The sequence below is a fragment of the Talpa europaea genome (genome assembly GCF_964194135.1).
Source record: "Talpa europaea genome assembly, chromosome: 6".
Taxonomy (NCBI): domain Eukaryota; kingdom Metazoa; phylum Chordata; class Mammalia; order Eulipotyphla; family Talpidae; genus Talpa; species Talpa europaea.
The window spans coordinates 79,461,971-79,534,059 of record NC_140072.1 but is presented as its reverse complement, the minus strand read 5'-3'; the positions used below and the strand labels follow the sequence as shown (position 1 = coordinate 79,534,059).

The window sequence follows — 72,089 nt, the reverse complement described above, 5'->3', positions numbered from 1 at the left end:
TTTGAGCTTTTCACCATTGAGAATGATACTGGCTGTTGGCTTGTCATAGATGGCCTTTATGATGTTGAGGTATGTTCCTTGTATCCCAAGAATTTCAAGGGCTTTTATCATGAATGGGTGTTGCACTTTGTCGAAAGCTTTCTCAGCATCTATTGATATTATCATATGGTTTTTATATTTCTTTTTGTTGATGTGTTGGATAACGTTGATTGATTTTCGGATGTTAAACCATCCTTGTGTCCCTGGAATGAATCCTACTTGGTCGTGGTGAATTATCTTATGGATACATTGTTGGATTCTGATAGCTAAAATTTTATTGAGGATTTTTGCAACAGTGTTCATTAGGGAGATTGGCCTGTAGTTTTCCTTTTTTGTGTTGTCCTTGTTTGGTTTTGGTATTAGTGTAATGTTGGCTTCATAGAACATGTTTGGTATTGCCCCTTCCTTCTCAATTTTTTGGAAGAGTTTGTGAAGGATAGGCACTAATTTGTCTCTGAATGTTTGGTAGAATTCATTTGTAAATCCATCAGGTCCTGGGCTTTTGTTTTTGGGGAGGTTTTTGATTACCATTTCAATTTCGCTGCTTGTAATTGGTCTGTTTAGGTGTTCTATTTCTTTTTTATCTAGCTTTGGGTGATTGTAGAGTTGTAGGAATTTGTCCATCTCCTCTAGATTATTGAACTTGTTTCCATATAACTGTTCATATTAGTTACTGATTATTCTTTTGATTTCTGCTGTGTCCGTTGTGATTTCTCCTCTTTCATTGATGATCCTGTTTATTTGTGCTTTCTCCCTTTTTTCCTTTGTGAGCCTGGCTATGGGTTTGTCTATTTTATTGATTTTTTCGAAGAACCAGCTCTTGGTTTCATTGATCTTTTGGATTTTTTTTTTTTTAGTTTCAATTTCATTTATTTCTGCTTTGGTTTTTATTATTTCTTTTCTTCTACTGGTTTTGGGGTTTTTTTGTTGTTCTTTTTCTAGATCTTTGAGCTTCGAGATTAAGTTGTTTCTTTGAGTTCTTTCTTGTTTCTTGATGTGAGCTTCTATTGCTATATATTTCCTCTTATTATTTTCCTGCTTTTGCTGCATCCCATACATTTAGGATATTGGTGTCCTCCTTGTCATTCAGTTCAAAGAATTTTTTAATTTCTTCTTTGATCTCCTCATTAGTCCAGTGGTCTTCCAGTAGTGTGGTTTTTAATCTCCATGAGGTAGGAGAGTTCCTTGCCTTCTTTTTATGGTTTATTTCTAGTTTGATGCCTTCATGGTCAGAAAAGATGGTTGGTATGATTTCAATCTTGATGTATCTTTTGATGTTTGTCTTGTGCCCCCGTATGTGATCGATCCTGGAGAATGATCCGTGTGTGCTTGAGAAAAATGTGTACTCCGTTTTTGGGGGGGTTTAGTGTTCTATAGATGTCTGTTAAGCCCAAATGCACTAGGTTCTTATTTAGAGCTTTAGTTTCTTTACTTATTTTTTGTCTTGTTCATCTATCCATTGTTGATAGTGGCGTGTTGAAGTCTCCCACTACGTATGTGTTTTCTCTGATGTCTGTTTTCAGAGAGGACAACGGTTGTCTGATATATTTTGGTGCTCCTTCGTTTGGTGAGTATATGTTAATGTCAACTCCATATCTTTACACTATTGCCTGGTTATCCTGTTTCTCTTCTCTCTTCCTTTCTCTTCCTCTACTCCTTCTCCATGTTAGGTCATTTTATTTTGCCCTCACACATATGTAATAGTTTTAGTAAGGAAATGTTTTTTCCTTGGAAACTATGTAAATAGTGTTTCACTATTTCTTAGGATTTGAACTAAAATTATAAATCCTGATTCCACTCATTGAACATGATTCTTCGGTGCTACTATAGATTTTTTTCCCCTTTGTGGAAGTGTATAGGATTTCTCTTTAGTCTTACAGTTCAGAAATTTTAGAATGTATCCTGGAGTAGGCCTTATGCATTTCCCCAGTATGATAACCATTAGTTTAATTAAATCTGAAGACATGTGCCTTTGTTCCACTTCGTGAGTTTGTTTCCATTTTTTCTTTCTATATTAATTTTCTATGTCAGTCATCTGTTTTTTAAAGAACTCCTATTCAGGGCCTCCCCGGTGGCGCAGCGGTTGAGTGCTGAGTTGCGAAGCTGCCCGCGGCCTCTGCACCACCGGTTCGATCCCCGGCTGCTCCCCGGCCACCAGAGTAGGGTCCCACATGGCGCGCAGACCTCTCCTGCTGCCCGCTGCTCCCCTCAGCAGTGTACTTCAGTCCTTCTGCCTGCTCTGCTCCCGGCTCTGGCTCTGGTGAATTCTCTCACCCTCCCGCGCTTCTGACTGTACGCAGTGCATGTATAAACAAACAAACAAATAAAAAAAAATGCCTGTATTAAAAAAAAAAAAAAAAAGAACTCCTATTCAGTCAGTATTGGCTCTGAATTGGTTCTTGTTTGTTTTTCACTCTCTGTTCCAGGAGATTTCCATGGCTTGTTCTTCAAATTGCTAATTTGTTTTTCAATTCTATACAGTCCTCTCAGTCCAGCATTTTATATTTAGTTACGCATGCCTTTAGTTATAAGAACGTTTTCTTGTCCACTGTTTCTTTTTCATAGCAGCTGGTTCTTATTTTATGTATATAATAATGTATCATATTTTGTGGGAGAAATTAGTTTTTCAAGCTTCTTGTTTTAATGCCTTACCTCTTCTCTCTAGGAGTTTACTCTCTTAATATTTCTCTTTTATTTTTCTTAATTTTCCTCTAATGCCATTGACTTTTGTTTATAAGCAAGAGACTATATTAAATAGCATTGGTTAGCAAATATTGCTTTCTCCAACTATCTAAAGAAATGGGCAAAGCATAGAAATTGGAAATTCACAGAAAAAGCTTAAAGGCCAATCAGTTTATGAAAAAGTACTCATTAGTAATTTGGGAAATGTAAATTAAAATAGTAAATGAATAACCTTTTACGACTGTCATAATGGCAAAAATTTTAAATTCTGACAGTGTAAACTGTTGGCAAGGATAGAGCACAACTACAACTCATACACTGCAGTGAGTATTAGTTGTTAACAACTAATGACATGCCCAAGAATTTTTATTACAATCACAGTTGTATAGTAAACAATTAGAACCTGGAGAAGTGGTAAATAAATTATGGTTTGGCTATACAGTGAGAATGCTATACAGCAAGTAAGATGATCAACTAGAGGTGTGTGCAGTAGCACAAATAAATCTCATAAACATGGTTTTAAGGGGAAAAAAGGAAATGATCATATGACCACATTTCTCTAAATCTTTAAAACATGCACAGTGGTGTGGTATATATTGTCTCAAAAGTATGGAAACACAAAGGAAGAATAAATGATGAATGAGGGGGTTCTAGGGTGTTTTATCAAAGGGGTTGTTGCTTTAGTTGCTTTTTATTTTTTTAAGATGGAAAATATACAGAACTTGTCAAACAGTTCTCTTTTCTTTTTTTTTATCTAAATTATAATACCCAGGGGAAAAAGTGCTGTGAAGCATTTAGATTAGCTGACTGAATCACTATCCATTTGCCAACCAATTGCTATAGCCAGGACAGGTGATGGAATACTCTGGCCACTCCTTTGTCATGTTCCCCCTGTGTGGGTGGGATGGGGTTGGGTAAGTGGACAAGTCTATTATCAGAAGAATCAGGGACCAAATAGCTGCCAGACATTTTCTCTTTTGATTCAGGTCTTTAATATTCCACTATTATTATTATTTTCATTCCTCTTATTTCCATTCTTTTCTTGGAGGTTTTCATGGCAGTGCCCTCTTCAACTTTAGTTGAATTCTTATTTTCATTTCTACATGAATGAATTATAGGCTCCCACCCTCCTACATGTTCTGTAAACAATATTAAGATTTTCTTTAAAGAATCATTTTGATTTTTAGCATATATTTTGTTAAACTCCTGTGGCCTTGATTCCATCTCGTCTTTTTAATGAAATTTTTAGTAAGTGTGCATGTTCTGGTCACACATAAATATGTTGGCTAGGGATTTCATCATGAGGTTATCGATTTTCCCTCTTAGAACTCTATCTAGATTTCTCCATGGTCTTATGTTTTATGGAAGTCCAAAAACAACTTGATTTTTATCTTTCTGTTGTTAAGGTCATTTTGTAGGAATGTGCTTTGAGAGAGAATGTTTATTTCTTTTAACAGTCACAAGACATAACTAAATTTTCAGACTCAACTAGAAAAATACTTTAAATCACCGGATTTAGATTGTCGTCTTCTGTTTAAGCTGTTATGTCTTTGATTGTTATAGATCCATTTTTAGTTCCTTTTGTTTTTGTTGACCTTCTCTACCTTCCCCTATTGTTATAATACATGTTTTTTACAGGGTAACACTCCATCCTCTCCATATCTTTCTTTCTCTGTATGTGTGTATCTCTTGGTATCTCTTCTTGGTATCTCTTCTCTCTTGGTATCTCTTCTCTAAAATTTTAGTTTCTTTGAATTTTTTGTACATTCTGGCAAAGCCTTTTGTGTGTATGTCTTCTACTACATTTTGAGGTTTATTTTTTCCATCTTCTAGTTCAATGACACATTATAGATGCTCAGTAATTTTTTTAATGAAGTATAGATGGACTCATTTTGAATCTTTAAGTTGTCCTCAGTGTTCTGTGAAGTCATTTTTATTTATGCAGATACATACAACCATGCTGCATTAGGGGTGCATGTATGGATATTATTTGTGTTTTTGATCTTTTATCTTGGCCAGTTGCCTTTTTGTCTAAATCCTATCCCCTTTTTTTCAACTATGTCTCTTCCATTCCTACATAGAATTACTTTTGGAAGCAACCTTTTCTGCCCAAGTCCACAGGGTATTTCTCCTCTTTCCTTGTGCTCTTTTAACAAAACAAACAAAAAGTATGTTATTTGTTTTTTATTCTATTTGTTCACTCTTGAAAGTAGAGAAGTACAATAGGGCCACTCACATTTCATGACACTTGTGTGCTGCATGGTCTGCTGTCAGTACTGACCTACAGGACAGGTTGATATGCCAGATCCCAACATTGCTTTCAATGCCTATGGTAAGACAATGTCACAGTGTTGGACTTAAATGGCATCATCTTTTGTCCCTTCTTCTTGCTTTTGAAATATACATCCTAAAAACTGTGAGGAGGATTTTATAGAAAAACTACTGCTGCTGCCACCACCGCCCCTATAGCTGCCCTATTCCCCAGAGACATTGTTTTCAGGACTCCTCTGTTCCTTTTATTCCTATGATCATTGTCTTTCATCATGATGGATAAGAAGTTAAAGATTATAGGGCCTCCCCGGTGGCGCAGCGGTTGAGCGCTGGCTTGCGAAGTGGCCCGCAGCCTCTGCAGTGCTGGTTCAATCCCCAGCCACTGGTGATCCCACATGGTGCGCATACCTCTCCTGCCGCCTGCTGCTCCCCTCAGCAGTGAACTTCATCAGTCTGCCTGCTCTGCTCTCTGCTCTGACTCTGGTGAATTCTCTCACCCTCCCGCGCTTCTGACTGTACCCAGTGCTTGTGTAAATAAAGTATAAATAAATAATCTTTAAAAAAAAAAGTTATAAAGATTGCAGAATGGCTGTGGGCCATCAGTGAATAACCTAAAATTGATAGCTTAGGGCCTGTGTAATTTTAAAATGTGATGTTCTTTCTTTAAAAATTGCCTTATTTTACTGATAAATAATTATGAGACAAGGATGAGAACTTCTGAATCATTTAGATCACTTACAATTCAGGTTTAGATGGTGATAGGATTAGATAAATGATAAATTCAGGATTAGATTAGTGATAAATACCTTGTGTTTTGAGTGCCATTGGTTCATTATTGAATGGCTGGGAGGTTAAATATGACTGAGGTGGATGCATATGCAGTGACCAGCATGGTTACCCACAAAGTAGGAACACCAATTTCATGTTTGAGGGTGGTATGGGGACCTTAGGGGTGGAGTCAAGTTGGCCAACTGAAGAAAATAGTTTCACCTTAATTTGTAAGACATCTGAAGATTTTATGAAGGTTGTAACTATGCTGTTTGAGAATATAGCATGAGTTTTGATTTCCTTTAATACATGGGCCCCAGAATTAAAGAAGAGTGATGCTATCAAATTTTAAAACTTTAAGCTAGTTTAATGTAATAGTTATTATGATAAATAGGTACATTTAAAATATGTATATTTAAAATATGAACATTATGAATTTTAAAAAAGATAATGTAGGGCCTCCCCTGGTGGCGCAGCGGTTGGGCGCTGGGCCCCGTTCGATCCCCGGCCCCCGGCTAGGGTCCCACATGGTGCACAGACCTCTCCTGCCACGCCCGCTGCTCCCCTTAGCAGTGTACTTTGTCACTCCGCCCGCTCTGTTCCCCACTCTGGCTCTGGTGGATTCTCTCACCCTCCTGCGCTTCTAACTGTACCCAGTGCTTGTATAAATAAATAAATAAATCTTTTAAAAAAAAAAAGACTAATGTATTATGAGGCACTTTTTTTTTTTTTATAGAGGCATGTTTTATTTATTTATTTATTTATTTGTTTGTTCGTTTGTTTTGTTTATACATGCACTGGGTACAGTCAGAAGCGCGGGAGGGTGAGAGAATTCACCAGAGCCAGAGCGGGGAGCAGAGCAGGCAGAAGGACCGAAGGACACTGCTGAGGGGAGCAGCGGGCGGCAGGAGAGGTCTGCACGCCATGTGGGACCCTCCTCCGGTGGCCGGGGAGCAGCCGGGAATTGAACCGGCGCTGCAGAGGCTGCGGGCAGCTTCGCAACCCAGCGCTCAACCGCTGCGCCACCGGGGAGGCCCGTATTATGAGGCACTTTAAGGTGTGTTACATCCTTTGTTTTAATCTCATTGCCTCTGAAACATTTGCTATCTCCACATAGAAGAGCAGGAATTATTTTTCTGGGCTAGACTTGATCCCTAGTACTTAGCAAGATGCCTGTGCTTAGTGCTTATACAGATTTTTCAACGAGTGAATTAATAAACCAATAGGCAAACGAAAAGCTGGGAGACAATGAATCAGGAAATGCTGACTTAAACACCATGTTAACATGAAAGTCCTGAAAATGTTTATAATTTTAGTACGATTAGCATTAGGATTAGCTGATAGAATGAGAACTGAGCAGAATAATAGGTAATGGACAAATATCATGAAATATATGTGATATTGTATTATAATTTATACTCTTGTGATGTCAAGGAGTATTTAGTTGAACTTCCTACAGTTGTGTATCTTTTCCTTAGTGCAGAACTATATGCAGAAAAAACACAATTATACAAGTGCATTTATCCTTTTTTTATTTTATTTTTTTAAATAATAAATTTTATTTTTATATTCCCCCATACAATTGCAAACGCCCCATTCTGACCCCAATCCTTCCCCTCCCGCCCCCCACCCCCCAAAAAGTGTCTCTGGTTCATAGTTTTTTGTTGATTTTGATTTTCACTTTCTTATATTCATTTTCCTGGTCCCTTATTTAAGTTTTCTAGATTCCTGCTATGAGTGAAACCATCCGGTATTTTTCTTTTTCTTTTTGGCTTACTTCGCTGAGCATGATCCCTTCCAGCGCCATCCATGTTGCTGCAAATTGCATGTGTTTATCTTTTTTGAATGCTGAGTAATATTCCATGGTATATATGTACCACATCTTCTTGATCCAGTCATCTATTTTTGGGCATTTGGGTTGTTTCCAAAGCTTAGCTATTGTAAACAGTGCTGCTATAAACATAGGGGTGCAGGTGCTCTTTGGAATTGATGTTTCTGTGTCCTTTGGGTAAATACCTAGGAGTGGAATTGCTGGATCATCTGGAAGCTCTATGTTTAGTAGGTCTAGAAATCTCCACACAGCTCTCCATAGTGGTTGGACCAGTTTGCACTCCCACCAACAGTGCAGAAGAGTTCCTTTTTCTCCACACCCTCGCCAACATTTGTTGTTGCTAGTTTTTTTAATATGTGCCATTCTCACTGGTGTGAGATGGTATCTCATGGTATATCCTTTTTTTAAAAAAACCTGTTTTAATTCTTAATATTTTAACATTGAGCATTAAACAGTCAAAGAATATTTTTTTTTAAAAAAAGAAAAACCTGGTTCCAGGCATAAAGTGTCTAGGATATTTAAATAAGACAAAAATCATATTTCAACTACTATGTCTTTCTTTTTCATGAAGTAATTTGTTGCCTGTGTTGTGTAGCTTTTAATTTTTTGTATTAATTTTTTTAATTGAAATACCATTGGTTTATGTAATTGTTAGTTTTTCCTAAGTATAGAATCTCCCCCCGGGGCAGAGAGTGTAGTGCACCCATCAACAAAGCACCTGTAGTCCACCATCATAATCCACTGTGTCAGAAACTTTTTATAATAGCAGCTAAACATAATAGAGTACCTTATTTATAAAACAAGTCGCTGTACAAGGTGCTTTACATACCATTAATCTTCACAACCCAGTGTGGGAAATGGTGTTGTCCCCACTGAAAGATAAGAACACAGAATCTTAGAGAGATCACATACTATGCCCTGGATCACCAAGGCAGTAAGCAAAAGATTGCTTGTCTTGCCAAACTATCCAATGACTTACATACCCACCTCCAGACTATATAAGCTTCTAAATACATTTCACATTTAAACCTTTTTTAGAGCTACTTATTAATGAAAAACTTAGTGCATCTTTATATTTTTATTCTTGAGTTTTGTAAATGGATAAGAGACTATGTTTTTCCATTGCTCTTTTTTGCACCTGACACCACCTACTGAGAATCACAGTGTGATCTTCACATACTTTATCTTTGATTGCTTTGTCAGCCTTCAGTATTTGCTTTAGAGGCTGATGGGCTTTGATTTAACTTACTTTATTCTTGCCCTGAGAGGAGAAAAGTTCCCTTCAAACTTAGCCTGACCACACTGGAAGTTGAGGCATCCCTACTAAAAACAGAAAATGTCTAAGTCTTATTAAAATTCATACCAAAAGTTTTGTTTCCTACTTCCTAACATATATGTGTTCTATTGGAATTCTTGGTTACAAACAATGATACTGAAGGAATTTATTGGAAGGATATTAGATATCTCATGGATCTAACAGAAATCTTAAGAAACCACATTTAGGAAGTAGGGATCTAGGTGGGAGAAGGATGGTTTAGAACCATAGCCAAGATTAGAGCACTGGAATTCTGGTTAGAGTGTTACCACTGCTGTGTCCATGTATACACATTTGTATATATAATTTGTGTTGATTATTGCATCATTGTTAATGAAATAATAGAAAAAGGGAATGAATTCAAATATCCTACAATAAGGTATTAGTAAAATATAAGAAATTGCTAAATAATAATAATTAAACAATGTGTCTGTATGATGTAATGACTTTCTGTGGCTATTCTGTATCATATATCTACAACAACCAATATTGTTGTAGATATAAATATCACAGAATGATATAATAAGTGGGGGAAATTGCAAAGTATTATGTTTAGTAATTTAATTTTATTTTTAAATGCTTTTAAATTTCAGAGGACTATATACCAAATTGATATAGTTGTCATCTCTGGGTGATTGGTTAATGGGATCCTTTTGATTTAGTGCATGATATTTCTTTATTGTTTGAAATATTTTTGCTAATAAATGTAAAGTACATGAATATACCTTTACTAAGCTACTCAGTTAAGTATAATTAGGGGATGACAGCCATATTTGACTTTCTCTGCTGTGGGCAATAGATGTTCTCAAAAACAAGAATTTATACTTTTCCCTACTCTCCTCACCCTCTCCTTTCTTAGTCCTCATTTCATCAACTAAATATTTGAAGACTAAATAAAAACAGATTTTAAGTAAATTTACAATGTAATTACATGATTATCATGGGTAACATGCTTTTATTTATTTTTTTATTTTATATATTTTTACATCATTCTTCATTTTTGTACAATGTATGCTTTCTCCTCTCTGGTGTAGTCCCCATGAAATTCCCACCACCATTTCACCCATGTACCATCACCAAAGTACCTCCCACACCTGTTTTGATCCTATTCCTTCTCCCCTCAGAATGTCTCTGATTTATAGTTGCCTGTTGATTTTGATTTTTAATTTATTATAATTACTTTTTTTCTCTTCCTGATTTCTTATTTGGTTCCTCTACATCCCTCCTATTAGTGAAATCATCTGATATTTTTCTTTTTCTTATTGGCTTATTTCACTGAGCATAATCCCTTGCAGCTCCATCCATGTCACTGCAAATGGCATGAGTTTATCTTTTTTGATTGCTGAGTAATATTCCATCGTGTGTATGTACCCGCACCTTCTTGATCCAGTCATCTATTTTTGGGCATTTGGGTTGTTTCCATAGCTTACCTATTGTAAACAGTGCTGCAGTAAACAGGGGTGCAGGTGTCCTTTTGAATTGATGTTTTTGTATCCTTTGAGTAAGTACCTAGGAGTGGAATTGCTGGATCATATGGTTGCTTCATTTTTAGTAGTTTGAGGAACTTCCACACAGCTTTCCATAGTGATTGGACTAGTTTGCATTCCCACCAGCAGTGTAGGAGAGTTCCTTTTTCTCCACATCCTCGCCAACATTTGTTGTTGCTAGTTTTTTTAGTATGTGCCATTCTCACTTGAGTTAGGTGGTAACAAGTGATGTTGAACATTTTTTCATATGCCTGTTGGTCATCTGCATTTCCTCTTTGGAGAACTGTCTTTTTAGCTCTTCTGCCCATTTTTTGACTGGATTGTTTACTTGGCTTTTGTTGAGTCTTGGCATCCATTTATAGATCTTTGTGATCAGTCCCTTATCATTAGTACTGTGCACAAAAATTTTCTCCCAATCAGTAGTGTGTCTCTTTGTTTTAGTTACTGTCTTTTTTGCTGTACAAAAGCTCTTTAATTTGATGTAGTCCCAGCTGTTTATCTTTTCTTTTACTTTCTTTGCTTTAGATGATGTATCTTTAAAGATGTGGGTAACACACTTTTAAATATTGTTTTATTACCACATATGGATTCCACTTCCACTTTTATTTAATGTTTATTTCATGTATTATATCATAATCATCATCACTGTCTTAGTTAAAATATCCTTTTGGAACAGACAATTATAAATCAGAGACATCCTGCAGTGTAGGAGGAGGGAGAGGGATCAGAGGGAGGAGGAGCACAGGGTACTGTGGTAGTGGTGTACAGGTGCATTGGTGAGGGAAATTCTATGGGGACTACACCTGAGGAGGACGGGAGCAAATATTATTTAAAAATGAATAATATTGTAAAAAAATTTTAAAAATTACCAGAAAAAAATATCCTTTTGGAAAGGATTATGCTATGCGAATAAAGCAGGAGAAAGACAAATACTGACAGAGTCAGATAAAGTCAAACCAACAACAAACCGTAGAAATTTGACTATGGAACTGAGGCTACCAGGGGAGGAGGGGAGAAAGAGAAGACAGAGTAGGGAGGGAGCACAATGGAGGTAGAGGACTCTGGGTGTTTTGGTGATGGGTGTTGTGTGGTAACATCTGAAGGGGAGGTTCTACACCTCTAAATCACATACAGAGTTGTAAAACAATATTACCTCAATTAAAATTCAGTGTTAAAGATATATGAAGAGGGTTTTTTTGTTTTCCTTGTCTGCCTTGTAGTGCAGTAGGAGGCACAACAGTCTCACAATCTGAAGGTTCTGAGTTCTAGCCTCAGAAAGGGCAGTTTCACATTTTGCAGTATCAATTTTGTTCCTCCTAACAGATATAGGTATAGCTATATTTGTCTTAGGTATAATGATTTATGGGTCATCTCTCTCCAGTGGGAAAGCTCTTTTGTCCAAGTTTCTGTGGTTTCAGTTATTTCTTGGACAGTAGCCTATTGATGCAACTTAATTTATTCAATAAACTGAGTAGTCAGAAAGGTGAAAACCTCATACTCATTTTTCCCAGCAAGTCTTGTTCTTTGCTGCTCATAAATGCATATAGTCTCCTTGCTATAACCTCCCTATATAATCTGGCCAGATTGCCCTTCTGTAGGAGACAGAGGAAAGAAGTTCATTGAAAATGAAGGTAGGGATTTAAATTAGTGTTGTCACAAGCCAAGGAGCATCTAGGATTGCCAGCAACCACCAGAAACTGGGAAGAAACAGGAAGGGTTCTTCCCTAGAGCGCTCAGAGAGAGCACAATCATACCGATGCCTTTATTTTGGACTTCTGTCTTTTAGAACTGTGAGAAAATAAATTTATATTGTTTTAAGCCACTAGCTTGTGGGAATTTGTTGTGGCAGCCCTAGGAAACCAATACACAGTTCCATCTCTCACCAACCTCATAGCACATCACTTCACCCTATTTCATTTTCTTAATAGCTCAAAGTGTCTTGTCCTTTTATTTAATATTTTTATTGTTTGTTCCTTACCAACCTCCATTAGATTATAAATTCCATGAGAATCATCATTAGGTCTGTTATATACACTCCTGTATTTCCAGTGCCTAGCACAGTATCTAACGAACAACAAATATTACTCCAATAAATCAGAAGGAAAAAATCCATTTTAAATATCAGCTTATTCTCTAAAAGTACTTTTCCCGTTTTTGCACAATCCTTGTATTTATAGGAAAATGTTAAACTTTGAGTAAAGCTTTCAGGAAAAGTTTTTTAAATGTATTTCTTAAAATGTTTTATATGTTGGGCCTCCCCGGTGGCGCAGCGGTTGAGTGCTGGGTTGCGAAGCTGCCCGAAGCCTCTGCAGCGCCAGCCACCGGGAGAGGGTCCCACATGGTGCGCAGACCTCTCCTGCCACCCGCTGCTCCCCTCAGCAGTGTACTTCGGTCCTTCTGCCTATTCTGCTCCCTGCTCTGGCTCTGGTGAATTTTCTCACCCTCCTGTGCTTCTGACTTGTACCCAGTGCTTGTATAAACAAACAAATAAATAAATAAATAAATCTTTTAAAAAAAAGTTTTATATTTATTTTTAAGTTTGGTGTAAAACTTGATGAAACTTAGTTTAGTTGATTTTAGTTTTTTAAATAACTGAATTAAGGTTATTGAAAACTAAGTCATTTTAGTATAACAAATCACATTAATTTTTAAATTCATGATCTTTGTTTGTTTTTAGTATTCCATATTGGAAGAAGATATCTCTACAAATGAAAAAAATGCCTTTGTTTAGTAAGTCACAAAAAAATCCAGCAGAAATTGTGAAAACTCTGAAAGACAACATGGCCATTTTGGAAAAGCAGGACAAAAAGACAGACAAGGTATGAGCCAAAACAAAAATGTCATGTATTCCAAGACCAAATGTTAAAGTTTAATGAAGAATCCCAGATATTGTCTGTGATGTGCTTATAGTATCTCTGTAATTACATTTAAATTGATTTCAGGTTATTTGTTAACTAATAATTGTTTTGTCTAATGTCTTGTGAACTGTTCATTCACAGTCTATGGACTTTCCGACCTAGAATCCCTTTAGACTATTGCACTGAAAATCTAAGGCATTATGCTGGTATAAAATGTTACATTGACATGAAAAGTAATAAGTTTTCATTTAAGGATCAGCTAATATTTTCTCCTACAGTGCAAACACATTTTAACATTGTTTCAAGGCCCTGCTAAGCAGGGTCCTGCTAAGCAGCCCTTCCTCACAGGAAGAAGGGCTTTCTAGTAGTTTAGCTATTCCTTCCAAGGGATATTGAATCCTGCATATTTGATTTTTTTCTAAAGTAACTGCTTGATGGCAAGATTCAAGATATCTATAAAATAAAAACCGTTAAGTTCATAGTATCTTTTTTAGTCTCAGGTATGATACAGACTTGTATTCTTGTAAGAATGTAGGAATATATTTTTCATCCTATATCTTATAAGGGATATAGAAATATATTTGCAGTTCTGATCAAACCGGGGTGCATGTACAAGGATGTTCACAGCATTGTTGTTCATAATAAACTGTCAATGTAAATAACTCAAATGTTCATCCACCAAAGAACTGATAAAAAAGTTACGATGTAGCCATTGATGGAATAATAGTGATGGAAATTAAGGAACTGCTGCCTACATGCAGTAACATGGATTTATTTCACAAATACAGTGTTGAGGGAAAAGAAGCAAATCATAAAAGCTCAAAATCAATAGAACTTAATTATGTTGCTTCAGGATACAAGCATAGGTGAGAAAAGTAAAGCAATTATCAAAGACATAAAAGGATTTTCTTTTGGGATGAACACAGGAACTCAAGTGACTGCTGTGTGTGAGCATCCTTGTTCACATGTACAAGACTACCTCTGGAGTTTATACTTAGGCGTGAAATTGCAGTGTTTAGTACCTGCACAGATACTTAACAAATAATATGGAACTATTACTCAAGCAGTGAATTCCAGTTTATACTTTCTCTTAGACATTGAATAAAAATTCTTACTGCTCTCCATCCTTACCACTGCTTAATCATCATTTTTTCATTTTTGCCAAGATAGTAGGTATGTAATATTAATGTATTAGGATTTTAATTTACCTTTTCCTGATTTTTTTTTTTTTTTGGCCGTCCAGGACAAGGGTCAGTTTAAGTGTCCTTATTTTTATTTTATTTTATTTTTTTTTAATAAATTTTATTGTTATATTCCCCATACAATTGCAGCCCCCCATTCTGACCCCAATCCCTCCCCTCCCGCCCCCGCCCCCCTAAAAGTGTCTCTGGTTCATAGTTTTTTGTTGATTTTGATTTTCACTTTCTTATAGTTATTCATTTTCCTGGTCCCTTATTTAAGTTTTCTAGATTCCTGCTATGAGTGAGACCATCTGGTATTTTTCTTTTTCTTTTTGGCTTATTTCGCTGAGCATGATCCCTTCCAGCGCCATCCATGTTGCAGCAAATTGCATGTGTTTATCTTTTTTGAATGCTGAGTAATATTCCATGGTATATATGTACCACATCTTCTTGATCCAGTCATCTATTTTTGGGCATTTGGGTTGTTTCCAAAGCTTAGCTATTGTAAACAGTGCTGCTATAAACATAGGGGTGCAGGTGTTCTTTGGAATTGATGTTTCTGTGTCCTTTGGGTAAATACCTAGGAGTGGAATTGCTGGATCATATGGAAGCTCTATGTTTAGTAGGTCCAGAAATCTCCACACAGCTTTCCACAGTGGTTGGACCAGTTTGCACTCCCACCAACAGTGCAGAAGAGTTCCTTTTTCTCCACACCCTCGCCAACATTTGTTGTTTCTAGTTTTTTTAATATGTGCCATTCTCACTGGTGTAAGATGGTATCTCATGGTAGTTTTGATTTGCATTTCCCTGATGACAAGTGATGTTGAACATTTTTTCATATGCCTGTTGGCCATTTGCATTTCCTCTTCAGAGAAGTTTCTTTTAAGCTCTTCTGCCCATTTTTTGACTGGATTATTTTCTTTGTTGTTGTTGAGTCTCATCAGCTCTTTGCAGATTTTTGTGATCAGACCTTTATCATTAGTGTTGGGTGCAAAAATGTTCTCCCAGTTGGTGGGGTTTCTCTTTGTTTTTGTTATTGTCTCTTTTGCTGTGCAAAAGCTCTTTAATTTGATGTAGTCCCAGCTGTTTATCTTTGCCTTCACTATCACTGCTTTGGGTGATGTGTCTGTAAAGATGTCTTTGATGTGCAAATCACATAGTGTTTCGCCTATATTTCCTTCTATATATTTTATGGTTTCAGGTCTTATGTCTAGTTCTTTAATCCATTTTGAGTTGATTTTTGTGTATGGTGTGAGGTGGTGGTCAAGCTTCATTCTTTTGCATGTAGCGACCCAGTTTTCCCAGCACCATTTATTGAACAAACTTTCTTTGCTCCAATGCATATTCTTTGCTCCTTTGTCAAAGATTAGTTGACCATAAATCTGTGGGTTTATTTCTGAATTTTCTATTCGATTCCATTGGTCTGTATGTCTGTTCTTGTTCCAATACCATGCAGTTTTGATGATTATGGCTTTGTAGTATAGTTTGAAGTCTGGGAGTCTGATGCCTCCATTCCCTTCTTTTTTTTTCAGGAGAGCTTTGGCTATTCGGGGTTTTTTGTGATTCCATATGAATTTCATCAATAATTGTTCTATTTCTTTGAAGAATGACATTGAAATTTTGATTGGAATAGCATTGAATCTGTATATTGCTTTTGGAAGGATGGCCATTTTAATAATGTTTATTCTTCCAATCCATGAGCAGGGGATGTCTCTCCATTTCTTTGTGTCTTCTTCTATTTCTTTTAACAGTGTTTTATAGTTTTCTTTGTATAGGTCCTTTACCTCTTTTGTTAGATTTATTCCCAAATATTTGATTTTTTTTGTTTCAATAACAAAAGGGATGGTCTTTTTGATTTCTTCTTCTTCAGATTTATTTGTTTGTGTATAGGAAGGCTACTGACTTTTGCGTGTTGATTTTGTATCCTGCCACTTTACTGAACTGATTGATGAGTTGAATTAGCTTTTCTGTGGAGTTTTTGGGGTTCTCTATGTATAATATCATATCGTCTGCAAATAGTGATAGTTTGACTTCTTCTTTTCCTATTTGGATTCCTTGGATGTCTTTCTCTTGTCTTATTGCCCTGGCTAGGACTTCCAGTATTATATTGAAAAGCAATGGTGAGAGTGGACATCCTTGTCTTGTTCCAGATCTGAATGGAATTGCTTTCAGCTTTTCACCATTGAGAATGATACTGGCTGTTGGCTTGTCATAGATGGCCTTTATGATGTTGAGGTATGTTCCTTGTATCCCAAGAATTTCAAGGGCTTTTATCATGAATGGGTGTTGCACTTTGTCGAAAGCTTTCTCAGCATCTATTGATATTATCATATGGTTTTTATATTTCTTTTTGTTGATGTGTTGGATAACGTTGATTGATTTTCGGATGTTAAACCATCCTTGTGCCCCTGGAATGAATCCAACTTGGTCGTGGTGAATTATCTTACGGATACATTGTTGGATTCTGATAGCTAAAATTTTATTGAGGATTTTTGCATCAGTGTTCATTAGGGAGATTGGCCTGTAGTTTTCCTTTTTTGTGTTGTCCTTGTTCGGTTTTGGTATTAGTGTAATGTTGGCTTCATAGAACGTGTTTGGTATTGTCCCTTCCTTCTCAATTTTTTGGAAGAGTTTGTGAAGGATAGGCACTAATTCGTCTCTGAATGTTTGGTAGAATTCATTTGTAAATCCATCAGGTCCTGGGCTTTTGTTTTTGGGGAGGTTTTTGATTACCATTTCAATTTCGCTGCTTGTAATTGGTCTGTTTAGGTGTTCTATTTCTTTTTTATCTAGCTTTGGGTGATTGTAGAGTTGTAGGAATTTGTCCATCTCCTCTAGATTGTTAAACTTGTTTCCATATAACTGTTCATAGTAGTTACTGATTATTCTTTTGATTTCTGCTGTGTCCGTTGTGATTTCTCCTCTTTCATTGATGATCCTGTTTATTTGTGCTTTCTCCCTTTTTTCCTTTGTGAGCCTGGCTAGGGGTTTGTCTATTTTATTGATTTTTTCAAAGAACCAGCTCTTGGTTTCATTGATCTTTTGGATTGTTTTTTTAGTTTCAATTTCATTTATTTCTGCTTTGGTTTTTATTATTTCTTTTCTTCTACTGGTTTTGGGGTTTTTTTGTTGTTCTTTTTCTAGATCTTTGAGCTTCGAGATTAGGTTGTTTCTTTGCGTTCTTTCTTGTTTCTTGATGTGAGCTTCTATTGCTATATATTTTCCTCTTATTACTGCTTTTGCTGCATCCCATACATTTAGGATATTGGTGTCCTCCTTGTCGTTCAATTCAAAAAATTTTTTAATTTCTTCTTTGATCTCCTCATTAGTCCAATGGTCTTCCAGTAGTGTGGTTTTTAATCTCCATGAGGTAGGAAAGTTCCTTGCCTTCTTTTTATGGTTTATTTCTAGTTTGATGCCTTCATGGTCAGAAAAGATGGTTGATATGATTTCAATCTTGGTGTATCTGTTGATGTTTGTCTTGTGCCCCAGTATGTGATCGATCCTGGAGAATGATCCGTGTGCGCTTGAGAAAAATGTGTACTCCGTTTTTTTGGGGTTTAGTGTTCTATAGATGTCTGTTAAGCCCAATTGCTCTAGGTCTTTATTTAGAGCTTTGGTTTCTTTACTTATTTTTTGTCTTGTTGATCTATCCATTGTTGATAGTGGTGTGTTGAAGTCTCCCACTACATATGTGTTTTCTCTGATGTCTGTTTTCAGAGAGGACAACAGTTGTCTGATATATTTTGGTGCTCCTTCGTTTGGTGAGTATATGTTAATGAGTGTTATTTCTTCTTGAAGTATTGTCCCCTTGATCATAATATAGTGACCATTGGGGTCTCTTTTTATCTTTTTGAGTTTGAAATCTGTTTTATCTGATATAAGTATAGCTGTTCCTGCTTTCTTTTTTGGTCCATTTGCTTGTAGGATTGTTTTCCATCCTTTAACTTTGAGCCTATTTTTATCTTTTGTAGCTAAATGTGTTTCCTGGAGACAGCAAAAGGTTGGGTTTTGTTTCTTAATCCAGGCTGCAACTCTGTGTCTTTTTATTGAAGAGTTTAGTCCATTTACATTTAGAGTTAATATTGATATGTTAACATCTGTATTTGCCATTGTGTTTGTCTTTCCTTTGATTTTATTTATTTATTCTTTTAATAACTTTTTTTTTTTTGGCCTTCTTTGATTGTTATTCGTCGCTCTGAGGTTCTGGCTTTAGGACTCCTTGTAGTATTTTTTGGAGTGGGGGTTTAGTTGCAATGAAATTCCGGAGTTTCTGTTTGTCTGGGAAGGTCCATATTCTTTCTTCAAAGAGGAAGGAGAGCTTTGTGGGATAGAGTATTCTTGGTTGGCATCTGTTTTCTTGGAGTCTGTTGACTATGTCCCTCCACTCTCTCCTTGCCCGTAGTGTTTCTTCGGAGAAGTCTGATGTCAGCCTGATTGGTTTTCCTTTGAATGTTATCTGTTTCTTCCCTCTTGCCAGCTTCATTATTTTTTCCTTGTCCTGGATTCTTGGGAGCTTTACTATTATGTGTCTTGCTGTATTTTTTCTTTCGTCGTGGAAGTTTGGTGTTCTTCTTGCTTCTTGTATATCAATTTTCAGCTCCTTCTTCACATTTGGGAAGTTCTCTTCAATTATCTCTTTGAATATTTTCTCTGTTCCTACATCTCTCTCCTCTCCTTCTGGTATTCCTATAACTCTTATATTTCCTTTCCTCATGGAGTCAGATAGTTCCCAAAGTCTTTCTTCGTTCTTTTTCCTTCGTACTTCTCTTTCCTTTTCTGTTTTGGTTCTTTTTATTTCTGTGTCTTCAAGATTACTTATTCGTTCTTCCATTTCATCTATTCTGCTTTCATTGCTTTTCCCAGAATTCTTTAGTTCTTCCATTAATTCTTTGATCTCCTGCATTTCTTTTACTTCCCTCTTTAGGGACTCAATTTCTTTCTTCTGACCATTGTTTTCCCTCTCTAGGGACTCAATTGCATTCTTCTGATCGTTGATTATTTTTCCCTTATCATTGTTTTCCTTTATGACTTCTGTCAGTTTTTTAATCACGGCAATTTTAAATTCTCTTTCTGGAAGGCTCAGAAATTCTTCCAAGTTATTGTCGTTGCAATCTGGGGGCTGGCTTTCTTTTTGTGGTGTGCTTTTTCTCTGGAGAGTTGCTAGGTTGCGTGTGGTTCTTCTCCTCCCTACTGTCTGTTTTCTTATTTGCCGTATGCGTTGGGACACTGTGTTGTTGGGACTGGCCGGCATCTTGGGTGGGCTTCTCTGTTCCCCTCTGGTTCTTCCAGGAGTCATCTGTCAGTTTCAAGCAGCCTTTACTGGAGAAAGGTCCCTGTTCTAAAATGCCGATGTGGGGACACACTCCCCTGTGCGCCTGGTCTGCCCCGGCGGTGGGTTCCTGCTCCCCTCTGGGCTTGGACTGCAGGCCAGAGGGGGTCTGGCGTGGGCGAACTTCCCCCGCTCACCTCTGGCTCCTGAGGAAGCCTTCTGCAGGTAGTCTTTACTGAAGAAATGTCCCTGTTCTAAAATGGTGATGTGGGACACACTCCCTGCGCTTCTGGTCTCAGGCACACTCTTCTGCGCGCCTGGTCTGCCCCGGCTGTGGGTGCTCGCTCTCCCTGTGGGCTCAGACTACTTGTTCGGAAGGGTCCGGGTGTGGGCTAACTCCCCAGCTGGCCACTAGCTCCTTCAGTAGCCTGTGCTGGGGTCAAGTCGCTAGGTGGCGCCAGAGATCTCTCCTAGAGCCCTTGGGGAGCTGATTTTCCACCCCGTGGGACAGGGAGCAGTGCGGGGATGGTAGGGTACACCTCAACGGCGCTGGGGTGCTGTGTCTGCCTTGTGCCCCACCGTCGTGGGGAACCCACGCCCCTAATTTCGTGCCCCGGGTCTCAGTTCCAAAGCCCTCAGTTCCAGGACGCGGGCTGTAGCCCAGATCAGTGGCGCGGGAATGGCGCCTTTTGAATCCCGCTCCCCTGCCTGGGCGCCTTGTTCCTGCTCACTCAGGGAGGGCCTCCGCCCGGGTCTCAGTTCCATAGCCCTCAGTTCCAGGACGCGGGCTGTAGCCCAGATCAGTGGCGCGGGAATGGTGCCTTTTGAATCCCGCTCCCCTGCCTGGGCACCTTGTTCCTGCTCACTCAGGGAGGGCCTCCGCCGCCGTCTCCCCGCAAGCCTAGGTCGCAGGCGCAGGCGCGGGGACCTGGGCAGCTGCAATCCGAGCGCCGCTTTCGCGCAAGCTTACCGGGCGGCCTGGGCTGTGTGCTGGTGCTGGTCTCCTCCTGGGGGGCGGGGCTCTCTTTAATGGCGCCTGGAGCTCACCTCCGCGGCGGATCCTGCAGGGTTCGCCTCAGCTCCCGTTCACGGGGTGTGGTGGCTGAAATAGTTCCTTTCCACTCACAGTCCCACTTGCTGCGTCCATTTTTCTTGTTGGGCGTTTTGGTTTGTTGTTTTCCTCCTCTCTGCCGGTCGGAGAGTGCCGCCTCTGTGGGCGGGGGAGGGGAGCAGGGTTCTGCGCTTCCCTCCCTTCTCGTCCTCTTTTATGGCAACTTTCTTCTTTGGGCAGTTTGCTGGAGTCGTCCGTTTATCTTCCGTGTCCCAGTTCTCACTGGGACCTGCCACTTTTCCTCCCTATAAACTTTTTTTAATGGGAGATCTTACTCGCAGCGTCTCCTCGCCGCCATGTTGCTCCGCCCCCCCCTTAATGGTCCTTATTTTTAGTCTCCAGTGGACATGACAGCTGGTTCCTAGGTTCTGGGAAAATCCCTAAATATATAGGTCCCCTCAGAATTTTGGGATGGAAATTAGATTCTACCTTTTCCTGATTATTAATGAAAAGGAGTATCTTTTTTTCCCCTTGGCCTGTGTTATAGTCACATGGATATTTATTTCATAATTCTTGAGTATGTTTAAACTATTCTTTTGTGGCCATATCTCACAATTTCAGAAACTTCTAACCTTTGGTAAATTAAGAATTGTTTCAGTTAGATCATAAAATACCCCTGGAAGTTATTTTTTAAAGTAGTGTCATGGTATTATAATTACTTTTGTTTAATTTTCCTTATTCTCCTCATTCTTTTCTGTAATTATTAATAATACTACTTTAATGATTAGAGTAGTATACTTAAAAGTATTAAAACTATCTTTTAAAATATACAGCCAATCCAATAATTCTTTTTTATTGAGTATAATTCAAGTGCCGTTTAACTTACCATTTTAAAGTGTACAACTCAGAGGTTTTAGTATACTCACAAGGTTGTGATACCATCAGCACTATCTAATTTCAAAACATTTTCACAGCCCCTGAAAAACCCCTCCTACATTAGCAGTCATTCCTCATTCTTTGCTCCCTAGTCTCTAGTATCCACTAATTTACCTTTTACCTCTGTGGATTACGTCATTATTTCTTAAATGTAGACTTTTTTTTTAAGTTTTGTGGATAGCAAAAAAGGTAATGATTATGGCCTCCCCTGGTGGCACAGTGGTTGAGCGCTGGGTTGCGAAGCTGCCCACAGCCTCTGCAGTGCCGGTTCGATCCCTGGCTGCTTCCCGGCCACCGGAGGAGGGTCCACATGGCGCGCAGACCTCTCCTGCCGCCCGCTGCTCCCCTCAGCAGTGTGCCTCGGTCCTTCTGCCTGCTCTGCTCCCCGCTCTGGCTCTGGTGAATTCTCTCACCCTCCGGCGCTTCTGACTGTACCCAGTGCTTATATAAATAAATGAATAATAAAATAATCTTAAAAAAAAAAAGGTAATGATTATGTATGAGGGATAAATGGATTGACAAAGTTTTTGACAATTTTTAAATGATACTTAGTCCATTAAAAAAAATCAGAACAGGGGTTTGTTGGAAAACCTTACTAGTAAATACTTTTTTAAAATACTAGTGGCTACTGATAAAATGGAGTAAATTTAATTTCAGGAAATTAAAATTTATAATTAATTTATAAATTAAAATTTATAATTAATTGCTAGGAAAATTATGAGTGTTGTTTTAAAGATAATTGTCCCAATTATGTTGACTAAGTAGAAATACTGGAGTATTTATAAATTAATTTTAGTAACATTTTCCAAAGTAGAAAAAGTGATGCCCACTTAAGTTTTTGTTTGTTTATACCTCTGTAGTGCTCTTTGATCATAAATAAACTGGACCCAAGGAGAGGGTTTTTTCTGTTTGTCTTATTGCCTGAAACTTTTCATTTATCTTAACCATCAGCATATTTTTTGGTCACTAGGCTTCAGAAGAAGTGTCCAAGTCTCTGCAAGCAATGAAAGAAATTCTGTGTGGTACAAATGAAAAAGAACCCCCAACAGAAGCTGTAGCTCAGCTGGCACAAGAACTCTACAGCAGCGGGCTGCTGGTGACACTGATCGCTGACCTACAGCTGATAGACTTTGAGGTAAACTATCTGTAAAGGGATGACACCTCTGCTTTTCAATATTAATATATGTGACTATAAATATTTGATTTTAAATTTTTGTTATTGCTGAGAAACATAAAATCACTTTAATCTTTTTTTTAACACTTTTTTTTTTAATAGAGGCATGTTTTTATTTATTTATTTATTATGTTTGTTTGTTTGTTTGTTTTGTTTATACATGCACTGGGTACAGTCAGAGGCGCGGGAGGGTGAGAGAATTCACCAGAGCCAGTGTGGGGAGCAGAGCAGGCAGGACTGAAGCACACTGCTGAGGGGAGCAGCGGGTGGCAGGAGAGGTCTGCGCACCATGTGGGATCCTCCTCCGGTGGCCGGGGAGCAGCCGGGGATCAAACCGGCGCCGCAGAGGCCGCGGGCAGCTTTGCAACCCAGTGCTCAACCGCTGCGCCACCAGGGAGGCCCACTTTAATCTTTTTTTAAGCAAATAGACTATAGTTATGTTTTATACAGTGGCAGTGAGTGACTAGTTAAAACAACAATAATAATAGATATATTTGTTGAGTACATGTCATACAATTCCACGCCCTCATTTATTTCTTAAAGGAATATATATGATTGTTATTATTAGCCTCATTCTATAAATAAAGAACTTTAAGTTCAACTTTTATATTAAATTGCCCAGTCATCCAGTTACAAAAAGCCTAAGCTGGAATTCAAACTCAGTATCTTCCAAGTCTTTTCTCTTAATTGAAGTAGCAGAACAAAGATTTAATATGTTTGTTAAATGCTAATAACATAGACTGTCTCACTTTGAAAGTGATTATACCTAGTTTTCCTAAATAATAGATTAATCATATTAAGTCAAAACCTATAAATAGAAGTGGTAAATATGGATAGCTATTTTATCTTCTGCGGTATATTGTAGAATAGTGATTTTTTTTTTTCAGTGAAAATGTATATTTGAGGCACGTTTGGACATTAGCTATTTCAATGATGAAAGCCTTGGCTTTGATTTGTTGTTTCTTTCTGTCATACATTCTGCTAAGTGCTAATTAAGTCTCTGTTAATTCTTGGAGATAGACAGTACAAATTTCTGAAGTAAATTGTTTTCAGTTTTATTGTTGAGAAAGTGAAAGGAAGTTAATTAGAATGATTACAGTGATTAGACCAAGCTAAGGTTAGGGCTCTGGGATTTCTGTGGCAACACTAGCCCGTAGCCTTCTGAACACTTTGATGAGGAAGATTTTTTTTTGGCTGGCTAGAGCCAAAGAGCAGGAGTGCAGCAAGACTTCTCTGGGGATGTGACATCAGGTGTGTTAGCTGGAGGCAACACTGAGTAAGTACCCCATATGCCTGCCAACTCTTCCTTCTTTTCAAATATACCTGTCTTCTTTTTCTTTATTTTTCTCCCTTTTCTACTCTATTTGACATTTTCTACCCAATCTCTTCCTACTTTTCCTCTTGCCTGGCTTGCTAGTTCTGTTTCTTTATTTTATCCCCCATTTCCTTTATAATCTGGTCATGTATGGAAATTAAAGTGTAGTTTTATTATTGTGTTTATATACTTCCATGTTTCTTTGTCATCTCTATATTAGAAATATTGTGAACTTAAAGCATCGTTTTAAATATTAAAGTAACTGGAAAATATGTACATACATATATTATGTGACACTATACATGCAAACTATATACAAATGTCAGTAAGTATATTCTCTTTTCCTTTCTTTTTCAAACTAAAGCTAAATATCATTATGAACTTTCATTGTTGTTTGTTGAGCAGTGAAAATAAATGGGGAGGGGGAGAGGGATGGAACTTCCTGTTCTTGGATTGTGTTATTCTATTTCTATAACTCTTCCTAATACTTTATGCTTTTCCCTGAAAGCAGCAATATATTAAGCAATGTGTCATTATTAACTAATGGTGGCTTAGATAGTTTATGAGTTTAGCCCAATTTATAGTTGCATGCTGGAGGGGTATGGTTTTTTTTTTTTTTTTTTAAGATTGATTGATTGATTGATTGATTGATTGATTGATTGATTGATTTATTTATTTATGCAAGCACTGGGTACAGTCAGAAGCACGGGAGGGTGAGAGAATTCACCAGAGCCAGAGCAGGGAGCAGAATAGGCAGAAGGACTGAAGTACACTGCTGAGGGGAGCAGCGGGCAGCAGGAAAGGTCTGCGCGCCATGTGGGACCCTCCTCTGGTGGCCGGGGAGCAGCCGGGGATCGAACCGGCGCTGCAGAGGCTGCGGGCAGCTTCGCAACCCAGTGCTCAACCGCTGCGCCACCGGGGAGGCCCAAGGATGGTATGTTTTAAAGAATGAGTCAGGGATGAGATGTTGTCAGTTCCAGCGACCTGGGGAAGTCTTAGCAGCCACAGAATAGCTAAGTTCAACGTATTTTCCAGTAATTGAGATAAGAGTACAAAGAAAAATTTTGCACACTTACAACTTAATGATTCACTTAGATAATAAAAGAATATTAATCAATACACAAGTTTCTTTTATTTTTTACTTAAAATAAATTCAGAGAGGAAGTTTGCTTTAAAATTATTTGGGGAGGGCCTCCCCGATGGCACAGCAATTGAGCACTGGGTTGCGAAGCTGCCTGCAGCCTCTGCAGCGACAGTTCAATCCCTGGCCAAGGGTCCCACATGGCGCGGACCTCTCCTGCCGCCCCGCTGCACCTCTCAGCAGTGTACTTTCTCACTCTGCCTGTTCTGCTCTCTGCTCTGGCTCTGGTGAATTCTCTCACCCTCCTGCACTTCTGACTGTACCCAGTGCTTGTATGTATAAATAAATAAATAAACAAACAAACAAATAAATAAATAAATCTTTAAAAATATAAAACAATAAAAAAATAAAATTATTTGGGAATTAAGACATTCAGTTGCCTAAATATTGATTTATAAATGATGAGGTAAACTTTAATTCTCTGAAATCCTTGGGGAAAAGAAGTATCTTTTTGAATATTTTTATTTTTCAGGTAGCTGAAGATCAGCTCTTTCACATGAACAGTTAATTATTTTTGTAGATTACTTTACATATTTATGAAATATGTATTTGCCTCTCCAAAATTACATACTAAATATAATAGTTTTTTACTGTTGAAGCCAAACCATTATTACAAAGATTTATTATTGCGATAATAAAACAGCAGTTGAAGATTTTTTTTCATCTCTATTAAGGTATAATTGGTGAGATAGCTCTTGACTTAGTTCATTCTAAACCATTGTTATAAACGAATGTGATGTTGAGTAGATACAGAAGTCATTCTCAAACTCAAGTCCATGGAAAATACTTATAAGTAACTTCTTGGTTGTATGAATGCATAATATTTAAAATTTTGGACAGTCCAATTTTATTTTATTTTATTTTTTAAATAATAAATTTTATTTTTATATTTCCCATACAACTGCAAATCCCCCATTCTGACCCCAATCCCTCCCCTCCCGCTCCCCACACCCAAAAAGTGTCTCTGGTTCATAGTTTTTTGTTGATTTTGATTTTCACTTTCTTATAGTTATTCATTTTCCTGGTCCCTTATTTAAGTTTTCTAGATTCCTGCTATAAGTGAGACTATCCGGTATTTTTCTTTTTCTGGCTTATTTCGCTGAGCATGATCCCTTCCAGCGCCATCCATGTTGCTGCAAATTGCATGTGTTTATCTTTTTTGAATGCTGAGTAATATTCCATGGTGTATATGTACCACATCTTCTTGATCCAGTCATCTATTTTTGGGCATTTGGGTTGTTTCCAAAGCTTAGCTATTGTAAATTGTGCTGCTATAAACATAGGGGTGCAGGTGTTCTTTGGAATTGATGTTTCTGTGTCCTTTGGGTAAATACCTAGGAGTGGAATTGCTGGATCATATGGAAGCTCTATGTTTAGTAGGTCCAGAAATCTCCACACAGCTCTCCATAGTGGTTGGACCAGTTTGCACTCCCACCATCAGTGCAGAAGAGTTCCTTTTTCTCCACACCCTCGCCAACATTTGTTGTTGTTAGTTTTTTTAATATGTGCCATTCTCACTGGTGTAAGATGGTATCTCATGGTAGTTTTGATTTGCATTTCCCTGATTACAAGTGATGTTGAACATTTTTTCATATGCCTGTTGGCCATTTGCATTTCCTCTTAGAGAAGTTTCTTTTTAGCTCTTCTGCCCATTTTTTGACTGGATTATTTTCTTTGTTGTTGTTGAGTCTCATCAGCTCTTTGCAGATTTTTGTGATCAGTCCTTTATCATTAGTGTTGTGTGCAAAAATGTTCTCCCAGTCAGTGGGGTTTCTCTTTGTTTTTGTTATTGTCTCTTTTGCTGTGCAGAAGCTCTTTAATTTGACGTAGTCCCGGCTGTTTATCTTTGCCTTCACTATCACTGCTTTGGGTGATGTGTCTGTAAAGATGTCTTTGATGTGCATATCACGTAGTGTTTCACCTATGTTTCCTTCTATATATTTTATGGTTTCAGGTCTTATGTCTAGTTCTTTAATCCATTTTGAGTTGATTTTTGTGTATGGTGTGAGGTAGTGGTGAAGCTTCATTCTTTTGCATGTAGCGACCCAGTTTTCCCAGCACCATTTATTGAACAAACTTTCTTTGCTCCAATGCATAGTCTTTGCTCCTTTGTCAAAGATTAGTTGACCATAAATCTGTGGGTTTATTTCTGGATTTTCTATTCGATTCCATTGGTTTGTATGTCTGTTCTTGTTCCAATACCGTGCAGTTTTGATGATTATGGATTTGTAGTATAGTTTGAAGTCTGGGAGTGTGGTTCCTCCATTCCCTTCCTTTTTTTTTCAGGAGAGCTTTGGCTATTCAGGGTTTTTTGTGATTCCACATGAATTTCATCAATAATTGTTCTGTTTCTTTGAAGAATGACATTGAAATTTTGATTGGAATAGCATTGAATCTGTATATTGCTTTTGGTAGGATGGACAGTCCAATTTTAAATAATCCACCAACTTCTTACTCATAGTATTTTCAGGAAGAAGTTTGCATTACTATAATTATTTGCCTGTTTGTAAAATGTGTTATGAATCTCTAATGGACTGACGGTACTGATCATCTGCCGACAGCAGTAACATGCCTCCTCAAACCTAGAGTATCCATAGAAGCTGGTGATAGCGTGATAAAAATTCCTCCCAACTTCAAAACTCAGACTTCTCATGCAGAACTCCACCCTCGTCATCTTTTTGTTTATACCCCTCCCTCCTCATCTTTTGGTTTATAGGTATCATTTCTATAGCCCTTTCCTGATGGAGAATATCTTGAATACCAGGTCTACCTTCCTATATCTAGTGCCTTGTCAGTTGGTTGAGCAAATGAATGAATGTAAAAATGAGAATGAGAGCTCAAAGCAGAGGTAAGAAAATTGGAACAAAGGAAGGTGTCCTGAGATAACAACAATAAGCCTCTTTTCTTGAAGAATCAGTATATTGTTTATAAAATAATTAATGCAGGAGTGATGATAATAGAATTTCAGTAGGGAATAGCAACTCATGGGACTTCTTTGAAGAGTACAACAATTATTTGACTGTAAAATTTCTGGTATGTTTTTATAATAGGAAGAAAAAATTATTTTAGGGATGGGCTGCAGATTTTGTCACATAACCTGAAAGAATGGAATATTTCTTACAGAGGGAAAACAGTGAACCTTTATTTTTAGAAGACTCTCAGATGAACTTTTTTGTTAATTGTGAATAGTTAGATCTCTAGGCAATGTCCGGAAGGAAAAAACTGAAAGAAAGGAGCTTGGATTCCTTTTGTAGAATAAAGTAACAGAAATTTGAGAAACACTTTTTTCTTTACCCAAGCTTGAAAGCAGTAGGAAATAGAAAAGAGATCGGAGAAAGGTTGGAGTAACAGATAGAGGAGCCTTCAGAAACCATGACAGAAGAAGAGGGACTGGGGATTAAGGAAAAAATGCTGAGGGAACCTTTAATAATAGTGATACATAGAATTTAATTTGAAGTTGTTACTTCAATGTACTATAATTACCATTTGATATCCTTAAACCTTTGACAGAATAACTGTACTGAAAGAATATGTTGAATGAAGAAAAATGATGATTTTGTACACTTGGGATAAATAGGATGTTGAGAAAATAACTAGTTGTAGGCAGCAAGAAAATGAACAGGAATGAAGAGGAACAGGGATTTGAAATCCAGAACTTACAGTTCTGATAGTGTCCCAAGGCAGTGGCATAGATTAGGTAGCAGGAATTAATTTGGGAATCTGTGATAAACCTGTTTCTTCTTTAGTAATCCAGATGAAAGTGGCCCATTGGAGTGGGGAAAGCATTGAAGAATTCTGCTATTATGTGAATAAGGCCTGTTAAGAGGCAGATATTGGGGTTAAAATAGTTTAAAAAAGAAAATCTCGGGCTTCCCCGGTGGCGCAGCGGTTGAGCGCTGGGTTGCGAAGCTGCCCGCGGCCTCTGCGGTGCCGGTTCGATCCCCGGCTGCTCCCCGACCACTGGAGGAGGGTCCCACATGGCGCGCAGACCTCTCCTGCCGCCCGCTGCTCCCCTCAGCAGTGTACTTCGCTTCTTCTGCCTGTTCTGCTCCCCACTCTGGCTCTTGTGAATTCTCTCACCCTCCCGCGCGTCTGACTCTACCCAGTGCATGTACAAACAAACAAACAAACAAATAAATAAATAAACATGCCTCTATTAAAAAAAAAAAAAAGAAAGAAAATCTCATTACTTCATAGACATGACTTTTTAATCTAATCTTTTAAACCTTAAATGTTGCTGACAGAAAAAAATGTACTTCAGTGTATTATTATGAGGTTGAAAAAAAGACTTGTGGTTAAGATTGCAAGGTTTCTGATTTTTTTTTGTTGGGCTCAGATCAAACTTTGGGGTTTGGCTTCTATTCAAGACACAGCTTTAGATTCTTTGATGTTTCGAAACACAATGTGATAAGAGATCAAAGGAAGAAAATTTACTGCATGTAAAAGTTGAAGCATTCATTTTAAAGGCAGGTGTGCCTTGCAAAAATAGGGTGGGTGCAAAGTCAACTGTTCAGGCAAAATTAGAAAGGAGCTCAAAGAAGCAGAAAACTTTCTATTATGGCAATTTCATTTCTAACGATTATTTCTTGCTAGATTAAAAACATCAGCAAAACTAAGCAGTTTAGGATTGGTTTCTTGATATAAACCTTTTTCTAGTCCTAAGTTTATGAAAATTTCTGTCCTTTAAAAATGCTTTTTTGGTCACTGGTCCTCATTAAAGTGGTCCTTCACCTTTGGTTTTATTACTATAAAAGTGAGAAATTATAATATGCTCTAAGTTACAAGCTTTGACTGTACTTCATGCATGTCACAATTTGAAATGTAGGGCATTGATTCAACTTGGTCTTAATTCTGTTTGTATGTTTTGTGTCCATCATTAGACAAAGTTAAAGGATTTATAATCTCAGGTGGGGAAATACTGTATCATATTAAGTAGAATTTTATATTATAGTTACCATTTTACCCTAATTGTCCTCTTAAAAGTAATAAGGTTAAACTTTAGGAGCACTCATCTTACGAAAGTATATAATGTGATTAAAAATGGTATTTGACATTAGGTCTTTAATCAGAAGCCTGACCTATTAATTTTTTGTATTCCCTGTATGCAAATTAAGATGATCATTTTAGCTTTATCATACATATATTTTAGGGGGGTACCCTACAACAAAGATGAAAACTGCTCATGCCATGTATAATGTACATGTCTTCTTAACCTCTCTGCTTCCTGGACAATGCTCTCTCCTTCTCTACCTACTTGGTTATAGTGGGAACGACCTTTTTTGTGCAACATAACATGCGACCCAACACACAGATTGCCCAGTAGCAGAACAGGGACAGAGTTTCTGCAGGATTCTAAAAGTATAACTGAGAATGAGGCCCCAATCTAACTAGGAACTAAGAATGTTAGATGTAGCTTGCCCATCAATAACAAGGTTTCCTACCATGCATACTAAAGCAGCAGAAAAAGTCGGCCTGCAGAGAGGATGATAAAGAAGATTGGTGTGAGGAGAGGGTATATCCCTGAAGAGTTCATGTAATATGTAAATTTAATTATATTTAAATTTTTTAAGAGTGGATAATTCTAAGCTAGCCTATGATTCTGTTATCTGAAACTTTCCCATTATCTGTAAATAGATTTAATTTGAATTGTAGTCCCCTGAAAGTGAGTTCTTGCTAATCCCTATAGTGAACTACCCCTACCTCAAAGAGTAATCTGCCTATCTAATTATGTTACTGAAATTCAGCAGGCATTTGCCTGTCCCACCTCAACTCTACCACTCACCTCTATCTCTTCCTCAAGGCAAAATAAGGAAGTCCATGACTTTAATGGCTATAAATACTTATTTTTTTTAATTAGGGTATGATTCACAAAAAGTTACATTCTCCCTTTTTAGTATACAATTCTGTGATAAATAATATTTCCATCAGCCCCCAAAATTCTCCCATGTCATTTTGTAATCCTTTTCCTATCCCCAGTGTAAAATGAATTAATCAGTATGTAGCCTTTTGAGTCTGGCTTTTTTCACATAATATAATATTTTTATTATTTGCCCATATTGTTGCTATATATCAAGAGCTTATTCCTTTCTATTGCTGAGTAATATTCCATGCATGGATGTACTACGGATCATTATTCATTCCCTAGTAGAGGGATATTTAGGAAATTTCTAGTTTTTAGCACTTACAAAATCTGTGTAACTATTTAAGTATAGTTTTTAGTGTCCGAGGCAGGTTTTCATTTCACTTGGGTAAATCCGTAGGAATAGGATTGTTGAATAGTATAGGGTTTCTTGTTTGTTTGTTTTTGACTTTGGTATTTAAATTTTAGCTATTTTAATAGTGTTACTGGTGTCTCATTGTGGTTTTAACTTACATTCCCCTAAGAGCTAATGGTGTGTTGTTCAGCATTTTTCCATGTCTATTTGTCACCATTTCTTTTTTTTTTGAACTGTTTTTTTTAAAGATTTATCTTTTTATTTATTTATGCATACAAGAACTAGGGTATAGGCCAGAGGTGTGAGGGGTGAGAGGATTCACCAGAGACAGAGTGGGGAGCAGAACAGGCAGATCTATTGAAATACACTGCTGAGGAGAGCAGCAGGCGAGGCATGAGAGGTCTGCTGTACCATGTGGATTGGCTCCCTGGCCAGGATTGAACTCATACCACAGTGCCTGGCCATGGCTTGGTAGCACTGAGACTTAACCCCTGTGCCACCAGGGAGACCCCCTGTTGGCCACCATTTCTTTTGTGAAATGGCTGTTCAGATTTTTGCCCTCTTTTTTTTATTTTGTAAGTATTCTGTATACAAGTCAAGGCTATAGTTTTAAAGTGGGTATTTTCTTTTTTAATCCCTGCTCTTTTACACTCTCATTTGCCTTTTTTCACTTAATATCTGTGAAGGATGTTCTTTTTCTTACTTGATTCCAATTATACTTCCATATCTAATATTCATTCAGCAGATAGTTTTTGAGCATCCATGGCAGGACTGACTTTTTTTTATCAACTACATAAGTGCTGCTTAAGAATTATTGGATAATTGCAGGCCTTTTTTTTTTTTTTTTTCCCCCAAATCATTTCTAGATGTTGCTTCACTATCATCCAAAATGTTTGTAGTGTTTTGTCCTTTTTTTCTGGGTACCAGAGTTTGAGATCTGGTACTGCTAGGGTTGCAAAAGATAGGTATTAAAATAGTTAATTTTTTACTCCGTTAAAGATTTGACTGGATATTTTCAAAGGTTACACATAATGTAGAGATAATCATTCATTATCTTGTATCTGTCTAATTTTCTCTAATTTTTCTACCCTGATCCTTTCCTCTGGGGAAGCTGTCCCTAGTAGCAGAAATTGTTTTTGTTATCCACAGGGGTGTTCTTTTGCCTTTGTACATATTTGCTAATGAACTAGAAGAATGTTTTCTTCTGTGTAAAAGTTGGATAGAGTTCTGTGGTGTTTCATTTCTATTGCTCACTAGAATGTCATATGGAAATGTTCTTGTGACATTTTACTGGGAAGTATGAAAAACACGCTTCTATGACATTTTCAAGAGGATTGCTATTCGTCATTATTATTGTGGGGCCTAGAAAGACTTGAACAAAACAGATGAGTTTTTTCATTTTCATAAAATTCATTTATATTTACATACATTCTTTAACAAATAAAATTCAGGTAATATGACCTTTGTTACTATTTTCACTATTTAATTTGTGACAAAGGAGTCAAGAGTATGCTATAGGGAAAGCATGATCTATTCAGTAAATGGTGTTAGGAAAACTGGACAGCACATGGGAAAGAATGCTATTGAATCACACTGTCTTATACCATACATGGAAATTAACTAAAAATAGATTAAAGACTTGTGTGCAAACCTAAAACCTAAAACTTCTAGAAGAAATCACTCCTTGAATTCAATCTTAGCAACTATTTTTTTGGATTTGGCAATGAAAACAATCAACAAAAGCAAAAATAAACAGCTGGGCTATATCGAACTAAAAGGCTTTTGCACAACAAAGGAAACCCGCAAAATGAAAAGACAACCAAAGAATGGGAGAAAATATCTTCAAATCATATATCTGATAAGAGATTGATATCCAAAATATATAAAGAGTTTATAGAATGCAAGAACAAAAAGAGAGAAAAAAACCCAATCTGATTAGAAAAAAATGTGCAGAGAATCTGAATACTTTCCCCCAAAAAGACACACAGATAGCAATGGCTAATTACAAAGTTGCCCAGCATCACTAGTCATCAAGAAAATACAAATCAAAACCACAATGAGCTTGTCACCTCACACAAGGCCATTGTTGAAAAGAAAAGAAATAACAAATATCCATGAGGATTTGGATAAAAGCGAACACTTGTGCACTGTTAACAAGTTGATGCAACCACTATGGCAAATAGTATGGAGATTCCTCAAAAAATTAAAAGTGAACTTCAGTGTGATGGCTCAATTTCAGTTCTTGGTATTTATTCAGAAAAAATGAAAACCCTAACTCAAAAAGATATATACACCTGTATGTTCATTGCAGAGTTATTTACAGTAGCCACATACAGAAACAGTGTCCATTAAAGGATGAATGAGTAAAAAATTTCATTATGTGTGCATGCATACGTACATACAATGGAATATTATTCAGCCATAAGTAAAAAGGAGACATTGAAGAGTTTAAGGAAAGAGAATGGCATGGTAAATTTGAATTTCTAGTCAGCTCACTCTATAGAGCTAAGGATGCTTTGAAGTGGAGAGTATCATTAATAGTTTAGATGAGAGTAGAAGGTCAGTATCAGAGTTTATAGTGATTGGGAATAGAATGTCATTTTTGTCCTTATTTTTCATATAATAAATTCTGATTCATTGAGAGCTTCCATTGCAGGAGAACCAGCTTGGCATAGGTTGTAGGGTGTGTGAGAGTGGAAGTCTTACAGGAGGTCTCTAAGAAGCCCTATCCAGCTAGTTCTTCTAGCTGAGGCTACTATGACTGTATGATCCTTTCTGTATCACTAGTTTAGCTGTGGTTTCTGTGATCACCTAAGTCCAAATGTATACGAATAGAAAACTCATTCATTTTTTTTCTTTGCATCAAGGTACATAGAAAATGGATAAAGTGAGGGAGAAAATTACCAAGAAGTGTTTCCTTGAAAAAAGGAATTTGATTCCCACTTACATTTATTAAAATCTTTATATTCTTCATCTTTTCTCTCATTTATGAAATTTTAAATATGTTGATCATTTTCTTCTTGAATAAAGCTTAAAGGTGAAAAAATGTAAAGAATTCAGTTTTGTCCTGTTTACTACTATAGTCTTCTGTGCCATTACATTTATTATTGCGAAATAGACTTTGAATTTTTCAAATTTCCCACAGTGCAAATCTTGTGGAAAGAAACTACATTTATTTTGTAGACTATGTTTGAAGGCACAGATTATTAAAGATATTTAAAAAGAATAATGTTTTTGCATGTTATAAAAAACAGTGGTGTTTCTGTTTGTGTGTACATTATTTATAAACAGCTTTTGAGTATAATGCCGTATAGTTTACCTATTTAAAGTGTACAATGTAATGGTTGGTTGTTTCTTTGACAGGGAAAAAAAGATGTGACCCAGATATTTAATAACATCCTGAGAAGACAGATAGGCACTCGGAGTCCTACTGTGGAGTACATTAGTGCTCACCCGCATATCCTATTTATGCTCCTCAAAGGGTAGGTACATGGTTTTCTTTAAAGTAGTTGTGAGTTTAGAATAGTTGTTAAAAGTTTATAGCATAGGGGCCTCCCCGGTGGCGCAGCGGTTGAGCGCTGGGTTGCGAAGGTGCCCGCAGCCTCTGCAGCGCCGGTTCGATCCCCGGCTGCTCCCCAGTCACCAGAGGAGGGTCCCACATGGCGCGCAGACCTCTCCTGCCGCCCGCTGCTCCCCTCAGCAGTGTACTTCAGTCCTTCTGCCTGCTCTGTTCCCCGCTCTGGCGAATTCTCTCACCCTCCCACGATTCTGACTGTACCCAGTGCTTGTATAAATAAATAAAAATAAATCTTTTAAAAAAAAAAAAATAAATAAATAAATAAAGTTTATAGCATAGGTCTCATTTGAGATACAGTTGGTTCTTTTCGAATCACAATAAATGTAGTTACCATGCTTTAGGACAGTCCTTCAAGTATATATCTCCATATCTTAGACCATACTGAAATCCTTTCCTTATATCATTTGACTTCTAAAGTTCTTCCATTTACTAACTCTCTTTCCTCCACTTTCCTATTATCTGTCCCTTTCTATGACACTATTGTTATGCTTCCCAATTTGTCCTTTCCCTAACTGCTCAATTACCCTTTTACTGTTTTCATTAACCCAAACTCCCTCATTACATACATAGCACACACTCATACTATTTTATCCCCAGCATGTGGAATGGTGCCAGGTATATCATAAATATTCAGTAGATATTGAATAAGTAATGTCTGAATGAACTGTGATAGTATCTATGCTCCTGTTAACAGCATTTTTATATCACTGTTTTGTCAATCGGATAACAGAATTCTCCATTTCTCTCATTTATGCATTAGATATGAAGCCCCACAGATTGCCTTACGTTGTGGGATTATGCTGAGGGAATGTATTCGACATGAACCACTTGCCAAAATCATCCTCTTTTCTAATGAATTCAGAGATTTCTTTAAGTATGTGGAGCTGTTAACATTTGATATTGCTTCAGATGCCTTTGCTACTTTTAAGGTAATTTTTTTTTTTCTGAATCACCTAAGTCATTTAGTTCAGGCATTTAGTTATAAAGTCAGTTGTCTTCTAAAGAAGTAATTTTTAATTTTAAAAAGTACAAAACTCTATTCCTTAGACCTGAGTGTAGCCCATTGTGCATTATGTGAATTACAGGAGGCATCAGTAAATAGAATATAATCTATTAGGCCAGTCTGTCATATGGTGAAAAAAGCAATTCAGAATACTTGTCATAAGGTTATACAAAATGAGTTCCAATATATAAGTGAAAAGGGGAACGCATAGTTCTCTGAGTATTACCTGCTTTCATTTATGTTATAAGCAAAGAGTATTATCTGCCATTTAAGGTGCATATACCCTCAATATCTTGGAAGTATGTCTGGGAAACAGTAACAGTGTTTGCCTCCAGGGAGAGGAGCTGGGGTGTAAAGGAGAAGGAGAATTACATTTTTGGATATGAAGAACATCACCCTGTTTTTTTAAATCAGTGTGGAAATTTTAAATTCCCACATGATGAAATAAATACAAATAAATTGTTTATTCATAATCATCCATATTTTTATAAACTTATTTACTTTGCTATTATGTAGGAAATAATTTTTTAGAATATTACTTGTGGTAAGATACAAGTCACAAAACTTACCATCCATTTTTTAGTATACAATTCAATCATATTAAATGCATTCATATTGTTGTACAACCAATTTCCAGAACTTTTTCATCTCAGAAATCTAAAATTTTTATCATTATACCCACTAAATAACAACTCTCTGTTTCCTCCTCCTCCTAGCCTAAGCAGCCAGGTTCTACTTTCTGTTTCTATGAGTTTGACTTCTCTTTAAAGAGAAGTTCAGAGGGCATATATTAAAACATAATATAGCTAATTTGCAAAATAAAATGCTAGAACTTGTACATCTAATAAGTAATGTTATCTTTAAGGTTTCTATAATAGAAACCTTTTACTTAAGGATCCTGCCATTGTTTTCATATATTTTGAAATTGGTATCAGTTATCTGTGGCATGTTCATTTGTCAATAATGGCAAATTTTTATCCTTCCAGGGCAGATAAAAAGTTTTAGAAACAGCAAAAGCTATTTGACATCCAGGTTAGTGAATAAAGTGGGCCATCGAGCTAGCTAGAACTGTTTTTGTTTTTTGTAATAACAGTAATAATAATAGAAAGGAATTTTAAAATGACTAAATAGAGTCCTGTTTCCTCACTGTCTTTCCAGTTTGCTGTGAAAATTATTTTAAGAGACTAATTGCAGAAATATTTTAAGATGATGATCTAACAGCATTATTGAAAACATAGGCTTTCTAGTTGATTATAAAACAGGCAAGACTTATTTAAGTACATAAATTTAGATTCACTTATTTTAAAAAATGAGCCAATTTACTTGTTCTTTTACATAATTCCAAATTTATTTATACTTTTTTCCAGAATATAGTAAATAATTTGCACCTTTGTTGCAATCCATGTATGACTTTTTATCTTTTATGTATTTCCTTAAATATGTATTTCAACAATATGGTTATAGTTTATATCATAATATTAAGATATACTTTAAACCATTTGAAAGTTGCCTATGATCTGGGTAATGAATAGTTCTTTATAGCTCTCTAAAGGTGAAGAAAGACGAGAGTAAGCAGTTTGCTGTGCTGTGTATATTAGCTATACACAGGGAATATATTCAATCTGTTCTGAGATTTAATCTGTTGTTAGTAGCTCACATGATGGCCAGAAGTGTGAAAGAGTAGCAGGGAGCAGAAAGGACCAGAGATTAGAGTGGAGCACAAGAAGATGGGGAGACCTCCAGAGAAGAAGAAAATCTGGCAGCAAGAAAGGGATATAGTGGTATCCAAGTGAAGGCTTAGACTACAGGCGGGGCAGTAAAGGGGACTTGATGTGACCAACAAAAGAGAACACTGGTGAATTGACGCCACCCTGAGCATGACTTGGTTTGGCTAGCCTGGACAAGGGAACTGAGATATCTCTGTAAAGATAATGAAATGAAATGAGGAATATGAATTGACAAGAACTCCTATCAGGGAGGATCCTATTTGAGGAAGACACTTGATGCCTATGGCACTTTTATTTTAACAAATGGGGTGTGCAGTTTTGGGGCCACGGCCTGAATTGCCTGAGACAATAGAGAAAGAGAGCCGCAATGTCATCATTCCCCAAAGCCTCAGCTGAGCCTGAGATAAATACAGAACCAACCTACAATCCTGGTTTGAAGGGAAGGTGGTCACCAGTCTGCTCAGGTTTTCCACAGATGTCCATTCTGTCCTTCCTGCTCCCTGGACTCTCCCTGAGAAAACAGGGAGAAATTCTGGGATAGAGATAAAATGGCAAGGGAAAGCAAGAAGGGGCATTTAGAGTATGGAGAAGACAAAGACATGGAGTAAGGAAGGAAAAAACTAAAACAACAAAGAGCAAAGAGAGATGGAGGACTAAGGGAGAAAAGGGCTAGATTGAGATTCTAAAGAGACTTCACTGGTAGGTGGAGGGAAAGGAATCAAAGTCAGCAAGTATGAACAAGTAATGAGTACTTTGAAATCTAGAGCCTTTTCCATTTCCCAGACCACTCTCCCACTTGACAAAAAAAAAATTGCGTAGTGACTGCAGATAAACCCCTCAAAGGAATACATCTAGAGCATAAGATGAAAGAGGCCTTGGTACATCAAATATGAATAATGACATTTAACACAAAGGATGATTCCATTTCTTTCTAGTAGAATGCCTATGCCTAAATAACAGATGTTTTCTATTAAAGAGTCTCTGGTCCCTTTTTTTTTTTTTTTTTTTTTAGATTTATTTGTTTATGCCTACAAGAGCTGGGGTACAGGCCAGAGATGCAGGGGTGAGAGGATTCACCAGAGACAGAGCGGGGAACAGAATGGGCAAACCGACCAAAATACACTGCTGAGGGGAGCAGCGGGCGAGACCAGAGAGGTCTGCCATGCCACATGGGTAGCTCCTTGGCTGGCCAGGGATTGCAGCCGTGCTGCAGAGGCTGCGGATTGCTTCACAGTGCGGTGCTTAACCCCTTGTGCCACCAAGGAGGCCCCTTCTATATGCTTTTAGGAAGCTTTAATTAAATATGTATTAAGGTATAAGAATTTATTTTGGAAAACTTGTTAAAATTCTTGTTATGTTTTTAATTAAATTCTGCATGGCACCTAACACAGCATATTTAGCCTGTAAGCATATAAAAGGGATTAAGGGAGACTTGTTTGCTTTCAACATTAAGGCGTATTAAGGATATAATTAAGTAGGAGTTGAAGACAGTCAAATGTTCCTTTATGCATTTGTTCCTTTTTCTGAGTTTATGTCTATGTTAAGATAGAGCTACTTGTCTTCAACTTTGAAAGGGTGCACTGTGCTACTTAGTAACTACACAATACCTCACAGCCCTAACCCAAGAGTAGGACAGTACTGAGACAGCACTGTTAAATACCATTTTTGTGCTTCCCCAGTTTCAAGGTACCTCCCTTTTAAAGGTGGTTAAGAGATAACACCAGAAGTTAAAATCCTTGGAAAACTTGTGCAATATCGTTTTAGGCTATTCAGAATTCTTTTTTAAAAGTGATTAGTTACTAATGGCATTTTTAAAAGGTCATCATAAACTTTTCTTGACTTTTTATTATATCATAAGCATAGCTAGAGTTATTTGTGGCTTGAAGAAATATATTGTAAATTTGTCTCTTAGGTGCCATTTATTTCATTAAATTATTTCTATCATAAATCTAACAGTGATAAATTTTAAGTACTCTGTTAACAGTAAATAAATGTGTGTCTTAAATTATTTTGTGGAAATGATTTTGTGATGTAAATAAAAATATTCTGAAACATTTATGTTTCAAATTAATGGCCTTATAAAACCTTTGAAGGAAAAGACAGATTTGTAAATATTTATTTCAATAATAATTTTGTTTCGCTTGGCTGTTCTTTTCTAGGATTTACTAACCAGACATAAAGTGTTGGTAGCAGACTTCTTAGAACAAAATTATGACACAGTAAGTAGAAGTAATTTTTTTTAAGACTTTATCTCATTTTTTTCTTCCTCTCTTTCTTCCCCTTAGATGTATGAGCAGTCAAAACCAATCATATCCAACCATACACCCAGTTTCTTTATTGTCTGGAAGTCAGGTCACCAGGAAACTATGGAAAATTGAGGATGACAGGAGATCAGGTCTTTTTCTTTTTTCACATCTCTTCCTATGTACTCTGGAGCTCCAGGAAACAAACTGGCATCTGCTCACTTTGATCTTGAACTGAGACCATCTATATTCCCTTTAATAGGTATCAGGTAACCTGAAATGGAAGAGCACTCTACTTGTGAGATAAATTTTACATGAATTCTGTGTATAAGCAGAAATACAAAACACTTCTATCTTCCAACTCCTTTCTCTAATTGTGAATCCAACTCATCTTTTTGGGATTCAACTGAAATGTCTGTATCTTCCTTACTGGCTCCTGAGAAGACTACATAAATAGATTTCTTTTAAGTGAGTTATATTACAGTCCTCTTAATTGATAATAAATGTTTTATTCAAAATGATTTATTGGGGAGACTCAATTACTCCATTTGTTACTCAATTTCCCATTTTAGAACTAAAATAATAGAGAAAAGTGTGTCTCTTACTGGATATATCATTTAACCTTACTATCACCCGAGGTATTTATGTGTAATAACCATGGAGAAATGGGCAACCTTCCTTTGTACAGTGGTGATTGACCTAGGGTTAAGTACGTGGAAATATAAAACATAGCAGCTAGACTACATTGAGCTAGAGGGTTGGATATTTACTTCTGAGACAAGAGAGTTTGCAGACCTATTGCAGAGAAATTGCTGCTGATTTTAAACTCTAATAATTCTTTTCATTAGATTTTTGAAGACTATGAGAAATTGCTTCAGTCTGAGAATTATGTGACTAAGAGACAATCTTTAAAGGTAATATAAAATTTCTCGAAGTTACAGTCTCCAAATGTTGATAACTTGTTAGTAAATGATTAGTTTATTAGTGAACAAATACAAAAAACCTGAAGTACCTTTTTTGGTAATTTGAAAATATGTTTTATGTTTTGACTGTACTTTGTTGCAAAATAAATGCCTTTTAGAAGTAAATGGTAAATTTTAATTACATGATTAGTGCATACTGAGGATGGGGAGATGAGAGTTGTATATGTGTCTGTGTAAGAAAATCGCATTTGCAATGAGATTATATTTCTTATGAAACACCATGAAAGTGCTGCTCTCCATTAGACAGGGAGCTTGGCTGAGTACGGCCATATTCATCTGTGAGTGGTTCCCTCCTTCAGTGAAAAAGTGCCTTGGGGCTATCATTTGGCCAGGAGGAGGTGGCTTAGCTCCAAAAGAGTGAAATGTTTGCTATAGCTGCATTTCTGCCCTTCACCTCCCACTCAGCTATTCAAAAGAATGTCTTTGGCAAATAAGAATTGGGTATTTTTATTAAGCAGTTTGCATGATTTTTGTTAAATGTCACTCTTGTATTATTTTTACATATGTTGGCATGATGCCATTCATAATACAATGTATTTGTTTCTAAATATTGAATACAAGAGTTCGAATATATGGACAACATGGCAATCAATGATTGAAAAAGCTATCTTCTTTTTAATAAACTTTACAGATTAAAGTTATAAAAATATATTGACTATAGTTTTGTGGCACCTTTTTTTTTTAAGTCAGTTAACTCTACCCATGATTTTGCCTTAACCATGACCTATTTTCTCCTGTATTTATACCCTCACTGCTCCAACTTTATCCATTGATGGAGAGAAGTCAATCTACTATTTTCAGTCAGTCATTCAGCACTCTTTATAGAGTTTCCCATTGTGTGGAAACTCATACAAGGTGATCCATGTAGAAAAAAGTACCACAGGTACACTGCTGTCTGTGCTGGAGCCTGGAGGGATAAGACCAAACTGGCCAAAGGCATGGCATCAGTGCCGTGCTCTCCCACATCCAGAAAGCTTGTTAAAAGCAGTTGAAGATAAAGATACAGCCTATAACCACAGTTTTATACTTCAACAATAGAATTCTTTATTTGCTATTGCTGCATAAAGATAGCCAAAATGGGGTGAGCTTGGCTTGTTTATGTTATGGAGAGAATCACCCGGGAGAGAATTGGAAATTAAAATAGTAGTGAGGTAATAATGCTGAAGGGCCAACATGTAGGAAATCATTTATAAATTTCTCAGTCTTTCCTTTTTCAGTGGGAATCTGTCAGATACTGGACCAAGTAGAGAAGCTGATATAAACTAAGGTGACTGAACAAAATCAGAATAACAAAGCTGAGGGTTATAGACTTTAGAATTTGTCCTTGTACTATTTTCAGCAGTGACAAGGGGAAGTGAGGATTCATTTCTCATCAGATTCTGCTGCCAACTGACTCTACCGCCTTTCCACGCGGTTCTCCAGCTATAAACCTCTGTCTAGAGACATAGGCAAGAGTAACTGAGTTTGTATCAGGTATTGGAACTCTCCTTTGTACTCTCCCTTTTCAAACATTGTGTTTCCTATACACTTATCAATGCCACATCCGCTGCAGAGGCTTCTTTTCTGTTCCTTATAAATGCACCTAAACATGCAACATTGGCTGTCTAAAATCCTTTATAGTTGATTTAATTTACAATATGGTAAAACTGAGCACTGATTGGCCAGTAAAAAAAAAAACAACAACAACAAAAAAAAAAAAACCTGATAAAAAGCAGATAAAGTGTATCTATAGATGCAGGAATTAATAAATAATGAAGAGGTTTTTTAATGTTAGATTATAGTCATTGCTAAATGGTTTTATATAATCCATTTGAGGAAAAAGCTCAATTGTTTGCATTTTTCTTCAATAGAAAACATTGTTTTAGAAAACTGTGCTGGTATGCTATTGGTTTTTCTGTTTGAGAAATTATGCTTAACAGTCTTTTCAGTTAGATTTATGCTTAACAGTCTTTTCTGTTCTGACAATACCATGTTTATATTTCTAGTTTCTGTAATATTTGGTAGATAGGTGTTTAATAATTTTAGGAAATGAAAGGTTAGATAACTGCACTCAGTTACAGTGTTCTATAAGTAATAAAGTCTAAAAATTATGCAATTTTCTTATGCCAAAGTAGCTGCTACCTGTCATCTTTTTAAATCATACTCTAAATGTGCCTGGACTATCTTCAGGTGTTTATATTCCCAGAGTCAGTAAAATATAATTAACAGAGAAATTCCTTTCCCTTGTGTGCCAGAGCTTAAGAATTTATTTCTTATCTTTCTGAGAGGTCTGGCATTTAATTACTTGCAGGAAAGATTATAGGTCAAAAGAAACTTGGTAGAATTTAGGGGGGAAGTATTTTGGGCTCTCTGGATCAATTTTATTCAAATACCAATTTAAAAATACTGCCTTTCTATTTCAGGTGCATAAATTTTCTATGTACTATGAGACATGTACCATAAAATTTAAAGAGATAAAAAATGCAAATTGTTTCCATTTACTACAGCATTGCTTTATAATGTTTTGTGTTACAATGTAATGCAGAACTTTATCATTGTCAATATACCTAAAAATAGATTATCATTTCATAGCTAAAAGATTCAGTGTAGTTAGCCAAATGAGTTAACCGAATTGACTGTTTCAGAAAAGTAGTAAAATTATATTAGCAGAAGATAGATTGGATAGAATTTTTATGTAGGTATTCCCATGTAGTAAAAATGGAAGTGACTTAATCTGAATTTATACATGTCAGTTCAACAGCTGTATTGAATGTGTGTGTGCGCGTACAGTATTTAAGTATAATTTTTTAATGAAAGTTGTTGCCAAATATTTTGTATGTCTATATATGATATGTATGTATATATTTCATTATATTTTTTCATATAGACATGTATTTAGAAACTATATCAAACCTTTATAAAAGCTATATATATTTATGCATATGTGTTTATCTATAACTATATCTATATATCTTGATAGGCCTCTTGTCAAAGTTATAACCCAGAAATATTTTTATTTTATTTTACTTTATTTTTGGAGAGTCTGGAAGCCATCCCACTGAAATGAAAATATCTAGAAAGTTAGCACTCTTATCTCTGTGTCACTAGGGTAGTTTAACTTCAGTGCTTCTCTTCAAGGTGTAACCATTTCTTGTCAGAATGATAGGAGAAATTTTACTATTGTCTTTATTAATTGAGTAAAGGCACTTAGCTAAAATAAGTATCAATGGCTACCTCAATTGTTAGCTATTTGCCAATTGAATTTGGGGGGAACTACAAAAAGGGTACATAGCAAATAGTGCAGTCAAATCTTCTCACAAGGTGCAGGTTACCTTTCATCTTGAGAATATATGTGTATATAATGGAATTGTAGCTGTTTGCCTGTAAAAAAAAAATGTAGAATTGTGTTTGTTGTTGTAATGTCTTTTTTGCAGATTACATAGTATGTTGTGCTCTAGATATGCTTTGCTTATTCAATAATAAAATGCGTTTGTTCACATTACGTGGAGAGGACTTAATTTCCCCAACAGTATTCACACATATCACACTGGCTGTAATGTTAACAAGCACTAGTATGTTTGATCGATGCCCTAGTGGAACTGACATACTAAATAGACTCACAAATAACTATATACAAGGTACAGTGTGTGTAACTGGGTGGGGGGAGAGGATAGGGGGAGTCAAAGAGCACAGAGAAGAGAGAGGAAATTCAGTTTGTGAGAAAAGATGAACTCAAAAAACAAAAGGTAGATTGGTAGTTATTTGGGGTCTGGGAGGTAAGGAAAATGGGAAATGTATACTATACTGTATTATATAGTGGAAATTTGCTGAGAGTAGATCTTAAGCACTCTCATCAACACACACACACACACAGAATACATGAGGTGATGAATGTGTTAATTAACTGTGCTGAATATTTCAGAATGTATACATAAATCAGCGCAATATACACTTTGTCAGTTATACCTCAGTAAAGGTGGGGAGAGAAGCTAAGAGGGAGAAGAATGAAAAAAACTAAGTGAGGGGACTCAGTATAGGAAGCAGGTGAAATTACTGTAGATTGCAGAGGGCTTTGAAGCCCATCCTAATGAGATTAATTTTTCCCCGAAATCACTATGAATTTAGGGGTTTGTTTATTCATTCACATTATAGGTGGAGTTAGTAGCATGAATAGGTCTGATATTCAGGGAGATTCATTTGACATGTTCAGGATAGGTTGGATTGATTGAAGACTAGAATGAAGATCATTTTGCATGCTGTTGCAGTAGTCTAGTTGAAAGTAAGGGTTTGAATAAGGATACTGTAAAAATGGAATAATTTTCATTTTAAAAACAGAAAACTGGGGCCTCCCCAGTGGTGCAGCGGTTGAGCGCTGGGTTGCGAAACTGCGCGCGGCCTCTGCAGCGCCGGTTCGATCCCTGGCTGCTCCCCGGCCACTGGAGGAGGGTCCCACAAGGCGCGCAGACCTCTCCTGCCGCCCGCTGCTCCCCTCAGCAGTGTATTTCGGTCCTTCTGCCTGCTCTGCTCCCCGCTCTGGCTCTGGTGAATTCTCTCACCCTCCCGCACTTCTGACTGTACCCAGTGCATGTATAAACAAAACAAACAAACAAACCAGCAAAACAATAAATAAAGCATGCCTCTAAAAAAAAAAAAAAAAACAGAAAACTGGAAGATCTGGAATGTAGGGGCTTTTTTGTATTATTTTTTATTGAGGTAAAGTTGTTGTATGACACAGTATAAATATTTAGGTGGGGTACAGGTTCACACACTCTTCAAATGTATGGTAAACACTATCCCCCCACCAAAGCACCCATAATTCTCCATCATAGACCATTGTACCCCCTCCATTCTTTGCTCCCCACCCTCTCTAGTAGCCTCAATGCTATGTAATTCAATTTCTAGGATTTGTTTGGTTTTAGTTTTGTCTGTTATTTTATTTCTTTATATTCCACATGTGAGATCATCCAGTATTTCTCTTTTTTCTGACTTATTTTGCTTAGTATAATCCCCTCCAGCTATATCCATGTTATCAAAAAGACACACAAGAGTTCCTCTTTTCTTTATAGCTGAATACTATTCCATTGTGTATATATGCCCCATTTTTTTTTAAAGATTTATTGTTTATGCATACAAGAACTGGGCCAGAGGTGTGGTGGGTGAGAGGATTCACCAGGGACAAAGTGGGATACAGAATAGGCAGATGTACTGAAATACATTGCTGAGGGAAGCAGTGGGTGAGTCAGGAGAGGTCTGCTGCGCCATGTGGGTATCTCCCTGGCCAGGGATAGAACTTGCGCTGCAGTGGCTGTGGATAGCTTCATAGGTACCTCTTAACCCCTTGTTAAGGAAGCCATATGCCCTATCTTCTTTATATGCTTATCTAACCTTGAGCACGTAGGTTTTTTCTATATCTTAGTTATTGTAAACAGTGGTGCAGTGAACATAAGAATGCATATATAACTTCATATTAGTATTTTTGCATTCATTAGGTAGTTACCTAGGAGTGGAATTGCTCGATCGTGCAGCAAATCTATTTTTAATATTTGAGAAACTTCCTGACTGTTTTCCATAAGGGCTGGAGCAACTTACATTCCCACCAACTGTATAGGAGAGTTCCTTTTCCTGCATGTTCTTAGCAACATTTGTTTCTGGGCCATTCCTATGGATGTGAGGTGGTAACTCATTGTGGTTTTTATTTGCATTATCCTTATAACTGAAGATGAGCATTTTTTTCATGTGACTGTTGGCTGCCTTATGTCTTTGGAGAAATGCCTTCTGCCCATTTTCTGTTACTTGTTTTCTTATTGTTCAGTTGTATGAGTTCTTGGATATTAACACGTTCTTTGGATGTATGATGTGCAAATATTCCCATTTAATAGGGTGTGTTTTCATTTTAATATTTTTTCCACTGTACAGAATCTTTTCAGTTTGATATAGTCCTGTTTGTTTATTTTTTTGCTTTTTTCCCCCTTGTTGTTGAAGTCCAGTTGTCAAAAACCTCACTGAAGTGAAAGTCATGGAGTGCTTTGCTTGTGTTTCACTCCATGTATCTTATGGTTTGAAGTCTTATGTCCAAGTCTTTGATCTATTTTGAATGAAGATCCATTTTGAATGATCTCCTTTGTGTTCATTTATGTGTATGGTATGAGTGATCTAGTTTCATTCTTTTGCATACAGTTTCCCAATTTTTCCATCACCATTTGTTGGAGAGACTTTTTCCACGTTGTATGTTCTTAGTTCCTTTGTTTTAAATTAACTGTACATATAAGTGTGGGCTTATTTATGACTCTCAGTTCTAGTCCATTAGTGTGTGTATTTAATTTTATTCCAATACCAACCAAACTATTTTGATTGCTATAACTTTGTAGGATAGTTTGGAGTTTGGGCGTATGATACCTCAATTCTTTTTTGTCAGGATTGCTTTGGCTATGTGGAATCCTTTGTAATTCCATATAAATTTCAGTAATATTTGAATAATGCCTTTGAAACTTTAATAGGGATTGCATTAAGTCTGCATATTACAGTGGATAACATAGCCATTCTAACAATATCAATTCTCCCAAATCATGAGTATGGTCTATCTTTCTATTTCCTTGTGTCTTCTTTTATGTCTTTTAACAATGTCATATAGTTTTCATTGCACAGTCCTTCACCTCCTTTCTTATTTCCTTTACTCCTAGATATTTAATTATATTTTATGTGATTGTAGACAGGATTGTTTTCTTTGTTTCATTCTTTTTTAGTTCCCTATTTGCATATCAGAATGCAACAATATACCGAGTAATTCTTTTAATGTATTGCTAAATTTGGTTTGCTAAGGTTTTATGAGGATTTTTGCATTTTTTTTGTTCATTAGGGATATTAGTTTGTAGTTTTCTTTTTCTGTGATATCCTTGTCTGATCCTTAGTATCAACATGAAATAAATTTGAAAAATTTTTGGAAGAGTTTGAGATGGGTAGATAATAATTCATCTTTGGCAGTTTAGTAGAACTCACTAGTGAAACTATTCTTAGACATTTGTTTTTTGGGATACAGTTGATTACTGTTTCAATTTCCTTGATTGTAATTGGTTTGTTCACATTTTCTTTTAACTGATTCAATCTTGGAAAGTTGTTTGCTTCTAAAAACTTGTTCATTTCTTCTAGATTATCCAGTTTGTTCACATAATGTTCAGTTTCATAGTAGTCCCTTGATCCTCTGTATTTCTGTCATGTCTAGAAACTTACCCCTTTCTTTCCTGAATCTATTTATTTGTTTTCTCTCCAATTTTTGTGATTTCCCCTTTATTTCTAATGACTTTTAATTTTATTTGTTCTTTTTCTGGTTTCTAGAGTGTAAGGGTTAGATTATTTGAGAGTCTTCTTTTTTCTTGATATGGGCTTATACTATATAAACTTTTTCCTCTTAGTACCCCTTTTGCTACATCCATTAGGTTCTGATAATTCATGTCTTCATTTTCTTCTGGCTCTAGGCATGTTTTAATTTCTCTCTTAATTTTCTCATTAACCCAGTAGTCATTTAATAACATGCTGTTCAGTATCCATATAGTTGAGATTTTTCCCACTTCCTTCTTTTGGTTGATTTCTAGTTTGATAATATTATGATCAAAAAAGATACTTGATAGAATTTTAATATTTGTGAACTTATTGATATTTGTGATCCAAAATGTGGTGTCTGTGAAAACTCTGAAAAGTTTCCATGTGCATTTGAGAAAGAATGCGTACTAAACCTTTGGGAATGGAGTGCCCAGTAAATGACTAGTAAGTGCATCTGGTTCAATTCCTCATCTAAGGCTTTTGTATCCTTATTGATTTTGCTATTTGGTTGATCTGTCCATTGACATAAGTGGGGTGTTGAAGTCCCCTATACTCTTGTGTTGCTGCTAAGTCTGCCTTTAGATTTGTTAATAGTTGATTTATATATTTTGATGTTCTTTCATTTGGCACATGTACTTATTCACAAGTATTATGTCTTTGTGATGTATTGATCCCTTATTTATTATGTAATGTCCATCTGTTCCATGACCTTTTTTAACTGAAAGTCTATTTTATGTAAGTATGACTGCCTCTGCTTTTTTTTTTTTTTTAATTTTTTTTTTTTTTATAGAGGCATGTTTTATTTATTTATTTGTTTGTTTGTTTGTTTTTGTTTATACATGCACTGGGTACAGTCAGAAGTGCGGGAGGGTGAGAGAATTCACCAGAGCCAGAGCGGGGAGCAGAGCAGGCAGAAGGACCGAAGTACACTGCTGAGGGGAGCAGCGGGCGGCAGGAGAGGTCTGCGCGCCATGTGGGACCCTCCTCCGGAGGCCGGGGAGCAGCCGGGGATCGAACCGGCACCGCAGAGGCTGCGTGCAGCTTCTCAACCCAGCGCTCAACCACTGCGCCACCAGGGAGGCCCTGCCTCTGCTTTTTTTAGGGTGGTATTTGCTTGTAGGATTTTTTTCCAACCTTTTATTTTGAACCTATATTTATCTTTGTAAGTCAGATGGGTCTCCTGGAGACTTTTTGATCCAGCCAGCCACTCTGTGCCTTTTGATTGGTGAATTCAGTCTATTACATTAAGTACGATTATTGATAATGTCTTGCTCCTGCCAGTTTGCCTTTAGTTTCCTTTTTCAATTTTTTTAATTGATCTCCTTTGAACTTTGTATTTTAGGAGAGGGCTAGTTTTGGCAAACTCCTTTAGTTTTTGTTGCATTTAGATAATCAGATGTTCTGTTAGCTTTGTGGACTTGTGTATTTAGTTCTTTCTCCAAGATTGGGATGTTTCCTTCTATTATTTCTTTCTATTATCTCTCCTCCTCTTCTCTGTCTGTTCTCCTCCCCATTCTGGAATACCCATTATCCTTATGTTGGCTTCCTAGTAGAGTCAGATAGTTCTCTATGTGCTGCCATGTATTTTTTTCCCCACATCTTATTATTTCTCTCTTCTTCACCTGATTGATTTGTGTGTTGCCATTGTTGAGGTTACTGTTTGAGTCTGTGTTTGGTCTATTCTGCTTCCATACTTTCTTCAGATATTTTTTTTTCTTGAGTTCTTTACATCTTGAATCTGTTGTTTTCTTATTTAAAACTTCAGTATCTACCTTCTCCTCATTGATTTTATTTCTGAGCTAATTTGTTTTTATGAATTTTCTGTATCTCTTTGATTAACCTTTCTAAGTTCATTTAAATGAAAATTCCCTTTTTGTATTTTCTTCTATCTCTTCAGTTTTATTACAGAAATTTTGAACTCTCTGAATGTAACATAAAAGCTTCCATTTTTGTGGTTGGGTTCTGGAGAGTTGTTCTCTCTTGTGATGTCATATTCTGTGAAGTCTCAAGGTACCATGTTTTTGGTTTTGGGGTTTGGGGTTTTTTGGTTTTTTTTTTTCCCTCCTGCCTGTTTTGTTCCTTTAGGTTTCTCTATAGCAGTAGCTTAGAGAATTGAACTACTTTCACTTTTCCTAAAGCAGACTGCAGGGCCTTTTTCCATTTGATTTGATTGTAGTTTTTTTTCCTTTGTTGTCTTCCTAATACATGTTGCTGTGTCATCAGGGTGGAGAGAGGCCTGGAGTTCCATCTGGTGGGATGAAGTGCCACTAGAAAATCACCTCCTATACACTTTGACACACCCTGCATATATACCTCTGGAAGGTGTTGTTGCTAGACTCTTGTGATAAACAGCTGGGCTTCAACTTACGTGCTTTTTCCTCCCATCCAGGATTTCTATAACTACCTATATAATTTAGTAATATCCTGAGGCACCCAGTAATTGAAAAATAAGTGTATCATATATGAAATTATTATAGAGGTACATTTCAGCTGCTAGTTGCTGAAGTGTTAGGAATTGTTATCACTACAATGAAAATGAAAGTTTATGAACTAGAGCACCAATACATTCATCTGTGCTACTAGAGAATCTTTAATCATTCTCACTTTTGGCTGTTTTAATTTTTTTTTTTTGAAGTCTCTTAGTCTGTTTCGGCTGCTATAACAGTAATTCACTATAAATTGGGTAGCTTCATTAAATAGCAAAAAATTATTTCTCACAGTTCTGAAGGCTAAAAAGTCTAAGATCAAGGTGCAAAGCAGCAAGAAAGCTCTTTGGAGTCTATTCTATAAGGGCATGACTCTACAACTTCATGTCCTAATCACCTCCCTGGGGCTTAAGTTTTCAACATATAAGTTTTATGGGGGCACAAACATTCTGTTCATAATATGGAGTAAGCTGCACTTTGGAAACTATAATCTGTCACCAGAAAATATTTTATTCTTTTCTTATATGAAAATGTTCAGCGTATATTAAACTTCATATAGAGTCAGGGTCAATGATTTTTTTTCTTCTTATGTATTAGGTTTTATAATGAAAGTTAGCAGGAAGAGTCACTTAACATAAGCTTTTTTCCAGTAAGTTAGTAAAGTACATTCATTCAGATAAGGATAGAGCCAGTTTTGTTGTTATTATTCTACCTCAGTACCTGATAATTAATGTAAGCAATGAAAATAATAAAGCATTTCTGTCTAGCTCTGATGATAACTGCAGAGAGACTTTTTAAAGCAGAAGTAATGCCTTTATATTTCCATACTTAAGCTTAAAAAATTTTAAATGCATTAAGGATGACTTTAGGAAAACTGAAAAGCGTCAAAGAATAACTACTACTATCATGCTTGTGCTATAAGAAGCACTTAGGACTCCCTTTTTTTTCATGTCATAACACTATATATTTTCAGTGAGATACATATTGAGTAAGATGACTCTCAGAATGATTATAGCTTGGATTTTGTGTTTTCTTGTAGCTGCTAGGTGAACTGATACTGGACCGACACAACTTTGCCATTATGACAAAGTATATCAGCAAGCCAGAAAACCTCAAACTGATGATGAACCTCCTTCGAGATAAAAGTCCCAACATACAGTTTGAAGCCTTCCATGTCTTTAAGGTAAAGTAAAAGCTATGGAAATACTGCTGTGGGTTTTTATTTTTGAGTTTCTAATGGCATACTCCCTACTGCTTACTCTCCGTGTACTTAAGAGAAAATTAAATAAGCAGTCTTTATTTTTGCATGATTTAAATGAAATTTTAGAGTGCTCTTAATGAATGCCCATTTATTTCTGAAAGTTTTGCTAACTAACCCATATTTCTAAATATTTTTTACTAAGAAAGTAGGTGAATGCTGTTTCTCAAACATTTCTAAATCAATGATTGAACTAGAACCTAAACCATAAGTGTCAGAATTTGAATGCTTTCTTCTCTGCCAATCACCCTCTCTTTAAGCCTTAAGTAAAGCACTGGAGAAACACATGGATTACTACTCACTTTTATTACTTGTTTATAAATTTTTTTTAATATTTTTTTCAATGTTCTATTTTTTTCCTCTGATATAAAAGAAAAATCACCTCCTATACACCTTGACAACAGATTTTATTCAAAAAGTAGGGTAGGTAATGGACATCTAATCTATAATCCCATACTCATAACTATTGTAAAGATTTCAGTAAATTTTATTTCTCTGTGCATGTGTTTGAGAGTTTTTTCCACATCTGTAGTTACATCATATGCAAAATTGATATAATTTTATCACATAATGCTATACCATAAATGAACACTATTCATTGTTATATATATGATTTTTAAGTTAGTAATTTTTATTGTCATCATAGTTCATTATTCAGTATATTTACTCTAGTTTATATATGCCTGTATCATTTATATTTTGGTTATTTCCATGCTTTCCTACTATAAAATGTAATGCTTTTATGTATCCAGCTAGTTTTTTCCATACTTAAGAATTTTTTTCCTTTAAGAAAGAAATCTAGAGTAGAAATAAAAGGGTTCAGAATTGCAGTATTTTTTCTTTGTCTTTTTAACAAATACTCAGTGATAGAATATATATCTATAAATGGGAGATATGACACTTTATAAGGTTATATAATTGTTGGCCTTAGCAGGTTATAAAAATTAGTTTATCTTTCAGCCACCAGTTTTATATTGTGCAGAAAGCCACTGGAACAATTCAAGTCCCAAATTAATTTATTAATTCCATTCAAATCCCAATAGGACTTTTTCCTCGAACTTGACAAGTCAGTTCTAAAATTTGTATAGCTGTAGGTCAATGACCTAAAATGATATGACAGGGCTTCCCCGGTGGCGCAGTGGTTGAGTGCTGGGTTGCGAAGCTACCCGCAGCCTCTGCAGCGCCGGTTCGATCCCCAGCTGCTCCCTGGCCACCGGAGGAGGGTCCCACATGGCGCGCAGACCTCTCCTGCTGCCCCGCTGCTCCCCTCAGCAGTATACTTAGGTCCTCTGGCCTGCTCTGCTCCCTGCTCTGGCTCTGGTGAATTCTCTCACCCTCCCGTGCTTCTGACTGTACCCAGTGCTTGTATAAATCAATCAGTTAATCAATCAATCAATCTTTAAAAAATAATAAAATAATAAAAAATAAAATGACATGACAGTTTGATCCTAAAATGACCCAAAGAACGAGGGGGGGGAGGGAGTTTGCCCTATTCAATATGAACACTTATTATGGATTTACAGTAAATGAAAACAGTATTTTATTGGCATAGAGATTAATAGAACAACAAAAACAGAGTAGAAGGCCCAGGTATAAATCAATGAGAATACAATAATTGATTCTGATATTAGAGGGATTAAAAATCAGTGATAAAAGGGTTAACTAATAAATGGTTCCAGAGTAAGGGATGATCTGTATAGAAAAGCCTACCCTCTGCTATACTCAGAAATAAACTCTAGGTGAAGAACTACACTTGAAAAGCAAATTTTTTAATCTTTACAAGTGAAAGTAGGAAATTATATGATTAAATTATAAGAAATAAAAATCACAACTCATAATAGGAAATATTAATAAGTCTGACCACATTATAAATTGGACACATTCTGTGCGAAAAGACATAATAAGCAAAGTGAAAAGATAGGATAGAATGACACAACTGACAATCATTGATTAAAAAAGCTGTTTATGGACAAATGGGCAAAGAGTACGATCTGCAAATTAGGAACCTTGTTGCAACTGTTAAGTGAAGATGCTATTTTCATTCGTAATCACAGAAATTACCATCTGAAATATCAGTATCACTTCACATTCTTCATATTAGCAAAAATATTGAAACCTGACAATGTCAAATGCTGTTGGAGGGCAGTGGGAACTCTCATACACCGTAAATTGGTACAACCATTTAGGAAAGCAGTTTAGCCAAATACAGAAGAAAGTATTTAGCAAAATAAAGAACTGAAAGTGAAAATACCCTTCAACCCTGAAATCTCATTTCTCAGCCATTTCCTGGAGACACTCTTTTAAACATGTGCATCAGGAACCATGTTTAAAAATGTTTGTTGCAACATTGCTTAGAATTAATAGAGTTATATGGATCAGTAAGATAAATCTCAGATAAAACATTGAGTAGATATTTAACCTTAAAAAGATGTTACTTATTTAAATTTCGAAAACGTTCAAACAGCACTATGCATGGAACATACATATGCATTATTGTCCAAAAGCCATGGGAATGGTAAACACTGATTCAGGATAAGGGATCACTTGGGGGAGATGTAGGTAAAATCATGAAGTAGTGTTCAGAAACCTTTAATTGTAAGGCCTCCCTGGTGGCCTAGGGGTTAAGTCTCAGTTCTGTCACCTATCACTGCTATGGCCTGAGTTTGATCCCCACCCAGGGAGCTAATCCACATATGGCACAGCAGACCTCTCCTGTCTCTCCCACTGCTCCCCTTACCAGTAAATCCGGTGCTCACTCTGGTGCTCACTCAGAGTGCTCCCCACTCTGTCTCTGGTGAATTCTCTCACCCCCACACCTCGGGCCTACACCCCAGTTCTTCTCGCTCGCTCTCTCTCTCTCACACACACACACACCTTTATATCTGTAATGTTTTATTTAAAAATATGAAGACATACGTAGCAAAAATACTGATAGGGATGAAGGAAACATGAAATATGTTATTCCTCCATGTATTATTCTGTTAGAATTATTTCATAAGAAATAAACACAGGGGAAAAGGTGGGGAAGAAAAGAAACACAAATTGGATGAAAGAAAAATAGGCTGTTGTAGGACTGGAAAATGTTTAGATAGTATAAAATGATAGACTCTCTTAAGACCCTCTGATTGACGAAACTATAGAAGGCTGTATGTTATATCATTCAGCTTCCACATAATTTTAATGTCATCCTAAGTGATAACATGCTTCGTATAATTTTTTTAAAAAATAAATTGTTATAGAGTACTCAATGGGTGGCAAAATAGAAACAACCAACTTCTGTTCTCTAAGAACATCAGAATTTAGATCATATAATCCCATTGGATTGGACATAGTAAGTGCATTTAAAATTACTTGATTAGGGCCACCCTGATGGCACAGGGATTAAGTCTCAGCATTATGAAGTAATCCACAGCCACTGCAGCACAAGTTCGATCCCTGGCCAGGGAGCTAACCCACATGGCACAGCAGCCTCTCCTGTCTTGCTCACTGTGCCCCTCAACAGTGTATTTCAGTGGATCTTCCAGTTTTGCTTCCCACTCTATCTCTGGTGAATCCACTCACAACCCCACCCCACCCCCACCCCCACCCCACCGCCGCCCACACCTCTGGCCTACACCCCAGCTCTTGTATGCATAAATAAATAAATCTTTTTAAAAAAAACAACACCCTTTCATTTTGCAAGTGAGGAAATAGATCCAGATGGATTTGCTCACAGTCATTTCTGGCAACTAAGCCGGAACATAATCCCAGGTCTCCTGACTCCCATCCAATGCTTTACCTCCATACATCATCCTGCTCATGAGTAACAGAAAAAAATATTAAATGACATCTCATTCATTTAATGAGCTAATGAAAATCAGCAAGCTAATGAAAATCAGCTACTACTAACCCAGGCATTTTCGGGCCTCCCTGGTGGTGCAAGGGGTTAATCACAGCACTATGAAGCTATCCGCAGCCTCTGCAGCCTGAGTTCAATCCCTGGCTTGGCCAAGGAGCTACCCACATGGCGCAGCAGACCTCTTCTGTCTTGCCCAATGCTCTCCTCAGCAGTGTATTTCGGTCAGTTTGCCTGTTCTGTTCCCCACTCTGTCTCTGGTGAATCTTCTCACCGCCCACACCTCTGACCTGTACCCCAGTTCTTGTATGCATAAATAAATAAATCTTTTAAAAAAAATGGCATTTTCAATAATATGTTTCACATTATCAGTACCTGATGGACGAAGCTTTGGGGGAAAAACTATTAATAAAGGAAGGAGAAAAACTCCAGGACTCAGCAGTCACTTTTTCTTAACAAAATATGTTTCTGGCATGCAAACAATTCAGTTCATTTTGCAGCAGAGGGAACATAGTTAGGGTATAGGGTAGGTCCAGGTTTATGCACATACAAGTAAACAAGTGGCCAACTGTTTTTATTTTTAATTTCATATGAAATTAAAATTTAATTAAAATTAAAATTTAATTTCATGGGGTACAGGCCAGAGGTGCGAGGGGTGAGAGGATTAACCAGAGACAAAGTGGGGAGCAGAACAGGCAGTTCTACTGAAATACACTGCTGGGTGGAGCAGCGGGCAACTCAGGAGATGTCTGCTGCACCTTGTGGGTCACCTCCCTGCCCAGGGATCGAACTCATGCTGCACTGGCAACAGATTGCTTTCATAGTGCTGCATCTTAACCCCTTGTACCACCAGGGAGGCCCCAAGGGGTTTTTTTTAATGTTTTTTTAATTTATATCTTTTACATCACTGTGTATTCCTCATAAATTTCCCATCACCAGTTCACCTGTGAACCATCACCATAGTCCCTTGTGCTCTTTTCTCCCCTGTTTTGATCCCTCTTCTTCCCCCTCCCTCACAGAATGTCTCTGATTTATGGTTGCCTGCTAATTTTTTTTTTTATTATTGTTATTTTTTTTCTCATCCCTTTTTTGGTTCCCCTGTATTCCTCCTAAAAGTGAAACCATTTGATATTTTTCTTTTTCCTTATGACTTATTTCACTAAGCATGATCCCTTCTAGCTCCATCCATGTTGCTGCAAATTGCCATGAATTTATCTTTTTTGATTGCTGAATAGTATTCCATTGTGTATAGATATATACCACATCTTCTTGATCCAGTCATCTAATTTTGGGCATTTGGGTTGTTTCCATAGCTTACCTATTGTAAACAGTGCTGCAATAAACATAAAGGTGCAGGTATCCTTTTGAATTAGTGTTTTTGTGTCCATTGGGTAGATTCCTAGGAGTAGAATTGCTGGGTCATATGGTAGTTCCATTTTATTAGTTTGAGAAACCTCCACAAGCTTTCCGTAGTGGTTGGACCAGTTTGCATTCCCACCAGCAGTAGGAGAGTTCCTTTTTCTCTACATCTTCACCAACATTTGTTGTTACCTGCTTTTTTTTTTTTTTTTTTTTTTTTAATGTGTGCCATTCTCACTGGTGTAAGGTGGTATCTCATTCTGGTTTTGATTTGCATTTCCCTAATTATAAGTGATGTTGAACATTTTTTCATATACCTGTTGGCCATTTACTTTTCCTCTTTGGAAAAGTTTCTTTTTAGCTTTTCTGCCCATTTTTTGACTGGATTGTTTGTTTTTGTTGAGTTGTGTGAGCTCTTTGTAGATTTTTGTGGTCAATCCTTTATCAGTTATATTGTGTGCAAAAATTTTCTCCCAATCAAGAAAATTTTTGCACCAACACTAATGATAAAGGACTGATCACAAAAATTTACAAAGAGCTGATGAGACTCAACAAAAACAAAGAAAATAATCCAATCAAAAATGGGCAGAAGAGCTAAAAAGAAACTTTTCCGAAAAGGAAATGCAAATGGCCAACAGGCATATGAACAAATATTCAACATCATTTGTAATCAGAGAAATGCAAATCAAAACTACAATGAGATACTATCTTACACCAGTGAGAATGACACATAATAAAAAAACTAGCAACAATAAATATTGGCAAGGATGTGAAGAAAAAGGAACTCTTCTGCACTGCTGGTGGGAGTGCAAACTGGTCCAATCACTATGGAGAGCTGTGTGGAGATTCCTCGACCTACTAAAGATAGAGCTTCCATATGATCCAGCAATTCCACTCCTAGGTATTTACCCAAAGGACACAGAAACCTTAATTCCAAAGGGCACCTGTGCCCCTCCATTTATAGCAGCACTATTTATAATAGCTAAGCTATGGAAACAACCCAAATGCCCCAAAATAGATGACTGGATCCAGAAGATGTGGTACATATACACAATGGAATATTACTCAGCAATCAAAAAAGATAAACTCATGCAATTTGCAGCAACATGGATGGAGCTGGAAGGGATCATGCTCAGTGTAATAAGCCAGAAAGAAAAAGAAAAATACTGGATGGTCTCACTCATAGCAGGAATTTAGAAAACCTAAGAAAGGGACCAGGAAAAAGATTAATTATAATTAAATAAAAATCAAAATCAACAAGCAACTATAAACCAGAGACACACTACTACAGGGTCGGCGGGGAGAGGAAGGATGAAGGTCAAATAAGGGGGGTGTGGAATTGTATGGGGAATATAACCAAAATGAAAATGCATACATTGTACAAAGATGAAAAATGATGTAAGAATTATATAAAATAAAATATTTTTAAAAAATTTCTCCCCATCAGTAGGAGGGTATCTCTTTGTTTTGGTTAGTGTCTCTTTTGCTATACAGAAGCTTTTTAGTTTAATCTAATCCCAGTATATCTTTTCCTTCACTTTCTTTGCTTTGGGGGATGTGTCTTTAAAGATGTTACTGAGATGTATGTCATGTAGTGTTTTGCCTATATTTTCTTCTATATATTTTATGGTTTCAGATCTTAACGTTCAAAATGAAAGGTTTTAATTAAATTCTAACATCTGGTTCTAAGATAATAGTTTTGGGAAACCTTTGTCTGTGTGATCCTGGCTCTCGTAAATGTGTGTCCCATATAATAAACATAGGAATTAGCTATGAGCTGATCTCCCTTTCTTTACTGTTAACCTCCTAATAGCAAAGGATTGTGTTGCTACTTCCCACCAAGCTATGAAGGGAGGGGCAGAGCAGGAGGGGATGTGATGGGTGAGCTGTGCCTTTTGGTTCACCACTCTAAACTGCTCAACCTGGGCATGGCCTGAGTGTATTACTCTATCATTTAGATCCTAGGAGTTGGCCACAACAAAGTAAAAAGCCGGCTTGACAAATCATCAAGTATATAGTACAAGATGGATTCTAGATGAATAGAATAGTTTCATTGCAATTCTACTAAAAAAAAAAAAATTGCTGAGTTGTAGATTAATTTAGTGAAAGACTAACCATGAATTAGCCATTTCCTTGGGAACCCATTGTTCAGCCGGTCACCTATTTCAGTCACCATTTTCCAAATCTCGTGTACTTATACGGAGTAGTTGAAACCAAGTGAACTTAGCTATGACCTTGTTTACTAATTTTTTTCCCAGAAATTGTAATAGTACAGTAAAAAAAAAAAATCAACTGTCACCTTAATGTTTTATCATCCACTTTTACGTAGTGGAGAATGCTCAACATCTTTATTTGATCTCATTTTAGCTTATATAACAAATAGGCATAGCAGAAAAAGTGAAAAACTATAATTAAGATCTCACTACTCGTTTCTACTTTTTAAAGTACTTTCTTTAAAATTACAGAAAATAATCAATTCTAGGTGTGTTTATAGAAAGGTTTACAATTTGGTGGCTTACAGCCAATTTTAGCACTGTTACCAAATGCTCGTGGCTCAGTTTGCAATCTGCTGCTGAATATTTATAGTATTACCTACTTTAAAAAATACTTTGTAGTATCCTTGATTATTACAGCACTATTTATAGTAGCTAAGATATGGAATAACTGTTCCCCACCCTGTCTCTGGTGAATCCTCACACCCTCCCACGCATCTGGCCTGTACCCCAGTTCTTGTATAAATAAATAAATCTTTGAAAAAAAAGATATGGAACAACCTAAATGCCCCAAAACAGATGAACAGATTGAGAAGATGTGGCACACACACACACACACACACACACACACACACACACACACCCCAATGGAATACTACTCAGCAATCAAAAAAGATAAACTCATGCCTTTCACAACAACATGGATGGAGGTGGAAAGGATTATGCACAGTGAAATAAGTCAGAAGGGAGAAAAATATTGGATGGTACAGTGTGTAGTAGGAATATAGGGAAGTTGAGCAAAGTGTCAAAAAAAAAAGACAAGACTTGCAGGCAAGCTATAGATCTGAGGCATACAGCAAGGGAGAGGAGAGAGGGAGAGGGGTCAAAATAGGGAAGCGAAGAGCACAAGGGACTATGGTGATAGTTCACAGGTGATGTGGTGGGAGATTTACAGGGACTGCACCACAGGGGAGAAATCAAACAATGTATAAAAATGAACAATGGCGTAGGAAAATTAAAAAGTGTAATAAAAAAATAAGTAAAGATTTTGGTGTAAAAATATTTTTAGTAGTATATAAGGAAAAGGAAGGCTTTATTTTATATTTGAATATTATTAGAATAAGAAAAATTTTTAAGTTGCTTTTCCTTGTGATTTTGGAAAAATACATAGTTTCATATATAATTTCCATAATGGTGTATAATTTGTAGATCCCAAAGACTTGCATTCCAAAATATTAAAGCAATTATAATAACAATATCAATTTGTAGTCCTGACTATATCTTAAATGGTAATCAGCTGCAAGTAAGAAAAAGCTGTAAGTAAACATAATAAGTGGAATAGTAGGTTATAAACCATTGTATACAGAATACAAGCCCACTTTTGTCTAATATTATTTATATATGACTACTCGTACAGAAAAAAAAAATTACTGGAAGGGTTTACACCAAGTACTCTCAGTGGTTATCTCTGAGTGGAGGAATTGAGTGATGTATTTTTTCTTCTTTGTGGCTTGTCCACTTCTCTGTTTCCCTAGTTTTCCACAGGCATCGCTGTTACACTCAGTGACGAGAAGCCTGGGGGCAGTGATGAGGAGAAGTTGATGAGATTCTAGAGATGTTGAAAGCATCCTGTACTTTCTGGCCTGTTTTCCTTCTTTATTCATAGCTCTCCCGGGGCTTTCATTCCTCCCTTGATGTGCAGCACAGCCCGATCTGCTGCGGGTTCCTGAGTGCTCTAGATAGCAGCCAACTGGCAGAGGCAGAGATTGTGTCCTTCTTTCTTAAACGGGAAAACATTGCCTGTTTCTTATCAGTACTAATAAATATGTGTCAAAATATTCTAAATAATTGTATTGCTTAGATTTGTGTTCATTTGGGATGGTGAACCTGTGGAATAAAAAAGGTCTTATTTTACACTTTCATAGAATGGTATTTTACTATGAGTAATTCCATTTAACTGTAACGTGAACCCCAATTTCAAATTCACTGACAAGGCATTCCAGACCTAGAACAAGCCGCCATCAATCAGTTTAGCAAATCAGAGCCTAGCCTTCTACTATCTAAGTTAGCATAAATCCCTCTTGGAAAAAATAGAATTTGAATGAAATGAATGAATATGTGTAAGATCATGCAATTTTTTACCTGATAAAAAGCTTTCGGATTTAAAATAGAGAGCACGATGTTCTTAGTTTTCTGAACTAAAACAGTTGAATTGTGGTTGTAATGCTGCCTTTCTCCAGCCTAGCAAGAACTCTATATCTGTTTGAGACATGTTGTGTAAATGAACAGGTACAGCCCTAAGACTACATTCTAAAAAGAAGTTGCAGGTAGTTTCAGTTGTTTAAGTCTGTCACACAGTGCATGGATTCTGGATTCAGTGACTTGATCAGTGATAACTACCTACAAATTCCACTGTATTTTACATTTATTTTGGATGGAAACAGAAGCTTAGTTTGTTCAATATATTTAACCTTTTTTTTTTTTTAAGAAAGAAAAGCTGTTAATGAATTATATATGGTCACCATAAAATGCTATACAATTTCTAACTAAACTGCATAGCACTCCCTTATAAACAAATGTTAACAAGAAGAGCCACACATTTGGCTCTAGGATGTGATTTCCTAACATACTAATAGGCATTAAACATCAGAAATTTTGTAAAAATGTAAATAGGACTGGAGTACTTTTTTTAAAATAGGTAAAATATTAGTTTATTGTAGTTAAATCACATAACATAAAATTCACCACTTTAACCATTTTCAAGTATACAAGTCAGTGGCATTTAGTATATTTACAGTTATGCAGCAATCAACCACTATTGAGTCCAGAACATTTTTATCACCCCAAGAGGAAACCCTGTACCCATTAAGCAATTAAGTATCCACCCCTGACAACCACTAATCTGCTTTCTGTCTCTATGAATTTGCCTATTCTGGGTTTTTAATAGAAATAGAATTATACATGTGGCCTTTTGTGTCTGATTTCTTTCATGGCATAATATTTTCAGGACTCATCCATAAGCTAGCATGATCAATACTTCATCCCTTTTTATGGCTGAATAATATTCCTGTGTGTATGTGTGTCTGACATTATGTTTATCCATTCATGGGTTGATGTACTTCTGGCTATTACAGTAGTGCTGCTGTAAACATTCATTTACAAGGTTTTTTTTTTTTTAAATAAATATTTCCATTCTTTGGGTATATACCCAGAAATGCGATGCTCAGTTTTATGGTAATTTGATGTAAAGCTATCTGAGGTACTACCAACCTATTTTCCATAGAGGTTATACTATTTTGCATTCCCACTGACAGTGTACAAGATTCCAATTTCTTCCCTTGCTCACCAACACTTACTATTTTCAGTTTGTTACTGCAGTTATCCTAGTAGGTGTGGAGTGATATTGTGGTTTTAATTTGTATTTCTTAATGACTAATGATGCCAAGCATTTTTCATGTGCTTCTATATTTTTAGTTAATTTCTGTTTATGGTGTGAGGTAAGAGCCTCATTTTCCTCTTTTCCATGTAGATATCCTGTTGTCATGTGTCAAATTTTTTTTTAATCATGAAATATGTTGTCAAACACTTCTTCAGCATCGATAGAAATGATTATATAGTTTTTCCTCAATGTATTAATGTGGGATAGTAGTTTCCAGGAGCTGCCAAAGCAAACTATCATAGGTTGAATGGCTTAAAATAAATTTTCTCTCAGTTCTGGAGACTCGACTGAGATTGTGGAGACTGTCAGTAAGAATCTGATCTATGCCTCTCTCCTAGCTTCTGGTTGTTGTTAGCAATTCTTGTCATTCCTTGGATGTACAAACCCAATCTGTTTCATCTTCACATGGCAATTTTTTCCTGTATATCTGTGTGTTTCTGTCCAAATTTCCCTCTTCCTATAAAGACATTAAGTCATTGCATTGGGACACACCTTAATCTACTATGACCTCACCTCAACTTGATTTTATCTGTAAAGCCCCTATTTCCAAATAAGGTCATATTCGCAAGTACAAGGGTTAGGACTTGAAGGTACAAAGTTCAACCTAGTACATGACATTGATTAATTTTATTATGTTTAAGCACCTTGTATTTCTAAAATAGACCCCACATAGTCTTTGGCATATAATCCTTTTAATATGAGGCAAAAGTTGGTTTGCTTATATTTTGGTGTGTGTATTTTACATCTTTGTTTATAAAAGCGATATTGGCCTGATAATTTTTTATGGTATCTTGGTCTGGCTTTGGTTTCAGGGAAATCTTGGCTTCATAGGATGAGTTAAGAAATGTTCCCATCTCTCTTACCTTTTGGAAGAATTTGAAAACAAGTGGCATTAATTCTTCTTTAAAAGTTGTAGAATTTACCAGTGAAGTCATATGGTCCCAGGTTTTTCTTTGTTGGAGGTTTTTGATTACCAATTCAGTATCTTTACAGAAAATGTAAAAAGATTTTAAAAGAATACTACAAATAATTGTGCATCAACAAATGAGATAACCTAGATGCAATGTACAAATTCCTGGGACACACACTACCAAAATGACTCAAGAAGAGATAGAAAATTCATTCATGGGATAGTTCTCATGCCACCTGCCCCATAAGTCCTTCCCATTCCAAACCCAGAAATCTGATATGACCACTTCCTCTGAATCTTCATAGCCTTTTAGTCCCCTCTCATAGGAACTTAATATCTTTACATAGTTTTTTCCTTCCCCCTTCTTGCTGGACTGGGGGATCCTTGAGGGACTCAGCCTTGTAGCCATCCTTACCCACAGTGTGCTCAGAGCAGCAGGTACACTGCTGGAGGGACAGGACGGGGCCTTGATGAGCAACAGAGCTAGTGGTGAAGCACTCAGCCCTTTGGAGGAGAGTCAAGAGCCTAGAAAATGAAACCATAAAGCTATATAGGCATCAGATACTTTTATTTGTATTCTAGTCATGATGTACTGTATGTAGCCTTTAACTATAAAGTGTGCCCATTGCAAAGTATACCAGTCAGTATTACTGTTTTGAATTATTGTCCCATTATTATAGTCATTGCTGTCTTTAAATGTATACCTGATTGGGGGCCTCCCCGGTGGCGCAGCAGTTGAGCGCTGGGTTGCGAAGCTGCCCGCGGCCTCTGCGGCGCCAGTTCGATCCCCGGCTGCTCCCCAGCCACCAGAGGAGGGTCCCACATGGCGCGCAGACCTCTCCTGCTGCCCGCTGCTCCCCTCAGCAGTGTACCTCGGTCCTTCTGCCTGCTCTGCTCCCTGCTCTGGCTCTGGTGAATTCTCTCACCCTCCCGCGCTTCTGACTGTACCCAGTGCATGTATAAACAAAACAAACAAACAAACAAATAAATAAATAAATAAAACATGCCTCTATTAAAAAAAAAAAATGTATACCTGATTGTTAGTCCAGGATCCTCATTTCAACCAGGAGTGCAATTATTAAACGTGGAAGTTTATTAAAAGATAGAATGCCAGACCTCTACCCCAGATCTGCTGGGAGGTGAGATATGGGCAATTGTAAATTTATAGATTCTACATACATTACATAACAGAAAATGGTAACCTTGGTGACCTCCAGGGGAAAGGTGAGAGGGGAACTTTTTATCCTTTTCTTTCTTTCTTTCTTTCTTTCTTTCTTTGTTTGTTTATTTATTTATTTATTTATTTATACAAGCACTGGATAAAGTCAGAAGCGTGGGGGCGGGGGGCGGGTGCTGGTGGTGTGAGAGAATTCACCAGAGCCAGAGCGGGGAGCAGAGCAGACAGACTGATGAAATACACTGCTGAGGGGAGCAGCAGGCGTGGCAGGAGAGGTCTGCGTGTCATGTGGGACCCTCAGTGGCGGCCAGGGATCGAACCGGCGCTGCACAGGCTTCAGGCAGCTTCGCAGCCCAGTGCTCAACCACTGCGCCACCAGGGAAGGCCCTATCCTTTTCTTTTTGACTTTTGCGTTAGATCAATGTATTAAAATATTAAACATTTTAAGACTATATTATTATGCTAAAGGAACATTATGTTGTGTATATAATTTTGTATTTTGTTGTAATTTAAAGTGTGGTATAGCACTTTAAATACATTCATTATTTTTAATATATTTCTGTATTATATATAGAAAATGGATATGGATAGGGAATTACTGATTTTCCTCAATAAGGAATTATCTAGGGCTCTGTATATTTTACAAATACAAGAGACACATGTCGAATCCATTTTGTCCTTGGCAAAAATCCTCGAAAATTAGGATGGTTAAGGCATGGAGCAACAACAAAAGGCCATGATTTGTTTTCAGACACCAAGTGTATAAAATTGGATTTTAAAGGTATATTTGCAAAACATTCAAAGTACATTATTATGCATTTCTTGTCCTAAGTTTTTGTTGTTTATGTTTCAGGTGTTTGTCGCCAGTCCTCACAAAACACAGCCTATTGTGGAGATTCTATTAAAAAATCAGCCCAAGCTCATTGAATTCCTGAGCAGCTTCCAAAAAGATAGGACAGATGATGAGCAGTTCACTGATGAAAAGAACTACTTGATTAAACAGATTCGAGACTTGAAGAAAACAGCCCCTTGAAGATCTCACTCAGATTTCTGCCATACTCACTGTCTCCTTTGGTGTTTGTACAAAAGTGTCATTTCAAACAGTAATCGTTCTTGGGAAGGGTAGATGGAATATAAATATTTGAATGAAAAAAATTAATCTAGAACAATATATTCATTTTAATCAAGTCTGTGATTATTTATGTGAAATCAGAGCCATTATATGAGACACTGATAAAAGCAATTTTAACCCTTTTTTTGACAAAAAGCATCAGGGCCGGGGCTTGCAGGCCTGAGCCCCTAGTCACCATGCGCCACGAAGCAGAAGCCCACGTGGTGAACATCCTGAGTCCTCAATGAAAATTAAGTTATCAGAGAAATGGGCCCGGGGGCAAGAGGCACAAAATGACTCTGCCGATCTGCACTTGACGGATATATTTCTTAAAGCATAATGAAAGAGCTGAAAATAACACTCATGTTTTCAGTCATATACCCGTTCCCTGCCCCTATCTGTTGACTGTAACTAACCTCCCTTCTCAGCCTTCCTTTCTGCTCTCTGCCCCACATTCCATTCCTGCAGATCTCCTCAGCACGCCTGACTCATGCTACACATACCCCGCTCCTTCCTGCAGTCAGGTTAGCATGCAAGTAAAATAAACTAAGTAAAATAGGATGGCTAAACAAGGGTCACAGTACCTAGAGGATGACCTTTGGGGTATGACAGCTCACTTCAGACTTGGACAGTTAAGAACCACAGCTCCACCTCTAGTCACTGCTGTTTCATGCCAATTTCTGCAGGGTTAGTGAATGTTTGGAACATTTCAGTCACAATTGTCATCTTGGGGGAAATTTTTGTTTTGTGGTGAAGTTGTATTTTAGAGTAGGAATCATTGCACTGGGATGCCTAGCATGGATAAAACCATGGGGCCAGCACTGGTCTTTAGCCCACTTTTATAAGGAAACAGGTTGCACTGGTCTTTAGCCCACTTGTATAAGGAGACATTCCCATTAGAAGGGCTAATGATGGCGTGCATAAAAATATTCTCAAATTGCAAATTGTTTTTCAGTTTATTTTCTATCACTACTTTTTCATCAAAACCTTTAGTGACAAGGTAGAAAACCTGATAAAACTGGTCCCAAATTTCTCGCAAACTAGGATGATTAAGGCATGGAGCAACAACAAAAGGCCATGATTTGTTTTCAGACACCAAGTGTATAAAATTGGATTTTAAAGATATATTTGCAAAACAGTCAAGGTACTTCCATAAGTCTGTATATCCAGATCATTAGTTGTTGCCTTTCAGAAGAACTCTTGGTTTTTACAAATTGGGTGCTGTGTTCTTCGACCAGATGTTTTTCCACCTGGAGGGGGAGAAAGCTCCCTTCAGGAATCCTTCTCCAGCATCGGTACGCTCGGTTGATACTGCATCTGAAGGATTACCTGGCAAGGTTTCATCCTTCCTGGCTGGGGCATAGACACTTGTTCCCTGCCCAGCTTGGATCCTGAGGCAAGTGATGTGAAAGCTGTGGACCTTGTAACAGCTCTGGCCATGATGGCCTTCACTCTTTACTCACTGAAGTCAGATCATTTTTATAACATTCCCTGACAGTCCTGAATCCCTTAGAATTTAACTTCTCTGGTTTTGCTTCTTTGATAAAAAGAATCAACAGGCCTGTAACTGTTGGACATTTAGTTGGTTGCTTAATACTGTTCCACAACAGTGTCATAGGACACATGTTTTCAATTGGAAAGCAAGGCTTTGTTTTAATTCTTTTTTGATAAATAAAACATTTTATTTCCTCTGGACTTGAGTTAGTTTTTTCCTAGCAACCCCTTAGCCTAGTTTACTGTCAAACAGAAAACTGAATCTGAGGCAATAAATGAAAACAAATTTATAAATTATTAACATGGAAGGGGGAGCAAGACACAGCCAAAATATGTTTGCACAAAATTCAATGCAAATATTGAGAACTGAATTTTAAAAAGGTCATATTTCATAAATTATTTCCCAAGCACACATTTAAATAAAGACTAAATAAAAAGATGCCACATACTCCGTAGTCAGTTTCATTCCTGAGCTTGTGTCTCATCCTTGTCACCACACCAAAAGGAAAGCCTCAGGTGAGGCCAAGGTCCTCTCAGTGGAGGTCCCCGTGTGCTCTGCTAACTCCTGGACCTGTTGCTGCCCCATCCTCCAAGCGGTGCTGCCGCTGATGATGCACTGCTTGCCAGACTAAATATTCACGCCACATAACTGATGCCGCCCCACTGCCAGAGTCAGTCCCATTTTATACTTGAGGAAACTGAGTCTCTGAGCAGATTATCCCAGACTATGTGGGCAAGACCTGGGATACAAGTCACCATGGCCTGAAGCCAAACTCTGTTCTTTCTCCGTCTTTCATCATCAAGGCTGTGAACTGGGAAAGTTCAGGAGGATGTCTGTACTAGGTACACTCCCCCACTGTGGCCTGGGAGGCTCCTGAGGGCGTTCAGGTCCGAGCGTGAAGCCAGCAGGGATTGAGATCATAATGTTCTTGGACAAGGCTCTTGGCTAAAGCCAGGCATCCGCCCAAACATTAGGATTACCCTCAGAGAAAAGACTGAGTGGCATAAGGCCCTTGTGCTGACTGCCAACCTCCATGGGTTCTCATCCTTAGAGGCCCCAAGGGAGCAATGTATGCTGGGGAGGGGCAAGTGAGTTTTTCAAAGCCTCTGTGACTAACTGCACTGGGCTGTCTGTACGAGACGTGACTGCGCTCAGCCATGGTGCAGTCTGGAAGGTACCCAGGACCCAGAAGTGTAATAAAGGGAAGGGGAATGAAATTTTAAAAACCACTAAAATTGCTTTGAATGTGAAATCTTTTGCTTTACACATCTTTTTTGTCTATATTAGAAGAAATTAAGATTTTTATCTTTTTCTGTTTTATCCCAAAGAATATTGTATGTATGGCACAAATAGTCACCATCCTTCCAAGTGTGTTCTTTCAGGGAGGGTCTGGATATTTCAGTGAAGTCCCACAATCAAATAAAGGTCTGAAATATACAGAGACTGAAAAACTAGACTTAGTCTTTCAAAGAAGATTGAAGTGATTGAAGATGAGTATGAACAAGACCATGGTTTTACTTTTGAAATACAGAAAGTGCTGTTAACATAGTTCCCATAAAGCAAAGTATGAAACAAAAGGAAAAAACCTGGCCCACACTGAGCTGCTTCACACAGCTCATTGTGTCAGCCATCAGTGAAGGAGGACACCGAGTTACACAAGAGTGTGAACGGTTTGCTCCAGATCAAGCAGCTGGCAGGCAGCATAGCCGGAATTTAGAGCTAACTGATCCCAAATTCCCTGTCGCTGGGAGTGAGGCTGCATATCCTGCCACCTCCCACCAAGCTCTCCACCCAGGGGACCAGACACTTCATTCATCATGGTCCCCAAGGAAAAGAGGGAACCCTGGATAACTCAATGGAAAGATTTCAAAAACAAGATTCATTTACAGGGGCTAATTTTGTGCCACTCGGGTCTGATCTTGGAAGATCAAATTAGACCTATGTGTAGGGTATGGAATTCGGTCTTGAAATTTCTTTGGCATTTTAAGCAATCCCTTGACTCTACATAAGTGTTAATTTCAGACTGCAATTCTGCACCTGCTTTTGTTTTCTTGGCTTATTTTTCCAGTGGAACGTAACATCAGCTCAGATTTCCTGATAGGAGTGCTTGCTACCCAGCCAGCCATTCCTGCACTTCACATTCCTCAGTGGCAGGGCCCTATCAGGCGGTTCCTGATCAATGCAGATCTGAGTCCTCCCAGGCTCACCTAGTCCCTCATTGCACTCCCAGGGAGGAAGGTGTGCAGTTACCGGTTCCTTTCTAAAGCCAGAACCCCTTACCATCAACTCAACATCAATTGTATTTAATCACTTCACTAGGCTGTTGCTTCAGGAAACTGTGATCCTAGGGGCCATTTCGGAGAAAGTATAATACACGTTTATCCTTTGGGGAAGGTAGGGACAAGATGAGTTCCCCTAGGTTTGGTTCTTCTGCGAGTCAAAGGCTGAAGCAACCAAAATATTTACTTATTCAACTGCTTGTTATTTTACTTCAGCCACTGAACTCATCCTACCTGCTCACTAGGGATTGACCAAGGGAACAGAAAATGGCGTTGTACTCTTAGGGGTTTTGTGGTCATGGAGCTGGTAACTGCCCTCTCTAACCCATCCCTTGCATCTGGCACCATGCCTGAGCCAGCAGAGTAGGGAAGAGGGACTTGAAGTCCCTCTTGAGGAAGAGCTGGGTGCCTGGAGATCATCGGTGACCCACAAGGCCCTCTGCCTTCCAGCCTCCACCTTGGAGAATGTGGCTGACTCAGAACGGCACAATTCACACAGAGCTCTCCGGGCTGAACCCAGATTCAGAGAAGCTGAAGGAGGAGATACAACAAAGCCATGGGGCTCCCGAAAGCAAGGGGACCTAGCAGATGTTGCAACAACCTTCGAGCTGACCTTCCTAGCATGAATGTGGCTATCACTTACCTTCCCTTTCAACTCTGACAACTTTCTCTTGACGCCAACTCTAATTCACTACCATTCCAGAGAGGAAATTCTGAAACACGTTCAAGCTTAGCTAAATTGACACATTTCAAGCCCAACCTTATATTCTGTTCTAGGGGAATGGTTTCCATGTCCTTTTAATGTCTTTCCTCTCCCAGAGATCTCTGATTTTCCTCTTAAATGAGTTGAGTGTCTTGTGTGGCATCAGTAGAACCACATCAACTTTGGGGACAGCCACACCTCGACTTTATTCCAGCTCCACCACTCACTCTGTGAGCTTGAGAACCACTGAGCTTCAGTGATTTTCTGCCTGTGAAATGAAACAAAAAGTTCTGCCTCGCAGAAGGTTGTGGAAATTACATAAAGTAATGACTCGCTGGCTCAGAAGGTGTTCCTAGGTCAATTACTTCAGAACCCTGAAGGGTTCTCTGCCAGCGGGAGAGGGGATTTTACTGAAAAATGGACTCTGGGCCAAAGGACCCCCAGGGCATGAAGCATGGGTGGCTGAGAATGATGAGCCATGTGCCCAAGGGAATGCTGTGTGGACACATGGAGGGGCATGTGGAATGCCTCCCTGAGGACGTGATGTCATTAAGGCAGCTGGCTTTTAAACAGAAAATGACATGCAAACCTACATGTCTGAGCAAGGAGTTCTGGAGGAGTGCAGCTAGCAGAGGACGCTGAGCAAGAACAGCTACTTGATTAGTATCTGGGTAGGTCTTCTTCTAGATGCTTCCAAAGTACCAAACTCAATCCTTAGAAGCACCCCACAAGGTGTGTGTCATTATCCTGACTGCGCAGGTGTGGAAATGGAGGCACAAAGAGGGTCCCTCGCCCAGGACAGTATCGTGAGCACATGGCAGAGCAGGATTCAAACCCAGAGCCCAGAGGCAGAACCCATGAGAGATTTTGGACTAAATCTTGACTGGCTGTAGGCTGCACCAGTTCTAGCAGGTAAGGCAAGCAAGTGGGTACCCAACAGGACTAAGGACGAAGGGCAGAGCCACATGACCAGTAGTGAGTTCAGCTCTGAGCAAGTTGTGTCCAGACATATGAGGTTGTCCAGGCAGCAACTGGACAAATGTGTCTGAAATCAAAAGGCATTGATTTGATGGTTCCTGAGATTTAGGAGCAACTGTAGTCTATGTGGGAGGGAAGCACTCCATTCTGAGCTGTGATACAGGCCTGCAAACCGCCCACTCTCATCTGTTTTCATTTGTATTTAACCGTATCTGTAGCAACCTCCGACTTGAAGACTCTCCTCCCCTCCCAGTGGAGGCTCAAGAGGAAACCACAGTATCCCTCCCCCACAACCTACTCCTTTTTTCAGTTAGGGGTGAGTGCTGTACCTCTGGGCACTCCCACGACCTCCCTGACAGCCATCAGGTTCTGTCTGGATCTCCCCCAGTCTGAGACTGCAAGGTCGCCCCAGAGGACTTCTGACCCAGGTATCTGTGTCAGCTGCAGCTGGTCACAGAGAGGTTTGCTCACCCCATGACCTCTGACGTCAGCCTGGCCTCATGACCTCTTGTAACAGGGTGGTCCCCAGGAAAGGGGGAGG

General features: G+C 37.5%; 1 protein-coding gene across 1 annotated transcript; it reads left to right on the top strand.

The window, feature by feature from the left end:
• Positions 1 to 13,101: 13,101 nt before the first annotated feature.
• CAB39L (calcium binding protein 39 like) lies at positions 13,102 to 66,015 on the top strand (the record flags this gene model as incomplete). The annotated part of the gene is made up of 8 exons (XM_084235144.1): positions 13,102 to 13,212; positions 22,662 to 22,826; positions 34,900 to 35,018; positions 35,874 to 36,042; positions 40,003 to 40,062; positions 40,935 to 41,000; positions 51,831 to 51,974; positions 65,836 to 66,015. The coding sequence occupies 8 exons, from the start codon at positions 13,102 to 13,104 to the stop codon at positions 66,013 to 66,015; spliced, it is 1,014 nt and encodes a 337-aa protein (XP_084091270.1).
• Positions 66,016 to 72,089: the final 6,074 nt, after the last annotated feature.